This window comes from Erinaceus europaeus, chromosome 7 (assembly GCF_950295315.1).
Source record: "Erinaceus europaeus chromosome 7, mEriEur2.1, whole genome shotgun sequence".
In the NCBI taxonomy this organism is placed as follows: Eukaryota; Metazoa; Chordata; class Mammalia; order Eulipotyphla; family Erinaceidae; genus Erinaceus; species Erinaceus europaeus.
Window position 1 is genome coordinate 67,097,958 of NC_080168.1, and position 70,336 is coordinate 67,168,293.

Consider the following 70,336-nt stretch of genomic DNA (forward strand, 5'->3'; position numbering starts at 1 on the left):
ACATGAACACAGGTGAAAGTGTCACTTAGCTATGACAACCAAGTGGGCTCAAATGCATTTGCTGGATATAAACCCTGAGTCATTGAGGATGGGGGGGGGGTCTTCCTGTGGCCTGGACACACTCCCCCACCTCTCGGGGCGAGGTGACCTGGCATTGAACCCCCACTCTGCTTCTTTGGGTGAGTCCTCGTATTATATTTACCCAGCGGCATGTGCACTCACATTGTGACTGGCACATGAGAGAAAGTTGCAGAGAAGGGACTGACCTGGACAAGAAAATCCCAGACCTTCAAGGAGAAGGTCACTAAGAAGTGGTATGGTGAAGTGCGCCATGCTGCAGCCTTTGGCGCTGTCCCCACACACAAGATCAGCTCTCCTCCGCCCATCCGCCTGCCTGCCCACCTGCAGCCCCCTCTCTTCTGGGCTGCTTGCTGGTGAGTCAGTGCTTATGAAGAAGCAAAGACAAGAAGCCCCAGCCCGATGGAGCTTTACACTGAGCAGGGATGGCTGCTCTGTCCTGGGTTTCAGGATGAGCTCCCACGGAGGGCCATGAAAGTCGGGAAGGTCCCAGGCCTACACTGACTGGGCCAGCTGTGTGCTGGGGTGAAAGTATGCAGGGCCATAGCAAAATAAATAAATACAAAAAGAAAATCAAACAAAACCAACAAAAGGTCATAGAAATATTTTTTTAAAAAGCAAACAAAACCCACAGAAAGTATAGCAAGTCTGTGAAAGACGGGTTCAAGAAGCATCCCCCCCCAACACCAGCAGAGAGAGGGAGCAGTGAGTGGAGGGTGTGGGCTGAGGGGGGGCCACTGCCTGTCCCAGGTGCCCCAGGCCAGCCTCGCCTCAAAGTCTCATCCCCTGGCCCCTACCCACCAGGGAAGCCTACTGCCCTCCCTGTGGGTGCTGTGGACCATCTGAGAGGCTCCTTGGACCCTTAAACAGCTCATAGCGATGGGGGGCACACCTGCTCTGCCTTGAGAGACACCTGGGTTCCAACCTGCCGCTCCACAGCCTGGGAAGCCACCTGCCATGGGGACTCCTTCTGTCTCAGTCTTTAAGAAAAGTCAGCCTGTTGTAGTGAAGTCCTGCCAGTGAAGAATAGAGACAAGACAACCTTAACAACTCAACCTGCAGCCCCATTGGCCGCATCCTGGCAACACTCATGGGCTCTTCCTCCCACAGAGGTGAAGGGGAGATGTCCCTAGAGCTGAGCTGAAAGCCTCTCAGGTTGCCACAGCTCAGGAACACAGTGACAAGTGAACTATGACAGCACTATGTCCGCTGACACAGTGGCCGCGTTTCCCCAGCTGTTAACTTGTCAAGGGGACCGATCTCATCTCCCTATTGTTTTCCACAGGAAAGCAGAGAATTCCAAAAATGTCCTCATTCTCTCTAGTAATTCTATGCACACTGATGAGTTCTTTTAGTCTTGGTGGGTTAGTGGGGCCTCTTCAAACAGGCTTATTCTAGTCTGTTGGGCTGTCGGAAAATATATGACTTTTTTTTTTAATGTTGTTAGACACAAAAAGTGTGCCGTGACTTTCCTGACAGCCCAGTATTAAAGATGTTAGCTAGGGCTACCTGCTCTTACTGTGATGGTTGGAGCATCTCTTAAAAAAAAAAAAAAAGGATTGTGCAAGTGAAGGACCCTTGGCTCAACCCTGGTGGCCCTGACAGCTAGAGCTGAGTGCTGTTCTGGGAAGAAGGGAAGAAACAGAAAAATGGTCATGTGTGAGCCGTGTCCGCACCTGCAGTGATGCCACCCCTCTCAGGCGTGGCAGCAAGCAAAATGTCAGGGGTTTTGAGACGTCTATCTTTTAAGTGTCTAGAAATCAGTTGGGCTGGCTTCCTGATGTCCTGGTCACCGGCAGCTCTTCTCGTTCTGGGGAACACAGGGTCTACACAACAGCTTCAGATCACACGAGCACAGGCCCCAGGGGATTTGAGAAGCTCAGGGACACAGGCAAAACAAAAGGAATGGCCTCTGGTTCTAGTCACTAAGCAAGACTAGTGCTACACTGGAGATGAAGATGCTTAGAACTCAGGAGTCGGGCAGTAGCGCAGTGGGCTAAGCACAGGTGGCGCAAAGTGCAAGGACCAGTGTAAGGATCCCGGTTCAAGCCCCTGGCTCCCCATCTGCAGGGGAGTCATTTCGCAAGCAGTGAAGCAGGCCTGCAGGTGTCTTATCTTTCTCTCCCCCTCTCTGTCTTCCCCTCCTCTCTCCATTTCTCTCTGTCCTATCCAACAACGATAACAACAATAACTACAACAATAAAACAAAAAGGGAGGGGCCAGGTGGTGGCGCACCTGGCTGAGCGCACACGTTACCATGTGCAGAGACCTAGGTTCGAGCCGAGCCCCCGGTCCCCACCTGCAGGGGGAAAGGTTCACAAGTGGTGAAGCAGTACTGCAGGTGTCTCTCTGTCTCTCACCCTCTCTATCTCTCCTTTCTCAATTTCTGACTGTCTCTATTCAATAAATAAATAAAGATAATAAAAAAAAAGAAGTTGGATTCCCTTCTGGGGTTCAACTTAGTTAAAAAAAAAACAACAACAAGGGAAACAAAAGGAAATAAATAAATATTTTTTTAAAAAGATGCTTAGAACCCATACCAGTCCCAGGGCAACTGAAGACCCCCTCATGGATATGGCATGGCACAGCCCCGCCTCCTGGCTACCTCACGCCGCCCACCAGGGTGCAGTCCAGGTGACTCTTAAGACTGCACCCTGGCTCTGTGCTTAAGGGACAGGCTCAAGAGACAAAGCCTTGTGTTTGGCAGAGCCAAGCGTCAGGCAAGCCAAGAACTGACTGAGAGCGAGAGAGGACATTTTCCAATTCTGACCGTGACTGAACGCACAGGGTGCAGTGTGAGGCCAGCTGAAATCACCACTAAAGTCCCCAGAGAGCCAGCTGTGGACCGGGTGTTCACAAGATCAGCGCCAGCTGTGCTACTTTGTACAGCAGCAGCATGGATTATATTTAACTTCGCTAAGTGCGGACTCTGATAAAGCACTTCTCTGCTCAGGCAAAGACTGACGATTCACTAGAACACGTGCTAATTGCTGGGCACGGAACACACAAACTCTGAACTGCCTGATGTCAGGGCAATTAGTGTTCAAGTAAAAGAGTGTCAACATGTCTAAAACTAACAAGCAGACAAGACAGAGGAAAAGAGCATGTGCGCAAGACGGCTGTGGATCCCCAGGCTCCGCTCCGCGCAGGCAGATGGCACCTGCCTCCTGCCATGGCGGGTTGCCGGGTTTCAGCCCAGTACCAAGACACTGGAGGCATCAGGGCGTGGAGGGCTGCTTGGGGGATGGGCAGGATCCTTGACTGTCAAAGCTGGTGGCCCGGCCTGGGAGCTGCAAGAGAGGGTCACCAGGCATCTCTCAGTGTTGAGAATCACTACATGGGGAGCCCAGACCTCCCCTCCACCCCCATGCATCTGCACCCTCCACTGGCCAGACTGAGAGGAGAGAGTTGGCTCTGCCCTCGGCACACCTGCCCAGGTGCGGGCACCACCTCAGAGGCATGTACGGAGCCCCCAGAGCCCACCCCGTGAGCTCCCAGCACTGGCAGCTGCCCACAGCCCCCATGGTGGGCTGGTTTCTGGAAGCAGCAGTGGGCAGCAGGCAGGGGAGCGGCTACTCTATGCAGGGGGCTAGCAACCAGTGAGAGAAGGAGGCTCAGAGCGTGGCAGGACGGCCATGGGGGAAACAGAGTGCCCGTTCAGGGTCCCCAGACACTACAGGGGCCTTCTGAATAGGTCACTCACAGCAGGGGCTGGCAGGTGGCTCCCCCAGTGAGCCTGCACCCTGCCTGGTGAGAGGCCTTGGGTTCGAACTCCAGCAACATGGGAGAGCACCATGCACCACACCTAGGGATCCCTATGGATGGTAGGAAGAGCTGTGTGGGGTCTCTCCTCTCTCAACACCATGTATAGCATCCATGGCTGTGGGGTCTCTCTCTCTCTCTCTCTCTCTCTCTCTCTTTCTCTCTCTCTTGCCAGAGCACTGCTCAGCTCTGGCTTATGGTGGTGTGGAGGATTGAACCTGGGACTTTGGAACCTCAGGTCTGAGAGTCTCTTTGCATAACCATTATGCTATCTACCCCACTCTGGGTTCTGTCCTCTCACAGCACCTAGAGAGCCTCATGGATAGTGGAGCAAGGCTATAGTGTGTGTGTGTGTGGGGGGGGATTTCTCCTCTCAGCACCAAGGACAGCACCCAGGGAGCTCTATGGAGGATGGAGTAGGGCTGATGTCTCCTCCTACCTCCAAATAAAGAATGAAAAGTACAGGGGCCAGGCGTAGCACACCTATAGTGGGGAAGCTTCACAAGTGGTGAAGCAGGGTTTCAGGTATCTCTCTTTCTCCTTCTCTATCTCCCCTCCCCTCTCAATTTCTCTCTGTCCTTTCAAATAAATTAGAAAAGAAAAAAAAAATGACTGCCAGGAGAGGTGAATTCATAATGCAGGCACAAAGCCCCAGTGACAATGCTAGTGGCAATTTTAAAAAAAGAGAAGAAAAGGAAGGGGAAAGGAGGGAAGGGGAGGGGAGGGTAGCAGAGCACAGCCCTGAGAGGATGCCCCAGGTAGCAGCACTCCCCACATGCTGTGTGACCCCTGCCAGTGGCTCAGCTACAGTGGACAGGGACAAGTGAGTGGACTTGCAAAAGCCCCGGGCCCTGTCCCCTCCCCCCCAGCCCTCAGGGGTGCGGCCACCCCGCTCACCTCCTGCAGGGGATGCCAGTGTGTGATGGGCTTGCGGTGGTAGGCTAGCATCTCGTTCCAGTGGTCCCTCCCCAGGCCCTGCGCATCCAGCCCCGTCCTGCACACACCGATGACCTCGTTGTGGCCAACTCTGGGGGCAGGGACAGTGAGCACAGTCATATGGGCCACATGGAGAGGGGGCCACAGCGTGAGGAGCAGGGGAGCATCACCTCAACCAGGCGCATGCCCTGCTGGCTGCCCTCTCCTAGGGGCAGAGGCTGGTCAAGCCGCAGTAGCCACCTCCCCCACACCTGCCAGGTGCCCAGGTGCCCAGCCTCCACTTGGGCAACCGGCTCCGTGCACGGAAAACCAGAGACATTTACTCAACTGTGGGTTATGAACAATTTGCAAATGATGATGATAATGATGATGTGGGTAGCTGGGTTTGGTGTCATGCTTGTTTGCACAGGAAAACAGGAAAGTCTGTCCTCACTTTCTGACTCCCCCATAGTTATGGCCAGGCATTCCTGGTGTTGCTCAGAGGGCACGCAGTGGGGTGGGTACAGGTGAGGCGTCTCTGGTGTGAGCACAGGCCCAGGGCTGTGGGAGGGGGAGGGGAGTCACAACCCCCTGGTCCCCGCAGGTCTGGTGCCTGGCGCCGGAACTTCTGGGACGCTGGACCTGCTTTCAGCCAGCACAAGTGGAATATGAACGGGGACTGACAGAACGGCTATATGTCGGGAGAAGAGCGGGGAAGTGGCAGGGCCAGGAACGCAGGAGCCCCCAGGGTGTGGCTCTCCCTGTCTCACCCACACGCACCTGTCATAGTCCATAACGGCGATGGACAGGCTGACCTGGTCCACGTTCTCAGGGGGGATGTCGAAGATGATGGCCTCGTTGTACACAGGGTTGAGGGTGTTCCTCTTGGTCGTGGTCTTTCTCTTCTTCAGCCGCCGCCCCTCACACATCAGGGACACCTTGACATAGGGGTCTGGCAGTGTGTGTGTGTGGGGGGGGTTGGTCACAGTGGAGACCTGAGCATACCAAAGCCCAGGAGGCTCCCCAAGTAAGGAAACTGGGACCAGAGACCAGAAGCTCCCCTGGCCCAGAGGAGGTGGGCTGTGGGGATCATTGAACCAGGATACCTGCAGCAGCACTGGTGTGTGTCCAGGAAATGGGCTCACACCTCACTCAGCTGGACACCGAGTGGACACAGCAGCCAGGGGGCCTCACTTAGCTGGACACAGAGTGGACACAGCAGCCAAGTGGCTCACTTAGGTGGACACAGCATGGACACTTCAGCCTGTGGGCCTCACTCAGCTGGATACAGAGTGGACACAGCAGCCAGGTGGACCTATTCATCTTGGCACAGTAGCAGCGTGCACACTAGGGGGAAACCTGGAGCTCTCTCTCTAGCCACCACCACCTGCACCCCCACAACACTTGGCCCCCATCCCCCAATGCCCCTTGTCCCACATATCCCCTGCCCCAGCTCCCTATGCTTCCTTCCCTAGCACCAGGCCTTGTGGTCCATCACCACCCACCTGAGGCTCCTGTGACGTCCATGGCCTTGAGGTTCCTGCACTTGATGACGGTCAGTGTCATGCGTCCGGCTGTGGGCAGGTAGCAGAGGGAGAACATGATCTCCCCCAGGTCGATGCTCTCCTGTAAGGAAGGGTGCGTCTGTCAGCACCCCAAGCCAGGCAGGGCACACGGCTTCCACCTGGCACCCCACAAGCTCCCATGCAAGCTCCCAGATCACTGCCCTGTGCTGCTGTGACTGGCCTAGGCCCTTGCAGAGAGGGGGAGCACAGTACCTAGCCTGCCCAGCCACACCCTCCATGCTCCAGAGCAGCCTCCAAGTCAGGGCACCGAGGCTAGATGGGACCCACCCTCAGCTTTTGAAGCCAGCTGCTGCCCCTGTCCAGCCTCAGTGGGCTGTTGTGACTCAGAGAGCCTGGGTTCCCTGGCCCTCCCCGCACACCTGGAGCATGCTGCCCCCACCCCATCACAGGGCAGACCCCATCACAGCCTTATTTTTATTATCACCACTACTGCTACTTTTTTACCCAGAGCCCTGCTCAGCTCTGGCTAATGGTGGTGCTGGGGATTGAACCCAGGACTTAAGAACTTCAGGCAGGAGAGTCTTTTTTTTTTTTTTTTTTTGCTTTCCTTTATTGAGAAGATTAATGGTTTACAGCTGACAGTAAAGTACAGTAGTGGCACATATGTAACATTTCTCAGTTTTCTGCATAACACACTAACCCCCCCACCTAGGTCCTCCTCTGCCATAATGTTCCAGGACCTAAGCCTTCCCCCCAACCCTAGAGCCCTTTACTTTGGTGCAAGACATCAAACCCAGTCCAAGTTCTGCTTAGTGTTTCCCCTTCTGTTATTATTTATCAACTTCTGTCAATGAGTGTGATCATCCGATATTCACCCTTCTCTTTCTGGCTGATCTCACTTCACATGATACCTTCAAGCTCCATCCAAGATGAGCTGAAAACGGTGAAATCACCATTTTTAATAGCTGAGTAGTATTCCATTGTGTTATATACCACAACTTTCTCAGCCACTCATCTATTGTTGGGACACCTGGGTTGCTTCCAGGTTTTGGCTATTACAAATTATGCTACTATGATGAACACAGGTGTACACATAGCTTTTTGCATGGTCACTGGGATCTATCCCCAGGAGAGGAATTGCAGGGTCACAGGGCAGGTCCACTTCTAGCCTTCTGAGAGTTCTCCAGACTGCTCTCCACAGGAGTTTGGGCCCATTGACATTTCCACCAGCAGTGTAGGAGGGTTCCTTTGTCCCCACAACCTCTCCAGCATTTGTTGCTGCTACCTTTTCTGATGTGTGACATTCTCACCTGAGTGAAGTGGCATCTCATTGTTGTCTTTATTTGCATTTCTCTGTCCATCAATGACCTGGAGCATTTTTCATGTTTTTTAGCTTTTTGCATTTCTACTGTGGTGAATTTTCTGTTAATAACCTCTCCCCATTTTTGAATGAGGTCATTTGTTTTGTTGTTGTTGCTGAGTTGGGTGAGCTCTTTATATATTTTGGTTCTTAGACTCTTTTCTGATGTATGGCACAGAAAAGATCTTCTCCCCTTCTGTAAGTGGTCTCTTTGTTTGGATGGTGGTTTCTTTTGCTGTGAAGAAGCTTTTTAATTTGATATAGTCCCATTGGTTTAATTTTGTTTAGTCTTCCTTGCAATTGGATTTGCATCATTGAAGATACCTATAAAATTTAGATGGAAAAGAGTTCTGCTAATATTTTCCTTTAAGTATCTGATAGTTTCTGGTCTAACATCCAAGTCCTTGATCCACTTGGAATTTACTTTTGCGTTGAATGAAATATAGTGGTTCAGTTTCATTCTTCTGCATGTTTCAATCCAATTTTTTTCCCAACATCATTTGTTGAAGAGACTCCCCTTCCCCATTTAATAGTCTAGGCAACTTTGTCAAAGATGAGATGTCCATAGGTGTGGGGGCTTACTTCTGGGTTCTCAATTCTATTCCACTGGTCAGTGTATCTATTCATGTTCCAATACCAAGCAGTTTTGATTACAATGGCCCTATAATACAATTTGAGATCTGAGAGTGCGATGTCTCCAGTTCTGTTCATTCTTCTCAAGATAGTTTTGACAGTTATAGGTCTTTTCTGGTTCCAGATAAACATTTGTAACTTTTGCTCTATTCTACTAAAAAGTAGGGTGGTACCTTGATGGGGCTTACATTAAATTTGCATATGACCCTAAGTAGAGTATTCATTTTAATGATGTTAATTCTTTCAATTCATGAACATGGAATATCTTTCCACTTTTTCTGTGTCCTTTTTTCCCCTTGAATTGTGACTTAGAATTTTCATTATACAAGTCTTTCACTTCTTTTGTTAGTTTACTTCATAGATATTTGTTTTTGTTGCTATAGTAAAGGGGACTGATTTTTGGATTTCTTCTCCTTCTGACTTAGTGTTTGCATAGAGGAATGCCACTGACTTTTGTATGTTAATTTTTTAGCCTGACACCTTACTACATGCCTGATAATTTCCAGGAGCTTCCTTCTGGATTCTTTAGATTTTTCTATGTGTACTATAATATCATCATGCAGGAGAGTCTTTTGCAGAAATATTATTAATTGTTGTTCTTGTTATTATTATTTTACACAGAACCCTGTTGAGCTCTGGCTGATGGTGATGCTGGGGATAGAACCTGGGGCCTCAGACCCTTAGGCATGAAAGTCAATTGTAGAACAACTGTGCTGTCTCCTCAGCTCCATCTCACTCCAGCTTCAACCCATATTAGAGGCTGGGAGGTGGCTCAGCAGACAGAGCGCACACCTTCCTTTCTGTGTGACCACAGGCTGGGGGCAACCTGGAAGGTGGAACAGTGCTGTGAAGTCTCTTGCTTCTTCCCCCTCCACCCTGCCCCCTTCCTCTCTCTCTCTCTCTCTCTCTCTCACACACACACACACACACACACACACACACACACACATGAAATGGGCCATGGTAGGTGATATAATGTCACAGGCCGTGTGAGGCTATGGGTTCATTCCATTCCCCTGGTGTCTTACTAAAATGTAAATGAGGGCTGGGGCTTAGCTCAGCCCGTTGGAGCACAGGACTCGCACAACCAAGACCCCTTAGGCTGTATCTTACATTCCCTGTGCCACAGCTAAGCAGCGTCTGTCTCCCCCCACCTCTTCATAATAAGGAAACCTTAGAAAAAGCTTTAAGTGGAGCCAGGCAGTAGCACAGTGGGTTAAGCACACATAGTGTGAAGTGCAAGGACCCGTACAAAGATCCCGGTTTGAGCCCCCAGCTCCCCAACTGCAGGGCAGTCGCTTCACAAGCAGTGAAGGTGTCTGCAGGTGTCTGTCTTTCTCTCCCCCCTTTGTCTTCCCCTCCTCTCTCATTTTTCTCTGTCCTACCCAACAACAGCAGCAACAACAGTAACAATAACAATAATAGCAAAAAGAACGGAAAAAAGATGGCCTCCAGGCACAGTGGATTTTTAGTGAAGGCACCAAGCCCCATTGATAACCCTGGAGAGAAAAAAAAAAGCTTTAAAAGATAAAGTAATTGAGGGAGTCGGGCTGTAGCGCAGCGGGTTAAGCGCAGGTGGCGCAAAGCACAAGGACCGGCATAAGGATCCTGGTTCGAGCCCTGGCTCCCCACCTGCAGGGGAGTCACTTCACAGGCGGTGAAGCAGGTCTGCAGGTGTCTGTCTTTCTCTCCTCCTCTCTGTCTTCCCCTCCTCTCTCCATTTCTCTCTGTCCTATCCAACAACGATGACAACAACAATAATAATAACTACAACAATAAAACAACAAGGGCAACAAAAGGGAGTAAATAAAATAAAATTAAAAAAAAAAAAAAAGATAAAGTAATTGAAAAATGAAAGCCAAGCCAGGGCTGACAGCTATAGTGGCATAAAGTGGACCATCAGGGATGAGTCCTGCTGTCCTGCATGAGATTCTGCTTCCCCATCCTGCCGTGACACTCGGGACACTGTTCAGAGCAAGTGACAGCTGGCCCACCCTCTCCCCCTTGCAGGCGCCTGGACATCCAGAGGCGTGGGGTGGGGGGTGAGAAGGGAAGTGGGTAGAGATGAGCAGCAGGAGCCGGGCTCCATCACTGCTGCTCAGACCAGGAGCCGGGCAAGGGTTGGGAATGTGCCAGAGTCTGCAGAAGCCACTTCTGGAGACTCCTCAGATGGATGTGAGCACTTGCTAGCTCCTTCTTCCCAGGGTGGGTCTTACGCGGTACAGGGTGGTAGCCCAGGGTCTCTCTTAACGGCGAGTGTGGAGTGGAGCGGCCTCCTAGCAAGTGTCCTTTGTTAGGAGAGGAGAGAGGGAGAGAGACCGCAGCACCGAGCTACCATCCCTGGGGCTTTCTCGGTGCCATTCACGGTGAGCCCTGTGGTGGTGGGTGGGGCTTGAACCCATGTCCCCACATGGTGAAGTGTGTGCTTATGACCATCTGCACATGGGAGCACCGTGGGTGACACTGTGGCCGGAGTGGGGCTGTGAAGTGTTTCAACACACACAGGGAAGGAGAGAGTAAGAACTGCAGTGGGGACATGGGGGTCACGTAGCGGTGCACCAAGTTAAGCACACATAATGTGAAGTGCAAGGACCCATACCAGGATCCAGGTTCAAGCCCCCAGCTCCCCATCTGCAGGGGGAAAGCTTCACAAGCGGAGAAGCAGGTCTTATAGGTGTCTGGCTTTCTCTCTCCCTCTCTATTTCCCCTCCTCTTTCAATTTCTCTCTGTCCTATCCAATAAAATGGGGAAAAAAATGGCCGCCAGGAGAGGTGGATTCATACTGCCGGCACAGAGCCCAAGAGACAACCTGGAGGAAAAAGAAAAGAAAAGAAAAGAAAAGAAAAGAAAAGAAAAAGATATCTACTGTGTTGGGATCAGGAGATAGAATAGTGGTCAATGCTTGAAAATGTTGATTGTGGGTAAGAAGTGTTTTCTTGACTGGTTACTGTCTTACTCTACAGGCTGTGTGCAGCCTCAAGCCTGGTGCTTTTATTTATAAAAGCTTATGCTTTTATTCACTTGGTGCTGCTTTGGGAATCAAGGATTTGACATACATTGAGCACATTTAATGTAGTGAAAGACCTTTCTTTGAAGGTAAATAAAGACTTAATGCAACTACAGACTTTTGTCTAAAAATTATTAATGGGGGGGAGGTGCACCGGGTTAAGTGCACACAGTATAAACTGCAAAATTGGGTCCGAGTCCCCACTCCCCACCTGTATCAGAGACACTTCCCAATTAGTGAAGCAGGTCTACAGGTGTCTCTCTTTCCCCGTCCTCCTCCCCCACTCAGTTTCTCTCTGTCCTGTCCAATAATGGAGGATTCGTACTGCAAGCGCCAAGCCCCAGTGATAACCCTGGGGATAAAAGAAGAAAAAGAAAAAGAAAAAGAAAAAGAAGGAAGGAAGGAAGGAAGGAAGGAAGGGGAAAAATAGTCAGGACCAGGGGCAGGTGGTGCACCCAGGTTCAGCACCAGACCCCACCTACAAGGGGGAAGCTTCATGAGCAGTGAGGCAGGGCTGCTGGTGTCTCTGTCTCTCTCCCTCTCTATATCCTCTATCCCTCCCAATTTCTGTCCTGTCAAAATAAAATATATTTTTATATATTTATTTATTTTACCTTTTGTTGCCCTTGTTTTATTGTAATAGTTATTATTGTTGTTGTTGATGATGATGTTGTCATTGTTGGATAGGACAGACAGAAATGCAGAGAGGAGAGGAAGACAGAGGGGGAGAGAAAGACACCTGCAGACCTGCTTCACCGCCTATGAAGTGACTCCCCTGCAGGTGGGGAGCTGGGGGGCTTGAACTAGGATCCTTATGCTGGTCCTTGTGTTTTGAATAAAATATAATTTAAAATAAGTAAAACTTAAAATAATTGAGAGTATGCTTATTTAAAAAAAAAAAAAAAAGAAGGCAAGACCATGACCACAAAGTCTGTGGCTTCTGTTTCCGCCTGACAGGACTAGGTTGTGAATTCAAGACCGTCAGCTCATGGCCCACTTGGGTCTCCGTGAGGCCTGGGTGTGTTCTGTGCGCTTGTTTGCAGGGTGGTGGGGTCACCCAGCGTGTTCTCAGTCCTGTCACAAGTTCCAGAAATAGCCCTGGAGACAAAAAAAAATAGACTCTCAAGCATGAGGTCCTGAGCTTGATCCCCAGTATCGCATGTGCCAGAGTGAGACTCTGGTTTGGGGGCCAGGTGGTGGTACACCTGGTGGAGTGCACATTACAGTGTGCAAGGACACTGGTTCAAGAACCCAGTCCCTATCTGCAGGGGAGAAACTTTCTGAGTGGTGAAGCAGGGCTACAGGTCAGTCTTTCCCCCATCCCCATTTGTCTCCTTCTCTATCTCCTCCTCCTCTCAATTTCTTTCTGTCCCAAGCCAGTAAATAAATAAAATATAATAAAGAGCATGCACTATGACAAGCAGCATTGAAGAAATCCAGTGTGAAAACCAGGAATCAGCAAGCATTCTGCACTGCACACACTGGCATCATGCCTATTCCTCAGAAGCCCCCAGGGGGTTGTGTTAGACCCAGACAAGCACTCTTCCAGACAGCAGTAAGGAATGTCCTCCATTTGAATGGAGGAAGAGAGTCTTCTTCAATGGTCAAGGTCAGTGCTTGCCATGAGGAGGTAGGCTAGACATCCCACGTGGGAAAGACTGACCCTGCCAAGTGAAGTCAGTGGCCTTGCCCTCACACTCGCTGGCTTAGCCAACTCTCAGAGCACCTGCTTACCTGTGTGCTGGGCTCAGTCGCTGGGCCCCGCACCCCACGGGGTCAGACGCAGCAACTATGCGTGGACGGACAAGCGGAGGCCCTGCTTACCGTGGTGGCACAGTGGATGTCCTTCCAGACTGTGGCTTCACGGGAGAGGTCAGAGACCTCGAACAGGTTGTCGAGGATGACCTCTCCAATCATGTCATGCCGGGAGAACCGGTCAAAGTCATAGATGCTGAAGTGCAGCTTGCGGCTGCTGAGCTGGCCGTAGGCCACAGGGAAGTGAAAGGTCTCCTGGAACTGCGGGTTGAACGTCTTGCGGTGCACACGCGTCTGGAACTTTTTCTTCCTGTCGGGCAGCAGGTACAGCTTCACGTAAGGGTCAGACGTGCCCGTGAAGTCCTTGGCTGGCAGGTCCACGGCCTGGATCATCCTCACCACCAGCAGCTCCCGCTCGTAGTCATACCGCAGTGTGAAGTTAAGCTTCCCGCATGTCTGCACGTCCTCTGGCCGGCTGCCCTGTGAGTCCACCGACTTCTGCTTGTAGAGCTCAGGCTTGATCCGGCCGATACTGGTGCTGGTCTCCCCATGCTGCGGGGTGGGCTCCACGCCCCCTCCCAGGTCCACACTGCACACCTGCATCTGCCGTGGCAGGTGCCTCCGGAAAGAGTTGTGGCTGCACACACAGGAGGGGCTGTCAGGACGGCTCTGCTGTGAGACAGACACATAGACAGACAGACACACACACACACACACACACACACAAGGGAGGCGGTCAGGATAGCTCTGCTGTGAGACAGACAGACACACACAAGGGAAGTGGTCAGGACAACTCTGGTGTGAGACAGACAGACACACATAAACACACAAGGGGAGGTGGTCAGGATGGCTCTGCTGTGACACACACACACACAGACACACACACACACACCCTACTTAGCCCCGTAGAGACAGTAGTCAGCCATAGTGGACGGATCATGGGACTCCAAGACTGAGGTCCCTAGTTGCATTCCTGATGTCACACGTGTCAGAGTGATGCTATGACATTCTCCCTCCCTCTATGCCTTATAAATAAATACGTATTTTTGTACTTAGTGCCTTGTGCACTTAACCAGGTGCGCCACTGCCTGGCTCCCATAAATACATATTTTTTAAAAAATGCAGTAGTCAAAGGAAAAGATTTCCCCCCCCAAATCATAGAAATACCTGAAACATGCATTTTTCTGAACTTCCAGACTAGTGTGCTCTTAACCATAGGCCATTGTTAAAATCACTCTGAAACATGATTATCAGCAGAGTCAGATATCTGAAGAAGTGGCTGATGTCGGGGACTGTCTAGAGGGGATGTGAGTGTCACGTGTCAGGGACGAGGGTGTGAAAATGAAATGTTCATTTTCAGTCCATACATCCTTTTCCCCTGCCCGCACAACCCCACTCCTTTGGGCGAACTCTGCTCCCATTGTGATGAAGGACGAGAGCGCTGCTCCACAGCCTGCAAGGCATCCCCTTGCAGGGTGCTCCCATGCAGTTGCTGGTGCCCAGACCCCCTGGAGGACAGAGTGCACACTTACCCGGGATGGAGGCCCTGGCCATGCACATGGCATCTTTTACATAGGTTGATGGCCACAGGGCTGAAGGCTTAGTCTTGAGGTTTATAGTGGCAGTGGTCCAAACGATTGAACATTACTTCTCTCACCAGAGGTGGGGGGGTGGGGGGTGGGGGGTGGGGAGCTTCCAAAGCTCTACAGATTCTAGATTTTGGAGCCAACAGAATAGCAGTTACGAAGGCAGGACCAGAAAAAAGCTCCCCTGGGTGGTACAAGGCTCTGTGTGTGACCCAGGTACAAGCCCAGCCCCCACCCCACTGGTGGAAGCTTCATGCAGTGCTGTACTCTCTGTCTTTCTGCCTCTCTACTTTAGTCTTGCTACCAAAGAGAGAGAGGGAGAAATAAGAGCAATGTCCAGCAGCCACCGTTAGTCTCCATGGAGCCAGCATCCCAGGACACACATGCACCAGTCTGCCCTGGAGGGTGATGGGCTGGACCCTCTCCTGCCCTGCCAGCTATCCCTGCAGGGGCCCTGGCTTCCATCCAGGCTGCCGTACCCCCCCACCCCCATCCCCCCTCTTCTTGGCCTAGGTCATCTCCTGGTTGCGCTCCCCTGCTGCAACCAAGCCCCTCAGCCTCCCACCTCCCTCTCCTGGTTGGGCGGGGATCTGATGGCTGACAGCTCCACCCCAAGACAGGCAAGAAGCATAGACCAGTTCTCTCCTCCCTGGGCCCTGGGCATCCTATCCAAGCCAGCAGTAGCCCCCAGTGCTGGCAAGGTCTGCCACCCCCCCCTGCCAGGCTTGGGCACCCAGTGGGTGTGGGTCCCATCACATTGCCTCTAGCAGGAGGACCTGACTTACTTTTTTCTATTTATTTTTTATTGGGAGAATTAATGGTTTACATTAAATACAGTTGTTGATACATGGGAAACTATTCTCAGTTTTCTGCAAAACACCCCCCCCCACCAGGTCACCCCACCAAGTCTTTCATTTTGATGCAGTACAGCAATTCCAGTCCAAGTTCTGCTTTGTGTTTCCCCTTCTATTCTTATTTATCAACTTCAGTGAGTGGGATAATCTCATCTTCATCCTTCTCTTTCTGGCTGATCTCACTTCACATGATTCCTTCAAGCTCCATCCAAGATGAGCTGAAAACGGTGAAATCACCATTTTTAATAGCTGAGTAGTATTCCATTGTGTTATATACCACAACTTTCCCAGCCACTCATCTATTGTTGGACACGTGGGTTGCTTCCAGGTTTTGGCTATTACAACTTGTGCTCCTATGAACATAGGTGTACACAGATCTTTTTGGATGGGTGTGTTGGGTTCCTCAGGACCTATCCCCAGGAAAGGAATTTCAGGATCACAGGGTAGATCCACTTCTAGCCTTCTGAGAGTTCTCCAGACTGCTCTCCACAGGGGCTGGGCCCACTGACATTCCCACCAGCAATGTAGGAGGGTCCTTGGTCCCCACAACCTCTCCAGCATTTGTTACTGCTACCTTTTCTGATGTGTGACATTCTCATGGGGGTGAAGTGGTTACTCATTGTTGTCTTTATTTGCATTTCTCTGACAATCAATGACCTGGAGCATTTTTTCATGTTTATTGGCCTTTTGGATCTCTTCTGTGCTGAATATTCTTTCCATATCCTCTCCCCACTTTTGGGTGGGGTCATTTGTTTTCTTGTTGCTGAGCTGGGTGAGCTCTTTATCTATTTTGGTTCTTAGCCTCTTGTCTGATGTATGGCATGTAAAGATCTTCTCCCATTTTGTGAGGAGTCTCTCTACTTGAATGGTGGTTTCTTTTGCTGTACTAAAGCGTTTCAGTTTGATGTAGGACTGGACCATCTAAATCCTGCTGGTAATCAGAGGCCGTCCAATCTCACAGCAAAGTGTTGCCGGGGCACTGAGCCCAATGCTGGATTCTCAGTTGCTGCACTGCCGGATCAGGTGGCGGTGGGGGGTTGGGAGAAAGCGCACTGGCAGCTCATGGGTCTTGCAGGAGAGAGCTCCCAGGCTCCTCCAGGCACCCCCCACAGCTGAGCAGTGCAACAGAGCAGAGAAACAGGGAGAGAAAAGATCAGAGAGGGTGGGGTTTGAGGGTGCTAAGCTGATGGGGGGGACACAGACACCCACAGGCTGCAGCCTGGGGTGAGAGGGCCAGCAGGCAGGGAGGAAGCAGAACAGACACAAAGCTTAGCTGGGGGGGGGGGGGCTGGGTGGTGGTGCCCCTGATTGAGCACACGTTATAGTGCACAAGGACCAGGCTTCAAGCCCCTGGTCCCCACCTGTAGGGGGAAAGCTTCCCAAGAGGTGAAGCAGGTCTACAGGTGTCTGTCTCTCTCATTCTCTATATCTCCCTTCCCTCTCAATTTCTCTCTGTCTTTATCCAATAAATAAAGATAAAAATAAATAAATAAATAAATAAATAAATAAATAAATAAATAAATAAAGCTTAGCTGGGAGTATACCCCCAGGCTGGTCCAGGCTGAGCTCCTCACCCGCATGCTGGAAGCCCCCTGACCCCCACCACCACCCGGCCCTGGCCCAGCATCCCCTCTGAGCCCCTGAAGGCAGACCTGCAGCTTCAAAGCCCCTGGAAGGACCCCTGGCTCTGGCTCTAGGAGAGAGGCCCCCACCCTAATTACAGTGTCAACACTGTGGGTTCCAAGTCCCGCCCAGCTCCTCTACCAGAGGAGCTCTAATTACCCCCATGCTAACCCATCGCCATGACAACAGCTTCCTCTCCTGCTGGTCTCCTCTCTTATGGAGGACAGTGACAAGTGACTCCTCATGTCACAGGGCTGCCAACAGCCCCAGAAGCAGGGTGGGCCTCTTCTGATGAGGGAAAAGAGCCCCTTGGGTCTGGCATTGCCACCAATGGGGTGGAGGTGAAGGCAGGCACCCCACCCGTCACCAGGGACGCTGCTCTCAAAGCCAGTGGCGAGAGGCTGGACCCTGGGACCAGCTGCCCCTGCTTGGCCAGGAACAGGGGAAACTAAACTCTGGGTCCTCAGGAGAACCCAGACCCAGCCTCTAGCCTGCTGGCTTCCTGTCACTAGGAGTTGGGGTCTGCTGGCCACACACCTGGTGGCAACCAGTTCTGAGCAGCCTGTGTCCCTTTTGGGGTGGCCAGTGCACCAGCACCCTGTGCTCTGTGAGTGGGCATGATGCCAACAGCCCTGTAGTGTCTGTGCCTGTGCTCAGTCTCCCCTGGCCCCCACTGCACTAGAGGAAGCTGCTGTGCTTCTCTTGCCCATCTGTCTGTCTGTCTATAAAAAGTGCAGGTGGAAGCCTCCCACTGGCCTATCCACGAGTGCAGGGCATGGCTGCCTTGTCCCTACAGTGGACCCTTCCTGCTCTCCCTTCAAACCAGGAGGCCTCATCAGTAAGATGGACTGGCACAGGAACCAGGCGGTGGTGCAATGGGTTGAGTACACACATCACCATACACAAGGGTCTGGGTTCAAGCCTCCAGTCCCCACCCGCAGGAGGGAAACTTCTGAGTGGTGTAGCAGGACTGTAGGTGTGTGTGTGTGTGTGTGTGTGTGTGTGTGTGTGTGTGTGTGTGTGTGTGTGCGCGCCTTTTTTTTTTCTCTCTCTCCTCTCAATTTCTCTCTGGCCTATCAAATAAAACAGGAAAAGAATAGGGACCAGGTGATGGTATACCTGGTTAAGCTCACACATCACAGTTTGCAAGAACCTGGGTTCAAGCTCCTGCTCTCCACCTGCAGGGGGGAAGCTTCATGAATGATGAAGCAGGGCTGCAGGTATCTGTCTCTCTGTCTCTCTCCCTCTCCGTCTCACCCTCCCTCTCAATTTCTCTGTCTCTGTCCAGTAAATTAAAAAACAAGCAAATGGATGAAAAAAGAGAAAGAAAGCATAGCTCTTGTGTCTGATGTCCCCGCCTTGTCCCCTGTCACAGCCTGTCTGCTGCAGGCTGGGGTGGGTGCCCAGCGGGCAGGCTCTAACTGCAGGCCTTGGGGTGCACCCTGGTGAGCTCCATGGGGAGCCCCAATGAGGGGCCAGTCCATCCTAACTGTTTAAATCGGCATGGTGCCTCTCTCCCACCATGCAGGCCAGCCTGGCCCAGCCGCCTCTACTCTCTGCTCTGTTGTGTCTGCAGGACGTCTGACACCAGTGCATCCTGTCATGTGTTGAGCCGTCTGGTTCCTGCCGTAAGAGTGCAGGTAGGGGTTTTGACAGTTTTGTTCCTAGACGTCTATCAGATGTCTAGGCAAGTGCCTGGCACAGAGTAAATGTCTGATAGACACTGTTGAATAAACTCCCTTACTCTGTACAGTGCAGCCATGAGCAATTGGACAAGCTGTCCGCCCGCAGCAGCAAAAGCTCTTGGAAGGAAGGAAGGAAGGAAGGAAGGAAGGAAGGAAGGAAGGAAGGAAGGAAGGAAGGAACCAACCATCCCTGGAGCACCTCCCTCATGGCCAAAGCTCCATGGAGTCACTGGACTGAGCTCAGCGGCTCGAGGGCAGCCTCTGTCTCCAGAGTCTCTGATGGAAGGAAAGTCTGCTTTCCTTGAAGTCTTTCCCTGCCTGTCTGCCTTGGGGCCTGCCACAGCTGGGATGGCAGTGGTTTTGCAGGTAGCTGAGATCAGCCCGTGTGTGAACTCTCCAGGATGAAGAGAAGCTGATTCTTGACACTTTCTGACCTACGAGTCAGGCCAACCACATGCAGGAAAGGCACCAGCACAGAAGGGAACTTGACCACGGCAAAGCCTTTGGAGGCCTGCCAGGTACACAAAGAAGCCCAGATGTACATCTCTGGAGTTCCTGGAGTCTGGGGAGGGCCCCTGCTCTGTAATGAACTCCCCATCCTCACCAACCCATGCCCTTCAGGGTCTTCCCCACACCCCTCCACGGTCTTTCTCTGTTGCACACCTACCCCAGTCCCTTCTGTGGTGACTGTCTCCTTTGGCCTAGGCTCCCACTCCCTCCAGCCTCTGCAGAAGCACACTGTCTCCCTCTCTCCTTTCCTCCTTCCCTCTTTCTCATGTGTACGCTCTTGCTCTCTTTAAATTTGGATAGAGACAGGAATTGAGAGGGAAGGGGGGATAAAGACAGAGACACACTTGCAGCCCTGCTTCACCACTCATGAAGCTTCCCCCCTGCAGGTGGGGGAGTGACAGCTTGAACCGGGTCCTTATGCATGATAACCTATGTGCTCAGCCAGCACCACCACCAGGCCCCAGGGGCATTTTCTCTGGGCTCTACACCCCACATCATGCCTGAGGCTCTGAGGTTGCAGGTTCAATCCCCAGCACCACCGTCAGCCAGAGCAGAGCAGGGCTCTGGTTAAAAAAAAAAATGAAGAAAGAAAAAAGGAGGAAAGAAAAGGAATGAAGAAAGAAGAACAAAAAAGAGAAGGGAAGGGAAGTGAGGATCAGGAAATGTAGCTTTGATTAGCAGCCCTTGCACCTGCAGAAAGCCAGGCAAGTGCAAAGATGGGCTGTGCAGGGCCGGCTGAGGTACCTGCCTCCCGCTGTGTGAGCTGACAGAAGGCAGCCTAGCAGCTTCCTAGGCCAGAAGTTCCAGTCCAGCAGGAGGCTGTCAGGAAGGTGGGCTTCAGAGTGTGTTTGTGTGGTGCGCAGGCCAGGGTATGTGCCAGGGGAGATGGTGCAGCATGGGGCCAGTTTTGCTGGCCTGCCCTCCTCCTGGGTGCCCAGGGATGAACTCTCCAGAGGTGATTCCCAGCAGGGTGAAACAGCTGACATAGATGGGGCCTGAGAGCTGGGGTTAGGGGAATCAGGTCTTCTGCAAGGAGCTTGTCCCAGGACCAAACAGGAAATGGAGCCCAGCCCAGTCCCAGATCTCTGAGCAGAAGAGAGGGGCTCAGCCGCCTCCAGACTCCTGGCCCTCCATTGGTTTCACATAGGCATCTCAGCTTTCCCGCTGCAAACACCATCCTCTGCTGGCCACGGCCCGGCCCCCTGAGAGTCCCTGACCACTACCACCCCCCCACCAGCCTTACCCAGAGCCCCCGTGAGGGCAGGGGCCTTGGCCACCTGAAGCACCAGCTCTTCTGCGTAGAGCAAGCAGAGGGGCCACACACACCGTGCTGGGCCCTGCAGCCCACCCTCCCATACACATGCTTGCCAGGCTGCCACCCAGGCCAGCGACCTCAGCCACTGCAGGTGTTGAGCTGTGGAGAGTCAGGCCCCTGGCCCAAGAGCTGGGTCACACACCCAGGACCTGCAGGGGCCAATCAAGCTTGACCCCCCACAGCCCTGGCTTGCACACTTATTTGCCTGCCGGCTGTAGCCTCTGCCCTGCCGGGAAGCCTCAGTGGGGACCAGCCCAGGCTGCCTGCAGCTTTATGACCCCCCGCACACCCCTGTCCTCCTTGAACCCTGCCCCCCCCAGATGTCCTGAGCAGCTGGCAGAGATCCCCCTGGCTGCTGAGCCCGGCCTCCTCCCTGCCTTGCTCTCCTGATCCTCTCTGTCTCCTGCCATGGGGCCAATGGCTCTCTGTTTGTCTTTGGTGTCTGTGGCTGGTATTCACGGTGCCTACCGCCCAGGCCTTTGCCCCTGGATACAGGCACACACCACAGCTGCACCAGGTGCCAGAGCTAAGACCCTGCCAGGCAGGTGAGCTGTCCTGTTTGTGCCCCTGCTCTCTACTCACTGGACCTCATCACACTCCTGCATTTCCTCACCACCTCATCTCTCTCTTCCTGCCACAGCTTTGCTCTGAGGAACTGTGTGTGTGAACTCTCAAGCACAGAGACACACAGACACAGGCATGGGCACGCAGATACGTCCAGACACAAAAATAGATACACAGACATGCACACATACAGACAGAGACACAGGTACTCAGACATACAGACACAGGCACACACACAGACACAGTTACGTCCAAATACAAACAGACATGCCCACATACAGACAGACACAGATACACAGACACAGACATGGACATACAGATACACAAACACACAGAGACAGACACAAAGACAGACACACAGACATGCCCACATACAGACAGACACACAGACATGTCCAAATAGAGACACACAGATATATGACCACAGACAGACACACAGATACAGGCACACAAGACACACAGACACACCCACATACAGACAGACATACAGTTCACATACAGACAGACACACAGACAAGCCAGCAACATGTCCGCACGCAGCAGGCACACACACGCACGGCAGCACTCTTACCGCGAGGAGGCAGTAGGCTCAGTGGTCTGCCTCTGCACACGGGCATGGCGGGCCAGGTGCTCACGGAGGGCCGTCTGCACCGCGGCCGGGATGTCAGGCGACGTGTGGCTGATCTTGATGGCAGGCTCGGGGGCCTTGGGCCGCTCGGGCTCCCTCGCTGCCTCCTTCTCCTCAGCCTCAGGCCCCTCGGGGGGACTGCAGCCAGGCGGGGGCGCACCGCCATCACCGGGGGCTAACGGCTTGCTCCTCCAGCAGGGCCGGCACAGCTTCCAGAGAACGAACAGTGACACAGCCAGCAGCGCCAGGCCACAGAAGCTGACCACCACTGCCAGCAGGCTGACCGACACGTCTGCAAGGATGGCAGGGAGACAGCACTCGGGATGGGACTCGGGACTTGGGACACAGGACACAGGACACAAGGGAGACCAGCCGCCAGCCAGCAGGCCCCCACTCCCAGGACACAGGACATTCTTCTAGGAGCACCTGCCTGCAGGTTTCCAGGGAGAGGCTCCTGATACCCCACCCCGGGAGAGAGGCCCCAACCACCCAGGGGATAGATGACAGGGGTGTCACCTGCAAGAGGCCACCTGGAGGCCTGGAGGCCTGGAGGCTGAGGCCGGGGCAGCCACCATAGCAGCAAGCGGCAAAACAGAGGCATCCTCCCCTCCCACCCCTTCCCTGGGCAGGTGGGGCAGATAGAGGGATGCCGAGCTCTGCGGGCAAAGAGCACAACCACCCAAACAGAGCAGCCTGCTCTCCTGCCACCACTCTGACCCCACGTCTCCCTGTTACTTGAGTCTGGGTGGCGGCGCCAGGGAAGTGTCCTAGCTGTGCCTCAGGCCGGAACTTCAGCATCTGAACAGAGGCCCTGAAAAACGGGTGCCCAGGATGTCTGCCCTGCCTGCCTCCCAGATGGCCTGGCACCTGCCAAGGGCTCCAGTGGGTGGCCTCAGCAGGCGTCTTTCAGCAGGGAGGCGCTCTGCTGCTCTGCAGTAGGTTCTGTGAGCTTTGTATTACTTCATCCTGTCCGCAGTCTCTGTGGGCAGTGACTGAGGTTCTGAGAACCCGAGAGCGTATACATTTGTGTAGACAGTGGATATTAGGGGAGGCAGGTGGTAGCCCACCTGACTAAGCACACTTAGTACTAAGTGCAAGAACCTGCACAAGGATCCAGGTTTGAGCCCCGGCTCCCCAATTGCGGGGGGGGGGGCTTCACAAGTGATGAAGCAGGTCTGCGGCTGTCTCTCTCCCTCTCTATCTCCCCTTCCTCTCTCAAGTTCTCTCTGTCCTATCCAGTAAAAATAATAAAATGTCCATCAGTAGCAGTGGTTTCATAGTGCAGGCACCAAACCCCAGCAATAACCCTGGAGGCAAAAAAAAAAAAAGACAGAATATATACTTTCTAGAACATACCTATATCATAGGAGTGAGACCCGCACCAGGAAACGGGTACATTGACCATGTGTGCAAGGAACCCTGGACCACTAGCTAAGTCTCCTCAAACAAGAGGGAGAGGTAGCTGTAGAGTGGACAGAGGGAGGGTTGCAGATACATAACAGAAGGGGAAGCTCCACTTCCCACAGCACTTGGTAGGGGAGGAGCGAACTGCACCCAGCAGAGACCCGCATGCCCAGGTCAGCACTGACATCTCAGGAAGCTGATCGGTAAGCCGGCTTCCCTCCCTCCCCTTCCCTCTCAGAGCCAGCGCAAGCTTGTGGGTGCCCAAACTGTGGGTCCAGATCCCATGGGGAGCCAAGCTCAAGCTCTGGGGAGGGGACTTGCTAATGCTTGCTTTGAATTAACACCTCTGAGGGCAGGGGTAGATAGTAGAGAGACTCTCCTGCCTGATACTGCAGAGTCCCAGGTTCAATCCCCAGCACCACCATCAGCCAGAGCTGAGCAGGGTTCGGGGGAAAAAAAAAACTTAACGCTGCTGTCCTCACACTCATAGGCCACCAGAGGTAAAGCCGCCACAGCTGTCCTGGGAGACTGACTCTGCAAGCTGTCCCAGAGAGGAGAGTACTCTGGCTTCCCCGGGACGTGAAGCTGTGCCCCAGAGCCGGGGAGACAAGTGAGCCACTTCTCAGGCCGGGTGTGCCTGAGCCGTCTTGTTCTCTTGGCATCATCAGGAAAAACACACAGATTGGTCTCACAAGAGCCCCACCCTGTCTGGAAATAAAAATAAAAAACCAACCTATTATGTTATGTCTATTTTTTTAATGCTACTGGCAGTTGCAGTTAAAAGTGTTGAAGAAAACAAAAGCAGGTATTTGACAGGAAGGTCTAGATGATGCTGGTTTTTTTTTGTCTGTTTTGTTTTTTTTAATTGTTTCTTATGATTGTAATTCAGCCTCTGGGATCCTGTGAGCTTGGACTCAGTGCAAAGACAGAAAGAAGTAGCATCGGGGAGCTGGGTGATGGCACAGTTGGTTGAGCGCACATATTACAGTGTGCAAGGACCCAGGTTCAAACCCCCAGTCGCCCCCTGCAGGGGAAAACTTCTCAAGTGATGAAGCAGGGCTGCAGGTGTCTCTCTGTCTTTCTCCCTCCCTGTCTCCTCCTCCCGTCTTGATTTCTGGCTATCTCTCTTCAGTAAATAAGTAAAGATTTTTCAGCTACTAGGTTCAAGATGCCATCAGGATGCCGGCCAGGCTTCCCTGGACTGAAGACCCCACCAATGCATCCTGGGGCTCCGCTTCCCCAGAGACTCACCCTACTAGGGAAAGAGAGAGGCAGACTGGGAGTATGGACCAACCAGTCAACGCCCATGTTCAGCAGGGAAGCAATTACAGAAGCCAGACCTTCCACCTTCTGCAACCCACAAGGACCCTGGGTCCATGCTCCCAGAGGGATAGAGAATGGGAAAGCTATTGGGGAGGGGATGGGATATGGCAGGAATTGTGTAGAGTTGTACCCCCCCCATCCTATGATTTTGTTAATGTCTCCTTAAATAAATTTAAAAAAAAAATAAGTAAAGATTTAAAAAAGCAGAAAGCAAAATGAACTTAAAAAAAGAGAAATAAATTAAAGAGAGAAGTAGTGTTAGCAGCAGGCTCAACTGAGGGCTGTAGTGGTTAGACTTGCAGTCAGAGGCCCCCTTGCTGGGCGGGTCCCACACCTAAAGCCAGGCTGGGGAGAAGCATCTGAAGGGAGAGGTGAGAAGTCAGGGTTCATGCCCATGAGAAGTGGTGGGAACAAGAGCTGCAGGTCCAGAGCTGACAGGCTGATGGGTGGAGGGTGCAGAGCCTGTGGAGGCTGGAGCACTGACTCAGGGAGGACAGAGGTGGGTCCCTTCTGCCCCTCAGTCTGCAGGCCCCATCTTGGGTTCTGCTGAGCCCACTCCAGAGAGCGGGAAGCGCTTCCATCAGGAATCTGAACAGGACAGGAACTCTGCATGCTCACTGCTGAGGGAGCCAGGCTTACAGGGAGAAGACCAAGGACTGAGAGGGCACAGGGCCTGCCCTGAACACTGGCAGATGGAGGGAGGGAAGGAGGGAGGGAGGGAGGGAGGGAGGGAGGGAGGGAGGGAGGGAGAGATACCAAAAGCCAGGCCACGTTTTCATAGGGGTTTAGAGAAGGGAGGCAGGTGGTGGCACACCTGTTGAGCGCACATGTCACCATGCACAAGGACCCGGGTATAAGCCTCCAGTCCCCACCTGCAGGAGGAAAGCTTCATGCAGGAGAGAAGCTTCACGGGCAGTAAAGCAGGGATGTAGGTGTCTCTCTCTCTCTTTCTCTATCTATCTCCCCCTCCCTTCTCAGTTTCTCTCCATCCTATGAAATGAAGAGGAAAAACAACAGGAAAAAATGGCCACCAGGAGTGATGGATTTTATGTGCTAGCACCAAGCCCCAGAGATAATCCTGGCAGGAAAAAGAAGTTTGGAGAATAATATATTATTTTTTAGAAGACTTTTCACCTCAGTGTCTGTTGCTGGGGCATGATTCCATCACTCCCAAGAGTCTCACTTCTGCTTCTCTTTAGATAAGAGACTGAGAGACAGGAAGGGCAAGACAGACATGCAGACACCCAACACTGCTCCAGGCTCATGAAGCCTCCCTCAGACATGTGCTCCCTCCCACACAGTGGCCCAAGGGCTGAACCCAGTCCCAGTGGATGATGTGAGAGCTATGCCCAGCCCCATTTTTTTAAAAGATTCATTTGCTTATTTTGTAGAATGCAGAGAGGATGCCTCACGAGAAGAAGAGAGAGAAGCCAGCACCTCACTCTAGCACCTGCAAGTCCTGCACTCTGCCAGCTCAGCTGTTTCCCTGGGCAGAAGAGAAGAGACCAACCCCTCCCCACCACCACCACCCCCGCGCGCAAAGGGTTGACAATTATCTGTTAGTTCTAGTGAGGTGTTTGTTTGTTTTTGTTTCCAGGGTTATTGCTGGGGCAGATCTCAGTGCCGAATCCATGGCTCCTGGTGGCCATTTTCTTTTTTTCTTCTGTTTTATTCTTACTTGCCAAAACAGAGAGAAATTGAGAGGGGAGGGGAAGATAGAAAGGGAGAGAGAATGATAAATGCCTGCAGACCTGCTTCACCGCTCCTGAAGCATCCTTCCTGCAGGTGGGGAGCCAGGGCTCGAACCCGGTCTTTGAGCATGGTGATCTGTGCGCGCTTAACTGGGTGAGGACTTTAAAGTGAATTCAGAGGAGAAGCTGTGCTCCAGGTGAACGGCATTGGGGTGAGGACAGGAGTTCTGAGAGCAGCTCAGTCCTCTCTGGGAAGGAGAAAGCACAACATGCAGTAGGTGGAGGAGTTTTCCTGAGATGTGGGGAGCTTCCATGTGTTCTGGGGCTCCCGGGAACACAGGGGACCAGGCAGGGCTGGGCAGGGTGAGGGCAGCCACTCCTTCCTGTGTGCAGCCAGGTGGTCAGGGAGCTGACAGGAAGGAGTGTCGTTCTGTGGGTGTCGTGTCCACTTGGAAGCAGCCCATGCAGCCAGCTGCCAGTTACGGGGGGGGGATTATGTTCTGGAGCAGCTCCAGTACTTAGCCCCAACTCGGAGTTGTTTCAAAGCTGGAGACAGAGAGAAGGCAACTCATCTGCTTGGTTTAAAATTCCTGTCCATCTGATGGGAAAAAAAAAACAAAACTCCCAAATACTGTGGGGGGGGGGGCAGAGCAGCAGAGGAGTTTCTCAGTCTGTGTGTGAGAGTCCCTCAGGAGAAGCTGCCATGGGTGGATGCACCCTGGGTGCTAGTCTCACCCCATCAGGAGTCTAGGCCAGCTGACGGGCTGGGCATTCCCAGCGAGGAGATGGGAACACAGGAACTTTGGGCTGATGACTGGGATGTCTAGATGCCTAACACTAATGCACCACACAGCTCACCGTCACATGACTGTGTGTGGGCCTGGCTCCTGCAGGAAAGGAAGTGGTAAGGGGGTCTGTGGAGACAGGGGTGAGGGCCGTGCCATCCTGCAAAGGCCAGAGTCATAACCGCCCTGCGCAGTCCTTGGTGTCTCAGCTTTCTTAAAGAGAACGCCCTGGGGGCACCGTGCTGCTGCTTCCTGGGAAGGCAGGGGCGGGTACCAAGGCAGGCCTGCTGGTGTATCCACACGCCAGGTTTCAGACTCGGTTCCGGAAGCTCATATTCTCTTTTCGGGATTTAATAGCTCAGAATAAAGGGAGAACGGAGACAAGACCACTCACAGGAAGAAGAGTCAGAGCAATGGGCCACCTCTGGCACCCCGGGTGAGGCTTGCAGAGCAGGGTAGGGTTCTCCAGGCCCTCTCACTCACCCTGCAGCATCCAGGCACTGTGAGCCTCTGCCCAGCCACCCTAGGCCCCGCAGGAAAGCTCTCCTCACAGCCCCCAGGCCCGCAGCCAGCCTCTTCACTGGGTCTTTCTGTGCCTCTCCAAACAACGACTGTACTTCCACGAGTGTGTGGAGCATGGCCTCCCAAGCCGCCGTGGAAACTGGGGCCAGAGAGAGCTTGGTTGTGGAGCCGGGGCTCACTGCCTGAGGGCCCAGGTCTGACCCCCAGCACTGCCTGTGACAAGCTGAGCACTTAGAACTTAGTTCACAGGGGCCCCAAGCCTCCTGCCCCTCATTGCCAGAGCACAAACAGAGGGCTGGGCTTTTTGTAGAGGAAGGGAGGGGGACCCCAGTCCTCAGGAGAGCTACCCCTCTGGTAAGCTGGATCACTTGGTGTTGCTGTTGCCACTGGGCCTGGTTCTGATCTGGGTGGTGATCCATGGCGACTTAGACAGGTAGCTTGGCTCTGTTTTCCTCCCTGAGCGGCCCCAGTATCAGCTAGCTAGAGCAGAGAGTAGGTCGACCTTTGCTGCTCTCACCTCCCCACTCAAGGTCTCCACCTTCTAAGGTGGCAGGCCCTTGGAAGGGGTGACATGGGGAGGAGGGCAGGGGCATGACCTCTGGCTCAAGAGCCACAACACTGCAGGCCACCTGCCCGCTGTTCCCCCCTCAGGCAGCTAGAGGTGCCCGTCCCAAGCTCCTCTCTGTGAAGCCACAGTGCTGCCGCCCACTTGGGCAGAAGCAGGATTCTATTCCTGTGGAGAGGGAATGGGGATGGGTGACAGCTCACACCCCCACCAGCGTCCCCGAGTCCAGCTCGTGATGGGGACACTTACCCAGCAGGGGTGTTGCTGCAGCTTCCAGCCACCGGAGTGGCTCTTCCTTTTCGGCCTCAGTGAGGATGACCTTTATTTCTGGGGACCGTGTGGTGGTACACCCAGTTAAGCACACTTGGTACTAAGTGCAAGGACCCACACAAGGATCTGGGTTCCAGCCCCTGCTCCCCTTCTGCAAGGGGGACACTTCACAAGTGGTGAAGCAGGGCTGCAGATGTCTGTCTCCCCTTTTCTCTCTGTCTGATCCAATACAGTAGAAAATGGCACCGAGCCCCAGCAACAACCCTGAAGGCAATTTAAAGAGAGAGAGAGAGAGAGAGAGAGTTCCATGAATAATAAGGCTTCAAAAGCGGCCCCTCTGTAAGCAGAGATCCCTGTGGTGAGAAGACTTCGAGTCAGAGTCCACCCCGCACACTGCGTGCACCTTCCTTCCCCTGCCCATCCTGGCATCTTAGATCCCATGGGTATGCGTGAACTTGAGGCCCCGGGACTGTGGGTTGGCCACAGAGTGTCCCCGCAGACCCAGTGCACAGCTGCTTGGTGAAGCAGCACCCCTGGGGTCAGGGCTTCTGCTGTAGCTGCATGGACACAGCGGGCAGGAGGTGCTAGCTGGCTCCTCAGCCCAAAGGTGCCCTGTGTCCTGCTGGCTTATGGCTGCTGACAGCCCCAGATGAGGTAGTTCCAGGTCACTCTGCAGCCCTGGCAGGTGGGCGCCGGTCCTAACAGGGTGATGCCCTCCCAAGGTAAGGGCTGAGAACTAGTCTCTGAACCCAGGGATCCACCTGAGGAGAGAAGCAGATGTGTCAGCCATCCTTCCCTTCCTGCCTACCCCCCACACTCCTTTCCACCCGCCTTGAAGTCCTGGTGGCAGATTCCAAGGTGGTGGAGGGGTCCCTGGGACACATGCCCACAGGACCCTTTGCTTCCTGTGGCTACGGCTGGACACGAGAAGCCTGTGCTCTGTGGCCACCACTGGCCTCTGGTGGAAGGTGGGAGTTGGGACATGCTAGGAGGAACAGGGTTGCAGAGTCCACTCTCTGACTGGCCCTCTACTAGCACCAGAGAAGCCAGCACAGTCATTCTTTCTTGTTTTTTTCTTTCTTTTTTTTTGCTTCCAGGGTTATCGCTGGGGCTCAATGCTAGCACCACAAATCCACTGATCCTGGCAGCCATTTTTTCCTTTTATTTTTTAAATTTTATTTATGTACTTTTTTATTGGACAGGACAGAGAGAAACTGAGAGAGAAGGAGAGAGAGAGAGAGAGAGGGAGGGAGGAAGAGAGAAAGACAGACACCTGAAGACCTGCTTCACTGCCTGTGAAGTATTCTTGCTGCAGGTGAGGGTCGGGGGCTCAAACCCGGCTCCTCGCACAGGTCCTTGTGCTTAGGACTATGTGCACTGAACTGGGTGCCTGGCCCCGCAACAGCCTTTCTCCAGGAGGCTGACTCCTTAGGCCTCTCTGCCTGCCTCCTGGAGCTCTGCATGGTAGGACTTTGTCCTCTGCACCTCACAGCACTGGACTTGATAAGAGCAGAGGCTGCGAGTCCCCTGAGGTGGGCGAGACTGGGAGGGAAGTGAGACACCCGAAGCCGTGGGGTGGCACTCTTCTGTCTTGCATCCAGGGGTATCACTGGGGCTCAGTGCCTGCACTACGAATCCACTGTTCCTGGAGGCCATTTTTCCCATTTTGTTGCCCTTGTTGTTGTTTTTGTTGCCATTGCTGTTGTTGGATAGGACAAAAGAAATGGAGAGAGGAGGGCAAGACAGAGAGGGGGAGAGAAAGACAGACACCTGCTTCACCACCTGTGAGGTAACCCCCCTGGAGGTGATCCCACCGCCAGTCAGCTACTGCACATGGCCCGGTGGGATGGGTAGAAGGCAGGCGGCACCCTGGGCGACAGGCCAGCTCACGCTCAGGTGGGAGGAAGGCGTGTCTCACATGCAGAGGATGATGCCAAACCTCCGGAAAGAGAGCCTGAGCTCCAGCAGTGTGGGGCTGTGACGGCATGGGACACGGGTCCTGGCCCCTCCCAGCCTGCCTGTCTTTGAAGCTTCTGCTCCCCTGTCTGTGGCACCACACAGTGGGCCTCCTCTCACACCTGCTCCCTGCAGAGCCTGGGGTACAGTTGAGGCCCAGGCCCTTCCAGCCCCAAGTCCACCTGCTGACTCCCTGGCTTTGGTTTCCTAAGCCACACAGTGAGGTCTGCTTCCAGATGGAAGGGATAACAGCAAGTCACATACGAATGGCAGTCTTCTCAGCCTTTGCTTTTCCTATTGTAAATGGACTTATTAAATATCTACCCCCTTCTAGAGTTTCAGTAGATTCAGTGCCCTTATTATTATATGATACAGATGGAGCCCTTGAACCCCGGCTGGGGCTGAAGACACTGAGGACAGCCTGTGGATGCCAGGGCCCATCCAGGTGCCTCTGCAAGTATGTCACCCTCACCACAGCATTCCTGGCTTGCAGTGCCCCCCCCCACCCCACCTGCTGTTATTACTGGGGACTGTGCTTGTCTTCAGGGAAACTGTGTCACACAGCAGAGACATGATGGGAAAGACACATGGTTGGCTTTCAGAAGGACTGTGATGATCAGGAATGTAATTAAATTGTTAATTCTTTCAGCCATTGGGCACTGTCCATGGATATTAGAGAGGGGAGGGTGGAAGGAGATAGCATAATGGTTCTACAAAGAGCTTTGTCATGGCTGAGGCCCCAAAGTCACAGGCTCAATCCCCCATACCACCATCAGCCACAGATGATCAGTGCTCTGATAAAAATAAGTAAATAGGGGGCCAGGCAGTGACACACCTGGCTAAGCACACACTTTACAGTGTGCAACGGTTCAAGTCCCTAGGTCCCACCTGCAGGGGGAAAGCTTCATGAACGGTGAAGCAGGGCTGCAGGTGTCTCTGTCTCTCCCTATCTCTTCTCCCCATCTCATTTCTCCCTGTATCTATCCAATAATAAATAAACAAACAGGGGGCCACTTGGTGTCATACCTAGTTAAGCACACACATTACAGTGTGCAAGGACCCAGGTTCAAGACCCTATTCCCCACCAGCAGGGGGAAACTTCACAAGTGGTGAAGCAGGATTGCAGGTGTTTCTCTGTCTCTTACCCTCTCTATCTCCCCCTCCCTTCTCAATTTCTCTGTCCAATAATAAATAAATAAATGTTTTTTAAAAAAGAGATTGGAGAGGGGACTGCAGCTTCTTCTGGGCCCTGGAGCAGACAGTGGACAGACCAGTGCCTTCGAGAGCTTATTGTCCACTGAGTTGGGTGGATATCACTACTGGGACAGAATGTACATCTGTCAGAACAAAATAATGTTTCAAGGTACAGGTCATTTTAATTAGCATTGGAAATTGATTAAAACAGGAAAATATTGGTTTTTATGCCAGAACTGTGTGCCAAACAACAACAACAAAAATGCTTGTAAAGCAACGCAGATGCATTCCAAATAATCACTTTCTCCCATCAATCAAAATGACAAGGATGACTAGTTCTCAAGAAAACGGGATTTGTGTGAAATGGACAGCTAGGAACTATATAAATCAAATATGTGTTAGAATCAGCTTTCTGAAATCCAGTTGATAAACACAAATCTTTCTTCTCTCCTTCCTCCTCCTGATCCTCCTCCTCCCCTTCCTTCTCTCCCTCCCCCCCCCCACCTCTCTCTCTCTCACACACACATACATACACACACAGACAAAAGCAATCCTGTCACAAAACTGATGTCTCAGAGCTACGGAAGAGAGATGTTTGCTGAGCCCACCCTGGCCTTTGAAAACAGGGGTCTTTCCAAGTGAGAGCACACCCATACCTTATAGACTGACAGGGGGATGGCCCCCTCAAACAAGACTAAAAGTAGTGGATCCCCTGGCCAAGGGGACGCTTCACCCACCCCACCCCTAGCCTCATGGGAAAACATTCTGATTTTCTTTATACCATCACTGGAATAGGTGAAACAAAGGGTGAGGGGTGCAGACAGTATCCCCAAGCCAGTGACACAATCCTTGCTTTGTGTCTCTAGAGAAATCCCTGCTGATCTGTCCCGGTCCCTTCGACAGCCAGGACACCTGTCCCTCAGAAGAGAGCCAGGCCAGAACAGTGGCCATGCCAGTTGTCTTTCTCAGTCACCTCAAGGACGTTCTCCTCATCCCCACCATGTCCACACTAAGAATGAGGCAAGTCTGACTTATAGGAACTTTGCGCTTTTATTTTAGAAGTTTCGACTCGATAGGAAGTGAGGCCCGTGGTGAGCTGACTATCTGAGAGATGCACATGGAAGCCAGGGCAAGCCCGTGGGTTGTAGCAGTGTGGCCCTGGGGGGGGGGGGGGGAACTAAGCCCTGTTATGCACATGAATGTGGTGCAGTGTGGAAGGCTGACCAAGGTCAGCTGCACAGCTTGCTGGGGCCATGTGCTGCTTTGCAGGGCATGTGGAAGATCACTGTGTGATTTCTAGCCCTGCCTTTCAGTCTCCTGGGAAAAAGAGACCTAAACCAGACCAGACGGAATTCATAGCTATGAGGAATATCCCGTCACAGTCACAGTGTATCTGAGAGAGAACTTCAGAGGCTGAGACGTGGTTCCCTGTCATCCTCAAGTATTCACAACTGGGATAATTCTGGCATTAAGCTCAAGCAAGGAGGTGGACTTGGTGGCTAGGCAGGCAGTGAGGTGTTCGAGGGAAGGGACACAGCCAGTGGTGAAGCCCAGCAAGCCTGGCAAGCCCAGCACGGCCCCATGCCATGAGTCAGAGGGTCCAGTGGGCTCAACTGAGTGGGACTGGCAGCAGCAGGCCTGGCCCCACAGCCTGTCCTGTCAGTAACCCCCAGCTGCTGTGCTGGGGAGGAAAGTGCCCCCCAGGCAGGCCAGTGTCTTCTGAACCCCCCACCCTTCCCTTTCAGTAGCACAGCTTCAAGCCACTAAGATCCCTCTCCCCACCCTACCCCCCAGGGGGGATGTAACGCTCAGCTCTGCCACCCCCAGGCCTGGAAGGCCAGCCTGAACAGGCCTGTCCACTCAGAGCCTGGGCCCTCCAGTACCCAGCTCCTCCTGAGACTGTGAATGGGAGGGTCCCTGCTCAGGCACAGCTGGGGACCTGCAGCAAGTGCACCCCTCAGGACATCTGGCCTAACCACACTGTCAGGAGACATGGGTGTATATGTGGAGATGGGTGAGGGAGACAGAGACAGGGAGACGGGAGACTAGGAGACACAGGAAGAGAGACAGGAGACTGGGAGAGAGAGGGAGACTGGGAGAAAGAGGGAGACTGAAGACTGGGAGAGAGACAGGGAGAGAGAGGGAGACTGGGAGAGAGACAGGGAGAGAGAGGGAGACTGGAGACTGGGAAAGAGACAGGGAGAGAGAGAGACTGGGAGAGAGACAGGGAGACTAGAGACTGGGAGAGAGACAGGGAGAGAGAGGGAGACTGGGAGAGAGATGGGGAGAGAGACTAGAGACAGGAAGAGAGATGGAGAGAGAGAGGGAGACTAGAGACTGGGAGAGGGACAGAGAGAGAGGAAGACTGGAGACTGGAAAAGAGATAAGAAGAGAGAGACTAGAGACTAGGAGAGAGACAGGGAGAATGAGAGAGGGAGACTGGAGACTGGGGGAGGGAGGGAGACAAGACTGGGGGATGACAGGGAGAGAGAGAGAGGGAGACTGGATATTGGAAGAGGACAAGGAGAGAGAGAGGAAGACTGGAGACAGGGAGAGAAAGAGGGAGACTAGAGACTGGGAGAGAGACAGGGAAGAGAGAGAGGGAGACTGGAGACTGGGAGAGGGGCAGGGAGAGAAAAGGGGAGACTGGAGACTGGGAGAGAGACAGAGAGAGAGGGAGAGTGGAGATTGGGAGAGGGTCAGTCAGGGGGAGAGAGAGACTGGAGACAGAGAGGGACAGGGAGAGAGAGGGAGACTGGAGAATTGGAGAGAGACAGGGAGAGAAAGAGAGGAAGAGTGGAGACTGGGAAAGAGATGGAGAGATAGAGGGAGACTAGAGACTTGGAGAGGGACAGGGAGAGAGAGAGAGAGAGGGGGGGGAGAGAGAGAACACTAGGAGACAGAGAGAGAGGAAGCTGAGAGGCAGGGAGAGATGGGGAGACAGGGAGAGATAGAGACGGGAGACAGAGGAGAGACCACAGCATTGCTCAGCTCCGGCACATGTCGCATAAGGGAATGAGCCATAAACCTCTGGTGCTCAGGCATGCAAGTCCTGTGCTTTCATACTGCGCTATCTTCCTGGCCCTAAGAACATCTGTTTTAAATAACAGGAACTCAGGCCTGGGCAGCGGCTCACCTGGTAGAATCCCATATCACAGTATGCAAGCACCCGGGTTCAAGCCCTCGGTCCCCATCTGCAGGGGGAAAGCTTCACTAACTGAGAAGCTGGGCTACAGGTGTCTCTCTCTACCTCTTCACTCTTGGTCTCTTAAAAATAATTGGCTTCTGAGAAGAAGCTCCATGGCTCAGGCCCCAAGCTGCAGTGACAGGCCTGGCAGCAGGAGGCAGGCGGGCTGGCTACATGAATCCCTGTCACAGAAGCCTGCTGCTCCTGACTCCCATGCTGCCCAGGTCTGCTGGCTTCCCCTTAGTGGCTGCAGTGCTTCAGATGGGAAGTGTGAGCCTGCCAGGGTGAAGGGCCAGCTCAGGTGGCAGCTGCTCTGCCACACCTGGATGGTGGTAGTCTCCTGGGGAAAGGCACCAGCATGCACCAGCTTCCCCTCTGATGCCCCGGGGGCTGCCACCCACCTCACACACACCCCCTCCCTGTGATGCTGGGAGCCCCCAGGGTGTGGGGTGCATCCTGGGCCTCCATCACTCCACTCTCTCTAGCAGGGGCTGGTGGACATTTTGGAGGACCCAGGTCACAATAATCTGAGTGTCCCGCAGCTCCCCAGGCCAGGAAGTGCTGTGGCCACCTTGGGGTGCAGTTTTCACCCCCTCATCCCCCAGCAGAGTGCCACCGCCCCCACCTGCCCGGTCCCTGTTCTCCAGGCGGCTACAGCTGCTACGCTGGATGCAACTGACCCGCACACCACTCTCAGCAGCCTGGATCACTGTGCCCTCGCCTGTCACCTTGGGGACCCTGAATGCCAAGGGGCCAGCTGAAAGGACCCCGACAGTGACGGGAATGGGGTACCCAGCCCCCATCTGCCCAGGCTCCAAGGTAGAGCTCTGCGGACCACGTGGCTCAGCTGGGGCTGGGGGGCTCAACGCCCCACCCCCCATCCCCGTTGAGCGGAGAGAAAATTCTGCACCCACTCTAGTCACCCCGCTCCAGGCAGAAGGGAACACCCCCACACACACACACACATACACACACACCCTGTGAATCCCAGGGTCCCTCCCCTCGGCCCCCACAAAGCAGCCGGGGCACGCGGCTCTGGGATGCTGGCCCGGGCCGGGCCTGGGCTCTAGGGCAGGGGGAGCGGGAGCCCCTCCGGGCCTGGAGCCAGAACAGCTGCGCAGGGGCTGTCAAGGGCTCCACAGGTTGCAGCTGCGCTGAGAGCCTCGGACCATGCTAGCGACTCCACTTAAACTCCGCTCCCCCTCCCCACGCAGAGCCCGTGAGCCCTGTGCTCGGAGCCAGGAGTCGTGGAGCAGAGACGCGCAGCCGAGGAGCCACGCCGGAGTCAAGTTAGGACCCGAGAGCCTGAGCAGGGGAGTCGGGAGCAGAAACGGGGAGCCGGAGTTGGGCCCCAGAGGCAGGAGCCGCGCGTGGGAAGTCCAGCAGCCCGGACCCAGAATCTGGGAGCAGCACCAGGGAGCCCGAGCCGGAGAGCCAGACCCAGAACCCAGAAGCCGGGCCCGGGCGCCTACGCTGGGAACCAGAGCCCGGAGCCGCGCGGGGAGCGGGGAGCCTGAATAGAGCGGAGCCCGCGAGCAGCAGAGGTAGGTGGGGCTCACCGGAGCCGGTGCCGCCCTGGGCGCCGCGGTCGGGCGGGAAGATGCCGGAACACTGGTCCCACTCCACCTGGCCCGCGAAGCACAGCTCCGACACGATGCGCAGTGCTTTCTGGCACAGCCCGCTCACCCCGTCCTCCCGCCGCGCGCCCATGGCCGGCCGCGCCTCAGCTTAAGCCATCCCGCCGCCAGAGCCACCAGCGGAGCCGGGGAGCGGGAAGCCTGCGCCAGTCACTGCCCGCCCACGCCAGCGGGAAGCCCCTCCCCTGCACCTCCTCCTTGTCCCCTCCCCTCCCCTCCCCTCCCTCCCTGTGCTTCCCCTCCTCCTGTCCCCTCCTAGTCCCCTCCCCTCCCCGCACCTTCCCGGAGGGGCGCTGCCCAGGCCACACGTGTGAAGAGGTCAGCCGGGAACCCCGTGTTCACACACAGTGCCATGCACACGACTGTGGCGGGTTTGCAGGCAGCGTTCACCCAGGGGTGCCTCATGCTTCACTGTGTTCCTGCTGGCGCTTTCCCCTGGCCCGGGTTACAGGTGCTTGGCCACCTGGTGCTGGCCAGAGGATCACGGGGTACAGGGCTGCTCTCCTGCTAGGTGGGGGGGACCCCGCTTCCAGGGCCCTCTGACCCGGCCTCTGGGTGAGGGGCACAGGGGTAGAAGGCAAGTCCTGTAAGCAGGCAGACCCTCTATCACTGGTTCTCCCATCAGGACCTGGAGCTTTCTATAAATAGGAGGCGCAGGGGGGAGGGAGGGGGTTAAGCCTTCATTAGTTGAATCATTTTGGCCTGATTCACGGGACAGTTGGCAGAACCAGGACTATTTCTGTTGTGGGTGAAAGACAGAAGGGACTGCAGGCTCCCTCCAGGCTGTGTTTTGTGCTCACTGCTGGGGTTGGGGACAGGTCAGATGGACATCTCACCTTCCAGAACGAATGGTGTTGGGAGTGACATGCTGAGCCATCCGCCCCCCCCCCACACAGACATGCAGGAGGGCCTAGTAAGCACCCCAGGCATCCTGGCACTGCCCACCAAGATCTGTCTCCACCCCACCTATGGACGCAGAGGCCTGTTGCCCCCCCCCCCCCCCCGCGCGCCCCCAGTTGCTGTCAACTGTGACTGAGGAAACTTCTGGTAGCTGCCAAGGTGGTGGCTGAGCCCTTCCCTCCCACCATGCCCCCGCCCCCAGCCACTGTCCTTTCTGTAGGCACCTGTCTGGCCTCTGTGTGCTCTCCCTGTAAAGCGCCATGAGGTTTGGATGTTTGGCTTTGTTTTGTGGACGTCTCCCGGCTCATTAGCAGCCAGATCAAGCCAGTCTTTCTCCGTGGCTTTGCACTGCTCAGGCAGGAGTTTGGGGGGAAACCAGTGGAAATGGCACCCAAGGGTGTTGTTATGCTTCTAAATTCTGCTTCTAAGACCCCTTCTGTTGCATTACTTACGATGTGGTCTATTTACATAATCACTGTTTTACCTGGGTCCTGCCCTGCCTGCAGGATATTGGTTTAATCCCCACTGGTTAGATGGAAGCTTTCTGTATTCTGTTAGCGCTCTTTTTTGCTCCACCCCCTCTCCTAGTCATTTCCTTTCCCTTGTCACTTCCGGTGAAGAGATGCATAAAAGGCAATGTATCTGATTAATAAACAAGATACTGCTTCCCAGCTCAGCCGTGAGTCCTTGGCCGTCTCTCTACTGCCGGTGAAGCTAGCCCAGCCCGGCACAAGGGCATTCATTCAGAGCTGAAGGGTAAGACGGGAGAGTTTCCGAAATTCACACAACATAGCATTGTTTTGCCAACTGTTTCCAGTAACACAAGCCTGGCAGTAAATGTAGACACTGAGTGACAGCGGGAAGACAAAGACAACACTGCCCACTTTGCAGGAAGGTGCAACTGGCACCCAGTGAAAACCCTGTCTGTCCTAAATCCTCTTGCAGTAGCGCAGGGCACCGCCTTCTAAAACACAGGGTGCATGTGGGCAGCTCGAGACGCTGACTCCATCCCCAGGCACTTGCCTCTGTGTCTTCAGGAAGGGAATTCCTGTCCCATGGACTTCCTGAGAGAGGAATATTCTCTTCTTGGTAGCCTTGTTCACAAAAGATGTCAACACCTTAAAAGACATGCCTTGCTTTTTGTTTATTCACTTATTTTAATTTTTGTTAGTGGTTTGATAATGATTAACAAGATTGTAAGATAGCAGGGGTACAATTCCATATAGTTCCTACCACCAGAGTTCCATGTCCCATCCCCTCCATTGGAGGTTTCCCTATTCTCTATCCCTCTGGGAGCATGGACCAAAATTCTTTATGGGGCTTCTGTAATTGCTTCTCTGTTGGACATGGGCACTGGCAGGTGGGTCTACACCTCTAGCCTGTTTCTGTCTTTCCCTAGTGAGGCAGGGCTCTGGGGAGGTGGGGTTCCAGGACACCCTGCCTTTCACCCGGTGCCGGCTTATCACTGTGAGCTTCTTCTTCTAGCGTTTGCCCTTCTTTGGTAGCCAGTCAACAGCATCAGGTTGAGCCTGATGTAAAGTTTCGAGACCTCCTTTGAATCTGGAGAGGTGGCAGTCGTTGACTATGTGGGTCATAGTCTGTCTGTAGCCGCAGGGGCAGTTCGAGTTGTCTCTGGCTCCCCAGCGATGGAACATAGTGGCGCACCAGCCATGGCCTGTTCGAAAGCGATTGAGGAGGGCCCAATCATAATGTGCTAGGTCAAAGCCGGGTTGACGCTTGCAGGGGTCTGTGATGAGGTGTTTGTTCTTTACCTCAGCTGACTGCCAGCTCTGTTTCCAAGAGTCTGGAACAGAGAAGTTCAGTGTAGGCGTAGGAGACCAGATTGGGTGACGAGACGTCAAGCGTTGGACAGGGTGGGCGAAGATATCCGCGTATATTGGCAGGTCCGGTCGAGCGTAGACGTGGGAAATGAACTTAGATGATGCCGCATCCCGACGAATATCTGGCGGGGCGATGTTGCTAAGAACTGGCAGCCATGGAACCGGGGTGGAACGGATGGTTCCAGAAATTATCCTCATGGAGGAATATAATTTGGAATCGACCAAGTGGACATGGGGGCTACGGAACCATACTGGGGCACAGTATTCTGCAGTGGAATAGCATAATGCCAGAGAGGATGATCGTAGTGTGGAAGCGCTCGCGCCCCATGAGGAGCTGGCCAGTCTTGCAATGATGTTATTCCTCGCGCCCACCTTTGCTGCAGTTTTTATGAGATGTTCGTGAAATGACAGAGTGCGATCGAGAGTAACACCAAGATAGACTGGCTGGGCTTCATGCTGGATTCTCGTATCGTCAAGCTGCACATTAAGCTCACGCGAGGCTGAGGCATGGAGTAGATGGAAAACGGATGATACCGTTTTTGCAGTGCTAGGGATTAGTCGCCATTTTTTACAGTAATCAGATATCAGAGACATGTCTTTTGTGAGTGTTTCCTCGAGGATGTCGAACTTGGATGCCTGAGTTGCACAGCAGATGTCATCAGCTGTGAGCTGAAAGGCTGCCTCACACTTCTGCACTGAAGCAACTCTCTTCAGTTGTCAAGTGGCCCTGCCTTCTACCGTGGGCGATGTCACTTGTGTGTCTGATGGCATCTGACCCTCTCATCCCCTCCTGCCATCATTCGTGGTGACCACTGACTCATCTTCTAGTCCAAAATCTCACTGTCTTATGGTCCACCCACTGGGATTGTTGGATATATGCACGTGTGGGTGAAGCCAGAGGGTGTGCTCTCTCTCCCTCTTCTAGACCCACCTACATCTCTGAATGGCAGGGGCTGGTCTCTGTTCACAGCTGACATGCATTCCACTCACATCTCTGCGGGTGGGCTCCCAGGTGCATCCCAGCATTCGGTCATTGGGAATAGCGTTGCCATCGGCACCAGGCTGTGGATGATATCTGTCTGTATCTGTCTTGGGATTCCATAAGGTAATGGAGCCATATGCAGTTGTGTTCTCAGAGTCCCTGTCCTTTTGTCCCCACCTATGCACTGGTCACTCCCCCACCAGCACACAGGAGGGCTCCCAGCCCCCAGTGCCTGCCGACTCTGCTGTTGGGGAGCGGCCCTTCTCACAGGTGCAGGCCAGGTGAGAGCTGGCCCCTTGTCCCCGGCCCAGGCTGGGCCACCAGCTTGTCTTCTCTGGAGATGTCTGTTCACGTCCTGTGCCCATTTTCATTCTGAATGTTTTGCTCTTGGCTTCTGAGTCTTCTGTGTATGTTAAGTCAGAACCTGTTGGCATATGGTTTACAGATATTTTTTTCCCACGATGTGGGATGCCTTTTTAAAATTATTGTTTCTATTTCTTTTGAAGAATATTTTATTTATTTTATTTGAGGGGGGATACAGAGAGAGATACCAGAGCCCTGCTGAGTTCTGGCTGGTGATGGGGCTGGGGATTAAACCTGGGACCTCAGAGCTTCAGGCAGGAGAGTCTTTTGCAGAACCATTATGCTATTTCCCTGGCCGCCTCATTATTATTATTATTATTATTATTATTATTATTATTATTATTATTATTTCCCAAGAACCCTGCTCAGCTCTGGCTGATGATAGTGCAGGGGACTGAACCTGGGGGCTTGGAGCCTAAGGCAGGAGAGTCTGCTGCTGTCTCCCCACCCTCACAGGTGTTTGACTTTTTTTTAATTTAATAATGATTGACAAGACCATAGGATAAGAAGGGTACAATTCCACACAGTTTCCACCACCAGAGTTCTGCATTCCATCCCCTCCATTGGAAGCTTCCCTATTATTTATCCCTCTGGGAGTATGGACCCAGGATCATTATGGAGTGCAGAAGGTGGAAGGGCTGGCTTCTGTAATTGCTTCTCCACTGGACATAGACATTGACAGGTGGATCTATACTTCCAACCTGTTTCTGTCTTTCCCTAGTGGGGCAGGCCTCTGGAGAGGTGGGGTTCCAGGATACATTGGTGGGGTCATCTGCCCAGGGAAATAAGGTTGGCATCATGCAACTTGGTGGCTGAAAAAGTTAAGATATAAAAAATAACAAATTATTGACTAATCAGAAAGAATATAGAAGATGAGATTTGGGATCTCCATTTTGGAAAAGGCTCGTAGGTCTATGTTAGATATATTCCTAGGGGGCCCATGACTTTACTAATTTTTGCCTAAGCCCGACAGCTAATATGCAGGTGGGCTAAAGGTATTGTCTGGTGAGATGGTGTCACAGAATTGGGAATAAGACTAGAAAGCTGGATCTGGTTTGACTGATTTTTATTTTCAGTTGGATATAATCCAGTTTATTTTATTGACTTTCTTTTTTTCCTTGTCATTGGAACTGAGACCTCAAAACATGGGAAAGGCCCATTTTAGGGAGGACATCACTCCAGCTTTCCTCTGTATATTTTGTGGCTTCAGCTCTTATACCAGTCTTCAATCCTTTTCAAACAAATTTTGTGCGAAGTGTAAGACAGTGACTCCATTTCCGCTCCAGTGCGTATGCCTGTAAGTCTCCCCACCACCATGTCATGAAGACCCCCTATGCATTGCACAATCCTGGCTCCTTGTCCAGAGATGTGCAGGCTTACTCTCGGGCTGTCAGTTCTGTCCCACTTACCTGCGGACCTATGTGTATTCTAGTACTATGTTGTTTTTGATCACTAGCACATGATGTAGTCTGAAGTTGGTGAGCACGGTATCTCCACATTTCTCCTTTTATCTCATGATAGTTTGTGCCATTAGAACTCTTTTGTAACTCCAAATAGAACTCTGATTTTTTTTTTGTTCTGTTTCTGTGCATATCACCATGTTCTTTACAGATTAGGATAGTTTTCTGTTTTTTCACTGGATAGAGACAGAAATTGAGAGGGGTGAGGAGATGGAGAGGGAGAGAGAGAGAGACACCTGTAGCCCTGCTTCACCGCTTATGAAGATTTTCCCCTGCAGGTGGGGACCAGGGACTTGAACCCAGGTCCTTGGGCACTGTAATGTGAGCACTTAACCAGGTGCACCGCCACCTGGCCCCAGATTGCGATAGTTTTACTTTCTTCCCGATGGATTTCTTGAATGTCTCTAAATTTAGAGTTCAGTGGTTCTGGCCAGGATGATAGCACTGAGGCTCGATGTTCTTGCCAGCTTCTTGGATTTTGAGAACAGGCTTCCAGCCTGCTGTCCCCCTCCCCCCCGCCCTGAGCGAGATCATGATGGGTTTCCTGCGTGTTGAAGTGCCCCCTCTGACCCCAGGACGTAGTAGCCTCTTATCTGAAGGAGACTTGAGTCACACCGGTGCTTTCTCTGCATTGACAGAGGTGATTTCACACTGCGCTTGGCTGGTGTCTTGAGCTAGAGGCACTGAACTACTTTGGTATTCCTGGAATAAGCCCCCCCCCCCCCCCCCCCCCGTCTGGGATGTGATGTTGAATGTGTGGATTTGGTTTTGCCAGCATTTGGCAGAGGGTGTCTGCATCTCTGCTCACCAGCAGGTCTGTAGTTGTCTCTTCTTGGCCTCCAAGGTCATCCCTGGGCTCAGTGGCTCCTGGCAGCCATTTGTCCCCCCTCCATTGTATTTGGTAGGACAGAGAGAAATTGACAGGGGAGAGAGAGAGAGACAGAGGCACCCACAGACCTGCTTCTCCGCTAGATCAAGTGTCTTCCCTGTAGGTGGCAAGCAGGGGCTTGAATCCAGATCCTTGTGTGTGTCCTTGAACTTAGTACTAGCTGCTCTTAACTGGGTGCACCACCACTCAGCCCCTATTGTCTTTTCTTTCTTTTTCAGTTTCGTGGTCTGGTCTGGGCATCAGGGTAGTACTGATTTCATTTAATGTATTTGGAAACTTTGCTTCCTTTTTAATTTTTTTTTGAAAGAAGTTGAAAAGGATGATGGATAGTTATTCGCTGATGGTATGGTAGAGTTTGCTAGTGAAGGTATCTGGTCCCAGACCTTTGGCTTATTAGAATATTTTGGTTATTGTTTTTTTTTTAATTTTTTTATCTAGATAGCCAGAAATTGAGAGAGGAGGGGGAGATAGGGAGAGAGACAGAGAGACAGAGAGACACCTGCAGCCCTCTTTCATTACTCGTGAAGCTTTCCCCCATAGATGGGAGCTGGGGCCTTGAACCTGGGTACTTGTGCACTGAGCATGTGCACTCAACCAGGTGCACCACTGCCCAGCTCCTTGTCTTACTTTCTTCTTCTTGCCTGTTTTGTTTAGGTTTTCTGTTTCTTCTTGATCCAGCCTGTGTATTTCTAAGAATGTATTCAGCTTGGTCGCATTCTATGTTGGTTGTAATTTTCTATAACGCTCACCTGTGACACATCCTAAGCACAGTCTGCTCCTGGGAATGCCCAGTGTCCTCTTTCCTGAGTGTGTGTCCTGTTGTTTGGGGTGCTGTGCTCTGACCAGCTTGTTAATCCATCTCAGTTGTGGCCCTAGTCCTCTGCTTCTGGCTGGGTGACTGTCCCCTGTGTTGAGGCAGATCATAATGGCTGTGCTCCCCACGGCGACTCCCCTTAGGGCTGGCTGTTAATGGTCTGATGAATCAACTCTGGGTGCTTCTGAGCTGAGATTGTCAGTAAGCACCTCATGGTCTGGGTTCTTTGTGTAGCTTGAAAGCTCTGGTCTCTGTCCCTGGTTCCTGGCCCTCTCCCCCTTGCCTGTAGCTTAGAGCACCTCTGTACTTCCTAGAGTCCCTCATTCTGGCCTCCTGCACTCCTCCCAGACAGCCTGAAGGCAGGGCTTTGCAGGGCACTGGTGAGGTCAGGACCCTGGGTCTAGGGCCAATTGCTGACGCGGTCTTACCTCTGCTACGTGGCCTTTGGGCTTCTGGTTCTAGTGATCACCGTCTTCGTACCTCATGGAATTTTTTTTTTCTGCTTTCAATATATATGTACTGAGGCCTGGATTCCTGCAGCTTTGGTTTTGTACGGCAAGGTCTTTATTTCCCCCTCATCTCTGAGATTTTTCTGACTGGCAGTTACTTTTAAAGATTCATTTGTTTACTCATCATAGAGAGAGAACATCACCCTGACACGTGGGGTCCTGGGCTTTAAACTTGAGACCTCACCCATCAAGATGGGCAGCTCCACTGTCCCCCAGCTTGCTCACCAGAATTATTGTTGTTATTTTCATCTTTGAGTGTTGAATATGTCACCATCCTCTCTCCTGTCTTGTGGGGCTCCTGCTGAGGGTACGTCGGTGAGCTTTTTTCACTTAGCCAGTTCTCTCCCACTTTCTCCTGCCTTGTAGTCTTGACATTGCCATGGCTGCTGTGTCTTGGTGTGGGGCTCTTACCTAGATCATGAGGGGCTCTGCTTCACCATGGACTCCTGTGCTGGCTCTGTCTGTGGGCTTGGCATGTTTTCAGCGACTGCTCCTTTGCGTAAACCCTCTGTTCCCTTCTCTCTCCACCCTCTGGGGTCCTTCAGTTGCCTTTTCTTGTGGCCTCAGTTGTTAACAGCATTTGTTCATCTTGTAAATATCTTCTCCTTCTCTTCTCTCACCTAAGTCATTTTCAGAGTTTCCTCCTTGGTCAGATGAGATCAGGCGTGTCCAGGGTAGTCTGGCCACAGACTAGAGTTTCCTCTTAGAGCTCACTGACTTTCTTCCTCCACTGGGTCTGCTCTGTCTCCATAGCTTTCTATAGCACTCTTGGCCCTTTTAAGGTTTACTCATTATCAGGACTGGGTGGCGGTGCTGAGAGTACACATCACCATGTACAAGGACCTGCACAGGGACACTTCATGAGTGGTGAAGCAGGGCTGCAGGTGTCTATCTCCCCTCCCCTTTCAATTTCACTCTGTCCTACCAAATGAAATAGAAAAAGAGAGAGAGAGAGAGAGAGAGAGAGGGAAAATGGCCACTGGGAGCGATGTATTTGTAGTGCAGGCACGGAGCCCCAGTGGTAACCCTGGTGGCCATTTAAAAAAATTTTTTTTATATTTATTTATTTTCCCTTTTGTTACCCTTGTTGTTTTTCATTGGTATTGTAGTTATTGTTGTTATTGATATCATAATTGTTAGATAGGACAGTGAGAAATGGACAGAGGAGGGGAAGACAGAGAGGGGCAGAGAAAGACAGATACCTGCAGACCTGCTTCACCACCTGTGAAGCGACTCCCCTGCAGGTGGGGAGCTAGGGGCTTGAACCGGAATCCTTATGCCAGTTCTTCTGCTTTGCGCCACATGTGCTTAACCCGTTGCACTACCACCTGACTCTCCCTGTTGGCCATTTTAAAGAAAATAATTATTCATGATTTTTTGCACCAAAGCGATGAACTCTGAGGAGGCGGGAGATAGGGAAGGGGCTCTCGGGTGGAGGGGGACCTGGGCTGGGGGGAGAGTGTTTTGCAGACAGACACCTGTCACAGTGAGGTGAGAGATCGCACCATGTGTCTACAACTGTATTAACTACAGGCCGTGAAACCCCAATAAAAAGAAATTAAAGTCTTCTTCCTTTTGAGAGAGGGGCGTGGGGCCTCAGGTGCGGAGCTGGTGCTCAGCTGCCCCCCCCACCCCGGACCCCAGGCCCTGCACTGTGCATCACTTCTGAGTCTCCAGCACTCGTGTTGGAAGCTGCTGTTTCTGCCTTTCAGTTTTCATTTATTTCCGAGCTCATTTGGTTTTGCTTTCTGAGGTCTCTCATGGCTTTGAACTGACCATTAGGCTTCCTTGTAGGCCTCTGAGTATCTCTGTGGTGGCTTCACTAATTCAGGACCCATCTTCCTCGGGTGATAGGCAGAGTATGCTATCCAAGCTCCCTTCGGAGAATGGAACATTCCCTACCATTGTTTATCCACATTGAGGGCCAGATCCTATAGGGGACCACAGTGGGGTCCATTATGTAGTTCCTGATGGAGATGACCAGTGACAATGGTGAGAGGGATTTGTTAGAGGTCTAGGCCCGCCATGTCTGTGTGGGAACCCCAGGGCTCCCTTCTAATCAGGAACTTAGAGCTGAGCTGCTGCTCTAAAGTGCCCCAGCAGATGGCGACATGTCCTTTTCATGGTCTCATCCAGAGCTTGGGCACCTCCTCCACAGCTGTCCAGCTGTGCTCTGCTCCTGCCTGTTAGCAGGTGGGGGCGGGGTGGCTGGAGCAATCACTGCACAGAACACAGCTGCTCAGGTCAACGGCCACCCTGTCAGAGTCCAGGGCACTTACACACAGGGTCTGTGGAAGCCACGTCTGCGGAGATGATTCTGACGTGGTGCCCAGACCCCGTGTCCAGTGTCTTCACGCTCCCTTGAGAGAGCTGGAGACCCACGCAGCTCCACTTTGTGCTGTCGAGGCTCAAACCCAGGGCCCTGCAGTCAGCTCTGTTGGGTGAGCCTTCTCATGGCCCCAGGCATCCAGGAGGCTGCTCCCCAGCACTGGAATCTGTACAGCCATGACTCTAAGTGTGTGTGTGCTAGGACCTGCTGGCTGCTGTGGTGTAGACTGGAGTGGGCAGTCCTGATGTCCAGTCCCTGTGGACTCGCAGGGACCAGCGCCCATGGAGACAGTGTGGAGCTCACCCAGAAGGCCTGGCCCAAGCACATTACCTGCACACCCACCACATCTGTCCTCTGGCTGAGCCTAACCCAGGCTAGAAGAGTTGAGGGCATTGCTTGGGGTGCTCTCAGACGTATACAGGGCCGTCTTTTGGGTGTATAGTGTGGGAGGCATCTGTCGCAACTCGAGGTGAGGACGAGTGCTAAGGCTGCAGGGCCCCGGCATGGTTGCCTTCTGCTCCTTCTGGACCCTCAGCATGACCTTCATGGCAGACAGGAGAGCCGAGTTGGGATGGATTCGGGTGCTGCCAGCCTGGCTCTCTTCCCCTCTACCACCCCTTTCCTTCTCAATTTCTGACTCTCTGTATCCAATATGTAAATAAAGATAATAAGATCTTTTTTAAAAAAGACATGACAGGGAGTCAGGCAATAGCACAGCAGGCTAAGCGCAGGTGGCACAAAGTGCAAAGGCCTGTGTAAGGATCCTCATTCGAGCCCCCGGCTCCCCACCTGCAGGGGAGTCACTTCACAAGTGGTGAAGCAGGTCTGCAGGTGTCTATCTTTCTCTTCCCCTCTCTGTCTTCCCCTCTTCTCTCAATTTCTCTCTGTCCTATCCATCATCAACAACAGCAATAACAATAACAATAATAACATCAACAAGGGCAGCAAGAGAAACAAAATGGGAAAAAATGGCCTCCAGGAGCAGTGGATTCATAGTGCAGGCACTGAACCCCAGTGATAACTCTGGAGGCAAAAGAGAGAGAGAGATAAAAAGTAAAGTAGGGGGAGTCAGGCAGTAGTGCAGTAGGTTAAGTGCACGTGACGTAAAGTACAAGGACTGGCCTAAAGATCTCTGTTTGAGCCCCCAGCTCCCCACCTGCAGGGGAGTCGCTTCACAAGCAGTGAAGCAGGTCTGCAGGTGTCTGTCTTTCTTTCCCCTCTCTGTCTTCCCCTCCTCTCTCCATTTCTCTCTGTCCTAACAATGATGTCATCAATAACAACAACAACTACAACAATAATAAAGAGACAACAAGGGCAACAAAAGGGAAAATATTTTTTTAAATTTTTTAAAAAGTAAAGTAGGTCTGCAGGTGTCTATCTTTCTCTCCCCATCTCTCTCCCCTCCTCTCTTGATTTCTCTCTGTCCTATCCAACAACAGCAACAACAATAATAATGACAACAAGCAACAAGGGCAAGAAAATGGGGGAAATGGCCTCCAGGAGCAATGGATTCATAGTGCACGCACTGAGCCCCAGCAAAAACCCTAGAGGCAAAAAAAAAAGTTATTAGTGATTCCATAGTAGTTTATAGACTCCCAAGGAATAGTTTCCCATTCCTCCTGATGTTTGGTGAGCTCCTGTGTTTCAGTTCTCTGTGGCTCATGTGTCAGTGAGGTCTCTTGCCACCTTTTTTCCATCACCAACACAGTCGCCTCCAGTCCCTTCCATTTTGTCCCAAAGGACATGATATCATCTTTTCTGATTGCAGAGTAGTATTCTATAGTATTCTATGGAGCATATATCCCTTAACAACAACTACTACTATTACTCTTTTTTTTTTTTTGCCTCCAGTATTTACCTCTGGGCTCAGTGCTAGCTCTATGAATCCACTTCTCCTTGTGGCCATTTTTCCTTTTTTTTTTTTTTTACAAGACCCAGAGATATCAAGAGAGGAGGGGGAGATAGAGAGGGAAAGACAGAGAGACACCTGCAGCACTGCTTCACTGCTCTAAAGAGACCCCCCTGTGTTGGTATGCTTCTAATTCTGCTTTTAAAAACCCCTTCTGTTTCATTTGTTTTAATCCCCCCTGCATTCTATTTACATAACACTGTATTCTGTTTACATAACCTCTGTTAACAAGCACCACCCTCCCTCCAGGGCATTGGTGGTTCAGTGGTAGAATTCTCGCCTGCTCCGCCCCCTCCTTGTCATACCCTGATTTTCACCAGTCACTTTTCTCTCCACCCTCTCTGCGTTGCATCCTGTTCCCACCCTACTGGGCTAGTATATTTATAAGGACAAGATTGTTGGTAGTGTTTAGTTTAGTCTAGCTTGGTATAGATTGCGCTGCGTCCTACATGAATAAAGAGATACTGCGTACAGCTCAACCATGAGTCCCTGGTCGTCTGTTACCCGCCCGTGAAGCCAGCCGGTCGAAAACAACACCCCTGCAGGGGGCTTGAACAGGGATCCTTGCGTGGGTCCTTGCACTTGGTACTATGTGCACTTACCCTGATGAGCCACCACCACCTAGTAACTCCGTAACTTCTTGATCCAGCCATCTGTTGTGGATGGGCATCTAGGCTGCTTCTACTCTTTAGCTTTTGTGAACAATACAGTTGTGAATGTGTGCATGTGTCCCTGTGAGTTAGTGTTTGAGTGTCATCAGGAGGTGCGCCTAGGAGTGGGCTTGCTGGGTCATGGGGCATCTCTGCTTGTGTTTGTCTGGGCCTCCCCATCCTGCATTCCCCAGCAGCTGCACCAGTCTGTATTCCTGCCTCCAGTCTGATTGGTGTGGGTCATTCTCAGAGGTGTGAGGTGGACTGAGTGCGGCTTGATGCACGTTCAGAGTCAGCTTCTATTCTATTCTACTGAGTGCGGCTTGATGCACGTTCAGAGTCAGCGCTATTTAAGCTGAGTTGCGTCATTTCACAGCAGGCTGCTGTAAATTAGAATGATTCTAATTATGATCTCTGGGGAAGTCACTAAGAAAATTACTGAAAACACATACAAAAGAAAACGGGAAGAAATGAAAAGTCACAGTAGGGGACTGAGCAGCACGAGAGTTTGAAGGACCCCAAGCATGACGCACAGGGAAGACAAAAGGCGGAGAGAGGTAGCCCTCATCACTGACCGTGATCTGCAGGGCCAAGTCCCACCGAGTCCAGTGCAGATTTTGGGGGGAGGGGCTAAGATCCACCCCCAGGTGCCACCCACAAGAAGCTCACTTTGGTTGCAGAGGCACAAACAGGCTGAGGGTGAAGTGATGGGAAGGGGTGCAGAGATCTCCCATAAAATAAAGCTTCAGTCAAAGCCAGTAAAAGGTGGAGGCAGGGAGGGGGGGACTGCACCCTGCCTACCAGGGTCTGATCATTCACAGCAGCCAGTCAAGTTGAGGGTGGGCCTGAGAGGGATCGGTGCCCGCACAGCACAGCACAGCTCAGCACACTGGCTTTAGCTGAGTGAGGGCAGAGGGCAGCAGGAGGCCTGAGGCTGTTGCATGTGTCTCCCAAGCAGCCCTTACAGGTTCAGGGTGTCTGGGCTGGGGTGTCATCTCCCATCATCTCAGAACTAGAAAGACTGGGCCTGGATGGTGGCACACCTGGTTCAGCACATAGATTACAGTGCGCAAGGACCCGGGGTTTGAGCCTCTGGTTCCCACCTGCAGGAGGAAATCTTCACAAATAGTGAATCAGGTCTGCAGGTATCTCTGTCTCCATGCCTCTCTATCTCCTCCTTCCCTCTCAATTTTTGGCTGTCTCTATCCTATAAATAAAGACTGTGTGTGTGTGTGTGTGTGTGTGTGTGTGTGTGTGTGTGTGTGTGTGTGTGTACGTATACATGTATATATATGAAGAAAAGATTATTTATTGGAGGGTGACATGTTTTTATTCCCTTTTGTTGCCCTTGTTGTTTTATTGTTGTAGTTATTATTGTTGTTGTTGGATAGGACAGAGAGAAATCGAGAGAGGAAGGGAACACAGAGGGAAAGAGAAAGATAGACACCTGCAGACCTGCTTCACCGCTTGCAAAGCGACTCCCCTGCAGGTGGGGAGCTGGGGACTTGAACCGGGATCCTTATGCCTGTCCTTGCACTGTGCACCACGTGCGCTTAACCCGCTGTGCTACCATCCAACTCCCAACATTTTTTTAAAGTAGTGTTAAGTACTGATAAGTTCAGCTGAAGGTGTTAGATCCAGACAGGCTGACCCCTTACACAGGGCACCCACAGAGAAGGGAAAGTGGCAACCAGCACCCATATTGGAAAGCAGGCCAGAACCCACATTTCTGGGTCATGAGAGCCACCAGGTGGAAGGGCCACAGCACTGACTGATAGCAGAGTGGCTGGGAGGCCTCAGGGCCCCTGTCCGGAAGACAGGGCTGTCGGCCATAGTCTCCAGAGCCAGCCAAGATGCCGCCCGCGTTGACATTTGTTTTGATGAATGGGCTTCCGGCGTCCTTTGCCAAGCTGAGGGGCCATTACCCAGTGGCAGCCCTGCTGACATTATCTGCTAATTATCGCTGCCAGGGCTGATCCCCGGCTGGGCTGTGACTGCTGTTCTGCCAGCCCCTGGGGCTGGAAATGCAGCCGCTGACATTAAAAGTGAAAGCCTGGGGGTTGGACTATATGTAGTACAGTGGATTAAGTGCACATGGCACAAAGTGCAAGGACTGGCACAGGGACTGGTGTAAGGATCCTGGTTCGAGCCTACAGCTCCCCACCTGCAGGGGGGTCGCTTCACAGGTAGTGAAGCAGGTCTGCAGGTGTTTATCTTTCTCTCCCCCTCTCTGTCTTCCCCTCCTCTCTCCACTTCTCTGTCCTATTTAACAAGGATGGCATCAGTAACAACAATAATAACCACAACAACCATAAAAAAAAAACAACAAGGGCAACACAAGGGAAAAAATAGCCTCCAGTAGCAGTGGATTTGTAGTGCAGGCACTGAGCCCCCAGCTGTTGGCAAAAAAAAAAAAAAAAAAAAAAAGAAAGAAAGAAAGAAAAGAAAACTGGTGGCAAAAAAAAAAGTGAGGGCCTACAAGTACCTGTGGGGTGGTCTGCACCTGTTATCCAGGAAGGAGGCCAGGGCCTGTCCATCCCCATGAGCTCTGAGCCGACCTCCTATGCTCTCTTCTCAGGTAGCTGCTTCTGTGAGACCCTTTGGGGCCTGGGTTCAAACCCTGATTCTGTCTCTCCCTTGCTGTCTGTGTGCAGTACAAGGAAGCAGAGACCATCTGCCCTTGGGGTGGTGCAGTGCACATACACAAGCCTCCAATGCTCTAAAAATCATTGTTGTGTGTGTAGTCTAACCAGAGGGCCTGGTGCCAGGGGATCTGGTGCTAGGTGCCTGGTGGGTTTGCCTGGTGTTGGGGAGACCTGGTTATGAGGGGTCTGGTAGGCTGATGAAAGTCACACTTTGCCCCATTTCTGGTGCCCTAAGCCCCTTCTCTCTAACTTGCTAACAGTCTCTGTATCTTCACCCATAAAAGACCATGGGATAGATAACCATTCTCTGTAAACATTACTGCACTTTATTTGAATGCATCTCACCATTCTGTGTTAGAGAAATAATAACTGCACCTTAGTTTTCAGCAGAGGACAGTGGGATAACATCATCCTTAAAATGTCTTGCATAATGGAATTAAAAAAAAAGTCAATTACAGATAGACAGGTGATAAAGTCAAACACATTTTAGAGCATGGTTTTGTACTCAGGGGTCTGTGGAGACTTCTGCTTCTACTCTGCCCCTCAGAATGCCTGCTGTATTGTCTCAGCCTAGCACAAGCATCTGGCATGTTTTGGTGACAGAGTGGACTGATCTTTCACAAGATATGGGTGCAGAGGGGGCTGGAGAGCCCAGCAGCTCTCTCAGCACACCACACCACACCACACCACACCACACCACACCACACCACACCACACCACACAGGCTTTGTCTCAGTGTGGCATGTAATGAAGCTGGCACTCCTTTTTTGTTCTCTGTAGGTTCATTAGAATATGTATGATGTGGAAGCATGCTAGCTTTGTTTCTACACAAGCAGATGATAAAAGACAAAGCTCCTTTATGTCTTTACACTTACTAGAGATAGCAAGGCTGCTGAGGGCTTTAATAACAAGCTTGATGAGCCCTCAGTGAAAGAGCTAACCTTTCTCTCTAGCACTGCAGGGCTAAGAGTTTCCTAGTGTTGTAGCACTGAGATTAAAGTTCCTTTGCTGACTCTGGCTCCGCAGCTCCATGTGCAAGCAGAATGCATGATCCTAGCAAGAAACCACAGAACCAATACTGAGCAATGGTTGTGAATGAATTGTAAATGAAAGAGAAGTGCAGGCCTGACTGGTGGTGGCACACCTGGTTACACACACATGTTACCAAGCACAGGAACCCAGGTTCAGTCCCCCACTCCACTCCCCACCTTAAGGGGCACACTTCCCAAGCGGTGAAGCAGGTTTGCAGGTCTCTGTCCCTACCTATCTACCTACCTATCTGCCTGTCTATCTATCTTCCCATCCTCTCTCAATGTCTCTTCCTGTCCAATAAAATGGGAAAAAAATGGCCTCCAGGAGCAATGGATTCACAGTGCTGGCCCCAAGCCCCAGTGCTGACTGTCAGCACTCTAAAGGCAACAGCAAGCAGGCAAGCCAAGCGCAAGAGCATTTTGTTTCCGTCTTGTACTAGTTTTCCCTGCATGTGAGCATCCATGACCTTGTGAAATGATGATTCACAGCAGACTTTTCAGCATAGCTGCTTCTTCAGCACCAGGATTCTGCTGTGAGGAGATAATACGGATTCTTGTGTGTGGTGGGAGCAGGGGGGAGGGGAGTTTGCACGGGCTCAACCCCAGTCTCACTGATCCAGGCTTCTTTCCCCTTTCACACACACCCTGAGAGACACAGAGAAACCACAGCCCCAGAGCTCCCTTCAGTGCCACAGTCCTTCCTGTGTGCTGCCGGGGTTTGAAGCTGGGCCTCAGACCTGAGGCATGCCAGGTGTCCTCGTAGCGCTCTCTCTGGCCCCCAAGAGCTAGCTGTATTGCTGCTGTGGCATCCCCAAACATTTCATGACACATTGTCCTGCACTAGCAGGAGAACATGTCTGATACCCTGAGTGTTCAGTAAAGTGGTTCTTGAGCCACATGGGTGATTCCATTGGAGACTTTTTGCGCAGTTAAAAGTCAAGCAGGTAAGTCTCCCTGTTAAGAAATGGTCCCAGCTAAGAAGGCGCAGCAGGAGAGAACAAGCCTGAGTGTTGTTTCTCTTCAAATAATGGACCAACTGCGGTCACTGCAGCAAGACAGTGTCCAGATTCTCCTATTCGTTTCACTTTACCCACAGGAGCAAATTGCTCCCGAGAGCAAACAGGAGAGCCCGAGCCAGAGCAGGAAGACTGTCAAAGATGTGTTTATTTGTCATGAGATGGAGAGAGGAGGGGGGAGTGCTGTGAGCAGGGCCCAGCTCAGCCCTGGCTGAAGCTGGTGCCAGGGGTTTAACCTGTAGCCTGTGTAGCCTCAGGCCTTGAGCTGTTGCTCTGATGGCTGCGCTGTCTCCCCAGCCCAGAAACAGTGAAGATGTGAACACTGCTATCACTGGCCCCAAAGAAACCAAAATTACAGACTAGAAGTAAAGCATCATCAGAATCCAGGACAATGGGAGATGCTTTCTGCCATTTGATGCCATAAGTCCAAGATGCTGCTTATTCAAGACTCTGCTTTTGGAGAAGAGAAGAATCTTAGGTTTGCAGGAGAGTGGAGGGGAAGGTACGGACATTTCCCACATGCCCTGGCCCTCCCTGGCACAGGCTCCACCACTCCCAGCCCCACAGGAATCTCACCTCCTAAAAGCCTTATTCCTGTCCCCAGTCCCCCACACCCCATCTCTTTGCTGCCTTCCCTCAGACTGGCATCTCTCACTGACACCATTTACCCTTCTGCCTTCATGTGGCTTGCTTCCTTGTTTCTTTCTGGTGCTGGAGAGGATCCAGACCTGGACCACAGGGCCTCCCTGTAACCTCCAGTGGTCTCTTGACTGCTGCTGTCCGAGCCTGCATGTAGGTCTAGGCAGGAACACCCGGCCTCAGCTCCTCAGGGTGAAGGCTGGGGGGAGTGGTTCTGTGCAGAGTGTGGGGCTGCTGAGGTGGCTGCAGGCTGCCCTGCAGAGTGGCCACCCCCACACACACCAGCAGTGCCCACAGCTCCCTCCCCCCAGCATCTGTGTGGCCTGGACTCTGGGCGCTGGCCCTCTGCCGGGCCTGAGGTGACATTTCGCTGCCTCACCGTCCCCCCTCCCCCCAGGGGCGAGTGGTTCCTGCCTCTTCCCAGCACTGTGTGCCTTCTGCCTGTCTGCTCAGGTGAAGTGCCTGCTGAGGTCTTTGGCCTGCTTCTCATTTGTGGAGTTTCTTTTCTTGTTGCTGAGGTTTAAGACCTCTTTGTGTGTTTGGATAGCCATTAGCCATACATGTCTTCTGCAAACACTTCCTCCTGGTTTAGGGCTTGTTTTCTGTGGGTGTTTAGATGCATTTTTTTTTTTTAAATCCCACATAGATGCCCATTGTTTGGACACTGTCCCAGATGCTTTGTCCCCTGCACAGCTTTTGCTCCTCTAAGACTGGGGACTGAGGATTCACTGTAAGGCACTGCTGTGAAAATCTTGCTTCCTGGAAGCCGTGGCTTCAGATGACATTAGGCCAGTTGTTAGTGGTCTACTTAGACATCTTCTGTTTGTCTTACATATGATAGCACAGAAATTGAAAGGGACAAAGGGAGACAGAGAACAACAGAAAAAGAGGAGAGACACCTGCAACCCTGTTTCACCTGCAGGTGGGGAGAGGGAGCTTAAGCCTGGGTCCTTGTGATGGTGACACGTGCCTTTAACCAGGAGTATCACCGCCTGGCCCCAGCAGTCCTATTTGTGCTTCTTTCCTAACTGTTCAGTATTTTTGGTACAGTATAGATGTTTTTACAAGATTCCCATGTGATAAGCTGCCATACATTTTTCCCAGTTTGAGTGATGGTGTACCAATGCATTTCAAACTGCAGCTAAGCTCAGCAGTACATCTGTAGCAGAGCTAGTCAGCTCCTGTGCTTCCGAAAGCTGACACTATATTCAGTGCGGTGATGCCAGGCAATGCTGCTATTGCTTTGGCACTTCAGTCTGGGACAGACAAGAGAGGTTACCTGGGAGGAGGCCTGCTTTGTCATGCATGTGACACAAGTTCGAGCCCAGCCCCTGTAGCACTGAGGGAAGCTTTGGAGCTGTGGTATCTGTCTCGGTCTATGTGAAAGACAGGAAAGAAAAAAAAAAGCCTGGCTCAGAAGATTGAAGCCCTGGTGTTGACAGACAGACAAAAACTTTCAATCTGGCCTATGAACAGTTACCTCAGAAATAAGCCAAGGGAGCCAGGTCTTGGCACAAGGACCTGGCTTCAAGTTCCTGCTCCCCACCTGCAGGGGGAAAGCTTCACAAGCAGTGAGCAGGTATCTCTGCCTCAACCTCCACCTTCGGTCTCAATTTCTCTGTGTCATATCAAATAATAAAAATGAATTAAAAAGGAACAAAGAAATAAGCCAAGGTTATGGCTTGTATCCTGGGCTCACCTCAGTACACCTGAGTGCCCTGCCCTGCCCTGCCCTGCCCTGCCCTGCCCTGCCCTGCCCTGCCGAGGAACCAGGTAAGCTTCTGGGAATGGATGGGCAGAAACCTGGGATCTCAGTACTTCTTCCCAGCTCCTTCTTCTCCTCCAGTGTGACATCCAGAAAGCTAAAAATCTACCTAAAGTGTTCAAAACATGGATCCTCACAAAAATACATATTTGCGCACACAATATATATATGCATACATATTCATGCACATATACATACATATGTAAATATATATGCACATATATAGACAGATACATACATACATATCCTGAACAAGATGGAAAAGGGAGCAAGAAGCATTTAGAAATGTCTTTTTTGGTCGGCTGACTCATTCTCACAAAGACTGTCTTCTGGTTCTCGCCAAGACCACTGTAATTTTCATTGACGCTCTGCTCAAGTGGCCCCAGGCTTATTTTTATAACTTAACATTCAGCGCTCCTCTAATAGAACCATCAAACCAGGTCTTAAGTGCATGCTAAGTTATCAACCTTCAGGTATGGAGGAGAGTGGGAGGAGGCCAGAGATATCTGGCTTTGTCTGGGGGGGGGATTCTTTCTTAAAAAAATTTTTTTTACTAGTGATTTAATAATGATTAACAAGATTATAAGATCACAGGGGTACAGTTCCATACAGTTCTCACCACCAGAGTTCCTGTCCCATCCCCTCCATTGATATTCTTTATCCCTCTGGGAGTATGGACTGAAATTCTTCATGGGGAGCAAAAGGTGGGAATTCTGGCTTCTGTAATTTCTTCTCCACTAAACATGGGCATTGGCAGCTAGATCCACACCCCCAGCCTGTTTCTATCTTTCCCTAGTGGGGCAGGGCTCTGGGGAGGGGAGATTCCAGGACACATTGGTGAGGTCGTCTGCCCAGGGAAGTCAGGATGGAATCATAGTAGCATCTGCAATTTGGTAGCTGAAAGGCGGTAAGATATAAAGCAGGACAAAATGTTTAATGAATAGGAACCCAAAGTTAGGACTAGAGCAGATGAAACCAGGGGTATTCATGTGGGAAGAAGGAGGGAGTCTACTTTAGGTATGTTCCAAAGGGCCCATGGCTTTAGTAGTTTTTATTTCATCTGTCCCTGTGTCAGGACATGATCTCAGCAGAGCCCAGGTAGGGCATATTGAAGGGTTGCTTCTGCAGTTCCTGGCCTGACCTGCTTCATCCCAGGGAAAACTCACCTGTCCTGACAGCCAGGTGTGAACCCCAGCCCTGGTGTCTGCCCTCTGAGCCAGCTTCCTTACACTCCTGGCACCTGGGTCCTGAGTGCCAGCCCTCCCACTACCCTCACACACTGTGGAGGGGTCTGGGTGGCCCTTTTCATCCCAGCCAGACCTGAGTCCTCACATACTTGAAGAATCTAATGCCTGCCTGCAGGGGGGCAAGTCCAGATACTCCTGTCCTCTTCTGGCCCGTCCTCTTCTGACCGGCCACCCAAGAGTCCCCTGGCCCAGGCCTCTAGCCCTACCCTCAGGCCCCACTTCTCCTGTGGCCACAGGTAGCAGACTGGTGGCTCCTGAGGGCGGGGTGCTGGGCCCCTGGCAAACCCCCAGCAAAACTGTGGGCCCTTCTTGCCTGGGTGCTAAGTTACTTCAGGTCATTCTTGTAGCAGGCACCATTCAGCTGAGTGGGGCCCGAGGAACCTGGGAGCTCTGGCAGGCAGGTCTGTGTCTCCAGTCACAGCCCCGCCCATCTCGACCTCCAGGCTTTAGATCACGTGGTGGTAACAATAGCTGCTATTCATCCTGTATGAAGGTCATATACACTAGTATGCAGATTTGGTGCAAAAACCTAAACTTTTCCCAATATTTACTTAATTACTGGATAGACAGAGAAATCAAGAAGGAGGTAGGAAAAAGAGACTGCCTACGCCCTGCTTCCTGACTTGCAAATCTTTCCCCCTGCAGGTGGGGAGCAGGGGCTCAAACCCAGGTCCTTGTGCACTGTAACGTGTATGTTCAGCCAGGTGCACCACCACCCAGCCCCTAACCTACATTTTAACAGGAACTCTTGAGGGCAGAGACACACTGTGCTTTTCTGTGCTTACAGTGCCCGTGCCATGCCCTAGATGCCCTGCATCCAGCGTGAAAGGCAGAGCCCAGTGCACAGGTACCTCCCGCTTTCCTGTCCACCGAGCGCTGGTCAGACCCACACCCCCTGCCCATCTCCAAGGCAGCGAGAGTGGCTGTTGTGGGCGCGCTGCCTGAGGAAGCTATCTGTCCTGTGGAGGTCAGGTGCAGGCCACACTCTCCACCTCCCGCACAGGTGAGCAAGTGAGCAAGCCGGGAGGTGGGGTGGTGGTGAGCTATGCTCAGGGTGACCGGCAGCCCCCAGGGAGGAGCTGCCCTGGGCTGACTTCCTGCAGCTCCTCCTCCTCCTCCTACAAGGCTTCTCATCCTGCCGTGAGCAAGACACCAATTAAACTTAGGCAGCTTTTAATTAAGGAGGAGGCACACGGAGCTCTGTAGACCTGAGCTGGGGTGGGCACTTCTGAGGACCGGCACTCACTCCCCGCAGACCCCACCATGAGTTTCGGAGGAGGTGCTGTTGGGGGTGGGCAGCAGTGGCAGACGTGACAGCTCCAAGTGCATCCTGAGGCCTCTGGGGGCCACCAGTTAGAGGCCAGGCAGGCATAAGTCTGCAGCTGAGGCCCTGACATGCCCTTAGCCCTCGCCAGGCTAGATCTAACTCTCTCTGTCCCCTGACCAGTGACTCTCACTGACTGCCAGGTGGGGCACATGCAGCTTCTACCTACCATCTCTGGGGCCTGGGGTGGGGGTGTGGGGGCCAGCTGCTGCCTAAGAGGCTATGTGTCCTGATCACTTGGGGGGCCAGGACCCCACATGGAAGGGGAGAGGAGCTGTCAGCCCCCAGGCCCAACCAGGGTGTTGTAGAAGCTCTGTAGACAGACCACTGAGAGCTGCAGAGTGATGGGCTGGCCTGGGGAGGGCATGGCTGTGCCCAGGTGGTGAGAGGGTCCTGCTGGACTAAGGCCTGGCTGCAGAAGTTTCCAGAGGGCAGGCAGAAGCACCACTTCTGGGTTCTTGTTGGCAGTCAGGGCAGCAGTGCAGAGGAAGCTGCCTCCCCCATCCATGTGACCTGGGAGCTCAAAACCCCTGCAGGAAAGGCTCTGCATGACCCACAGACCCAGCCAGAGAGCAGGGAGCTGCTGTGAACCCCTGAGCAGAGAGGCAGGACTGGGAGCCACTGCTCAGGGCCACAGAGGAAGCAACACCTGCCACATTGGTCTGGGCTGGAGCTGGCTGCTGGGATCAAGCCCCTTCTCCTGCAAGTGGCAGCCTTGCACTGGGTGAGGGGGGCCTGGGCTGAGCCCCAGCCCGGAGGCTTCAGGGCCCGCTCTGCTCCTTGGGCACCACCCTCTTGGCCATAGACAGTCAGTCTGTCCCTGCAGAGGAGTCTGACCATCCAAGCAGTTCCCTGCAGCCTCTTTTCTCCTGCTTCTGTGTGTGGGGCAATGAGGAGGAGCCCAGCACCTACACTTGCCACTACTTCTGAGTATTCTTCCTCGTTTCCTCTCCTCTCTGGTCCTGACAGAATTAGGGTTCAGAGCCCTCTGGTTGTCTTCCCCCCTCTGGGAGTTATTAGCCAGGTTTATAAATGAGTCCAGCATTTGCCTGCCCCCTGCCCTTCCAGAACCCAAGGCTTTGTTGGTTTATTTTATTTTCCTGTGTTTCTCCATGCCCTCTCTGCATGAGGTTCTCTGGGCTTGTCCCTCTCTCTTTATTTTGCCTTCAGGGTTCGTTGGAGCTTGGTCTGGCACTACAAATCCATGACTCCTGGTGGACTTTTATTCCCCCATTTTATTGGATAAGACAGAAATTGAGGGTGGAGGGAGAAAGACAGAGACACCTACAGCCCTGCTTCACCACTTGTGAAGCTTTTCCCCTGCAGGTGTGGAGCGGGGGACTTGAACCTAAGTCCTTGCACTTCACACTATGTACACTTAACTGGGTGCACCACTGCCCGGGCCTCTGGACTCATCCTCCTCCTGACATACTTTGCGCCCCATCCAGTTTACTCTGTGTAGTAAAGGGTAGAGCTCAGCCTCCTCACAGCTGAGCTGCACTTAACCCCTCTGTGGAAAACAATTGTTAGTAATTAAATACTGATTTATAAAATTACATGTCAATAGGGGTATAAATCCACTTCATTCCCACCACCAGGGTTCTGAATCTTCAGTCTCCCCACTGCAAGCCACCGCAGTTCCCCTAAAGCTATCCAGGAGTGGCAGGGCAGGATAACTCCAGCCTCCCATCAGATACTGGGGCTGTCCCTACTGTTGTGCTTTATGGTGAGGGCAAGGTCCTGGGAGGGGGCCTGTAAGAGGGCTTATGATGACGTTCCTGATGTAAGTGTCCGGTGGTGGTGGAGAGGGATCCATTAGAGGTCTAGGCCCATCCTATTTGAAGGCTACATCTTTTTTTATTGAATAGAGGTAGAGATTGTAATATGTGTACTCAATCAGGTGCACCACCACCTGGCCCCACCATTTTTTTTTCTATTTTATTTGATAGGCTAGAAAGAAATTGAGAGAGGAGGGAGAGATAGAGAGAGAGAGAGACAATTGCAGACCTGCTTCACCCCTTGTGAAGCTTTCCTCCTGTAGGTGGGGAGCAGAGACTTGAGCCTGGGTCTTTGTGCACTGTAATGTGCACCACCACCTATCCTGAGGCCACATTGTCTTAGCCTAGGAGGCTGTCAGTGGGCACGTGGGCTGAGCCTGAATCTTGGCTGTTGTGAATGACACTCTCATGAACACAGGTGTGTGTGTGTGTGTGTGTGTGTGTGTGTGTGTGTGTGTGTGTGGTGTCCCTGGCCCGTGGCGTCTCTCAGGCTGTGCCATGCAATGCCCTTCACCAGCTTCTCTAGTCTCATGCCTTCTGCATATTTTTAATGGATTCTGCCAAGATCATAGTCTGGTTCCATTCTCTTGCGTGGGACTATCCAATATTCCCAATAGTACTTGAAGGGACTTTCTCTACTGTATGTGTTTGACTCCTTTGTCTGATTGAAGTATCTGAATCAGTATTGTGCACTATTTCTGAAGTGGGAGGTGAAGTTATTTCTTTCCTTCATCCTGATAAGGGCGTTTAGTGTAACACAGTTTACTCTATCTCCAGCTGGCCTTAGTAACAGAAGTTTGCCGTGCTGTTTCTATCTCAGCCCATTGCCAGTGTGCTCTAATTTCCCTTTTGATTTCTTGTTTGCCCCTGGGCCATCTAGAAGTATATTGTTTTGTCTCCAGTAGCTGGTGATTTGCCAGATACCGTTGTTATAATTGATTTATATCTTAATTTTGTTCTGTTCAATGACTTGAAACCTTACTGTTAATGTTCATTTATTTTCTGGCCTGGAGTATGTTTGTCAAATGTCAGTTTATCAGCCGCTCCATACACACATAGATTTAAGGTTGGATTACTGTTTTATGTCATTCTTGTGCTTTTCTCTGTAGACAGTATATGAAGTTCAATGAGACGGAGGCTTTCTTGTTCATGGCTGGTATTGTATCAGCATTGTCAGTTCAGACTTAGATTCTCCGTTTTGACTGTTCCTTTATGTGTGTGGTGCTTGTTAATATTAGCTGTGTACAACTTTCCCCAGCAGATGCTGGCTGGCATTTATGTCTTCTCAGTCCCTGGCTGTTGGTTGGATGCACTGTTAGTTGACTATGGAGATCTGCTCCAGTCTTGTCTTGCTCAGCCGAGTTATGATGGAACCTGGGCTGCACCCAGAGGACACACATCCCAGGAGGCTCAGTGCTGGAGTGGGTGGAGCCATTTCTGGAGAATCAGAGAGCCCCAGCTGAGGGAGATGTTCAGTCATAGGCATCCAGGAAGCCAACAGTTTTACTGATCTTTCCTCCCCCCCATATTTCTTTCCACCCATCCATCTATCCATCCCATCCATGTATTCGTTGCAGTCCCCATCCATCTCCACACCCATGCACTCATCCATCTCCCTATCCATCCACCCATCTATTCACTCATTCACATATCCACCCATCCACCCATTCATCCATCCATACACCCATCCATCCCCCACCCATCCATCCATATATAAACACACCCATCCATCCATCCACACACCCATCCAAGTATCCGTCCACCCCCCAATCCATATACCCACCCACCCATTCCCCACCCCCATACATACACACACCCATCCGTGTATCCATCCATCCCCCCACCCATACACACATACATACCCCCTACCCATGTGCCCATCCACCACCTATGAATCTACCTGTGTATACCTACAGCCATCCGTTTACCCACCCACCCACCCATCTACTCACCCACCCATGCACCTACCCATCCACCTGTCTACCATCCCATTCACCTATGTATGCAGTACTGGGAAGGAACCAATGTGCACAGCGCCACTGAGTGTCTACTCCCTGCCCAGCTTTTTAATTCTTTATAATCAGGTAGAGAGACAGACAATAGAGAGGCAGATGACGAAAGAGAGACTGCAACCCTGCACCACCCACGGAGTTTGCCTCATGCTGCTCTGGGCTCCCAGGTCCTTGCACACCATAACAGGTGTTCCCCAGCAGGTGTGCCACCATCCAGCCCCTCTCTGTAGCATTTTAGGTTGGAGCACCCACACAGAGGAAGGTCAAGTTCCTACTCCCTTAGAAGGTTGAAGCTGAACTAAGCCAACTCCCTGAGAAGCCCTGCCAGCCCCTCAGCCAGGAGGCTCTGCTCTGCCTGGGCTCTGGCTGGGTCATGGATAGTGGAGCCAGGCTTGGTTGAGCCACCTGCAGCACAGTGTCCTGTCACCAAGGTCCTGCTGAGGGTAGCAGCCCTGAGCAAGAAGCTAGGGTTAAGGCAGGGGTGGACCAGGCTTCCCACCGAGCCCCACCTGTCTTTACCTGCCAACTGTCTGTCTCCTGTCCCAGGTTCCATGAAGGAGGTGCCTGCCAGAGCCAGGGGACCAGAGGTGCTGTTCAGTCTGGCTCAGAGGCTCAGCTGTCTGCAGGGTGGCTGTGCAGAGGGGCCCAGTGCACTTTGGGGGTAGGGGGGAACAGGGTTGTGCTCAGGGCCCTCACACTGGGTGCAGTCCAGCCAGTGCTCCAGGCTGGGAAGGAAGGAGACAGGAGAATGCTTGGGGAGGGCAGGGCAGGGCAGGGGGCTGTATATGAAAGGAATCTAGAGAAAGCTCAGCAGGGAGAGATGGGGGAGGCTGAGCCCCCCCCCCACACACACACACACACGTTGACTCAATCTTTGAGCAGGAGGGGAGTCCTTTGAATAGGCAGTTGGTGAAGAAAAGTCCTGGAGGAGAGATGGGAGCAGTGAGGGCTGCTAGACTGTAGAGGAGGTTGTGGCCTGCTGGGAGGTGGTGGTGGGGGGTGCATCCTGGGACCCCCTGCAGGGAGACCAAGGGAAGCAGAGCTGAGGACAGCAGCAAGGCCCAGGCAGTCTCCTCTTTGGATCCTTTTTATCTGTTTGTGAGTCAACACTTGCCTTAATTTTTCTTTTTTATTACAGAAAATGAAAACATAACTTTTGAAGATTTAATCAGATTGATTTTCCTACTAGACATAACTGCTCCCCCCCAGCTTAATTATATCAGAGGAAAGTAATATTCCAAGGATGATAAATCTCAGTTAGCTGCCTCCAGATCTTTTATTTCAGGCAGTTTAAATGAAAGTATGTAAATAGAGCAGCACCAAGTTTGGGAGAAGGCAGGTTCTGGCCTAGCCCTGGCCACTTGGTCATTCACCTTGTTCTAACCGAAAATGTTGGGGTGGGGACTCTGACCCCAGCCCAGATTGTGTCCCACTGAAGTCTTGGCTAGGGGAAGATGGATGGATAGGACAGGTAGAGCCAGCCCACCCCCCCAGTGTGGACTCAGGATGGAGGGGAGAGAGGGGCAGGTGTCCCAGGCAGATAGGAAGAGGGCTGAAAGTCGGGTGGTAGCTCAGCGGGTTAAGCACATGTGGCACAAAGCACAAGGACCAGCATAAAGATCCTGGTTCAAGCTCCCGGCACCTCACCTGCAGGGGAGTAGCTTTACAGGCAGTGAGGCAGGTCTGCAGGTATCTGTCTTTCTTTCCCCTTCTCTGTCTTCCCCTCCTTTCTCCGTTTCTCTCTGTCCTATCCAACAATGATGGCATCAATAACAACAGTCATAACTACAACAATAATGAAAAAACAAGGGCAACAAAAGAGAAAATTAAATATATATATATGAGGAGGGCTGGGGATCTCCCTCAAGTGCAGCTCTGTCAGGGGTCTGAGGGACCCTGGGGCTAAGGAGCAAGTTTGGGCAGAGGCCCCATGGCCCTGGCTCTGTGGTTCCCACCCTCCTAGCACCTGGGCCTCAGAGGCCATCCCTGGTGGCACAGACTGTGGGCACTGATGCCCAGAGGTGGCTGGGTGCCTGGGGTACCAGTTCTCAGTTGTACTTTGCAGATGGTTATTTCCAGTGTCCAGCCCATCTGCACTGCCCACAGCAGGACAGGTGCAGCCCTGAGTAGCTCCAGGAGATGTAGCATCCCCCAGGCAGTCGTCCCCTCCCTCCAGTGCAGTATCCTCTCTCTGTGGCTCCTCCCAGCTCCCCAACCTCTAACCCCAGGAGCATCTGTGTGTCCTGCTGGCTGTATGTCTGTGTTCACAGCCAGCACTTCATTTTTTATTTTTCAAACATTTTTTAAGATTTATTTTCTAGTATTTATTTATTATTCCCTTTTGTTGCCCTTGTTGTTTTTTATTGTTGCAGTTATTATTGATGCTGTTGTTGTTGGATAGGACAGAGAGAAATGGAGAGAGGAAGTGAAGACAGAGAAGGGAGAAAGAGACAGACACCTGCAGACCTGCTTCACCACTTGTGAAGCAACTTCCCTGCAGGTGGGGAGCTGGGGGCTCGAACTGGGATCCTTATGCTGGTCCTTGGACTTTGTGCCACCTGCGCTTAACCCGCTGCACTATGCCTGACTGTCACATTTTTTATTTTTATTTAAATTTATTTATTGGGGGATTAATGTTTTACAGTCAACAGTAAATATAATAGTTTGTCCATGCATAACATTTCTCAGTCTCCCACATAACAATTCAACCTCCACTGGGTCCCCTGCCATCATGTTCCAGGACCTGAACCCTCCCCCATGCCCACCCCACAGTCTTTTACTTTGGTGCAACACTCTAACTCTAGTCCAAATTCTGCTGTGTGTTTTCCTTCTAGTCTTGTTTTTCAACTTATGCCTGTGAGTGGGATCATCCCATATTCATCCTTCTCTTCTTGCTGATCTCACATAATATGTTTCCTTCAAGTTCCATCCAAAATGTAAAGAAGGTGAATTCACCATTTTTAATAGCTGAGTAGTATTCCATTGATTTCTGCATTTCTTCTTCTTCTAACTCAGTGTTTGCATAGAGGAATGCCACTGACTTTTGTATGTTAAGTTTGTAGCCTGACACCTTACTGTATTGCCTGATAATTTCCAAAAGCTTCCTGCTGGGTTCTTTAGGTTTTTCTGTGTACAGTCATATCATCTGTAAATAGGGAGAGTTTGGGTTCTTCTCTTCCAGTCTGTATCCCTTTAATTCCTTGCTCCTGCCACAGCCGGCACTTGAATTGGGCTGTTGGCTCTCTGGTTCTCGCAGGAGACAGGCTCCTCATCAGTATCACTTGCAATCAAGCCTCCGAGACTCTGGCTTTGCTCTCTGTGTTCCCTTTAAAGGGGAGAGTGCTGGGTGTTGACTAAGCACAGTTAATTCTCATTTAGCTTCCTTGTCAAATCCTCCTCCCAACCCAAGGTCATGCCGGCTGCTGGCTTGTTTTTCTTTCCTTCCCAGTGTTCTGTTGCTTTCAACTCTGTACTTGGGCCTGTGATGTATGTGGTTCACAGACACACACCCATCCGCAGCCCTGCCTGTGTCAGTTGCTGGCACGACTGTCCCTGCAGGTGGACCGACCGTCTCCATGCTTGCTCACGACCAGTGAGTGGCGGCACAAGTGGCCCTTGAAGGGCCTGTTCTCTGCTTCTACTCAGGGCCACACTCTTGGCATTACAGGATCTCCATGACATGTTCTGAAAGTTGGTAGTATAAGTGCTTCCGAGATTTTCCCTCAGGTGTTCTGTTTGTCTCTTGCTGCTCTGGGCACTTGCTATCGGCATTTGCCTTGAATCCAGCCAGACGACTGCTGCACTGTCCGCAGTGCTCTGGGCCTGTCAGATCTCAGGGGGATTGTTAAAAGACGTTGTTGATATGTAAAAGTCTCAAATTCCTTCTCTATTAAAAACGTTGGATCCTGCAGTAGATATGCTAATAACAAGTTTTGTTTCATAGTAAGTAAGTTGCAGCCAGCTGCCTGTGGGACTCTAGGCCGTTCCCTGCCCCCATGCAATTGCCCTTGAGACAAGTAGCCCCCCAGAGGCAAGAAATGTTTTTTTTTTCAGATATGGCCCCCTCAGGCCTTCCCTTGGCAACATGCTGGTTTTTGTTATATATGTTTCTGTTCACCCCACACCCTTGATACTATAGTCATTTAGTTAAAAAGAAAAGGGGGAATTGTCGTATGCTTTACATTGGTTTGTTCTAGCCCTCCCCCGCCAAGAGAATTGGATGAGTCCTGTTAATTTCGCGGGCCTGCTTGGCCCCGCCCCAAGGAACCCCGGGAGAGGGTTCCTGAGTTCGAGAGTGCCAGAGTTCCTGAGTTCCTGAGTTCGAGAGTTTCAGGGTTACAGAGTAAGAGAGAGTTCCAGTGTGCCAGAGTTTCAGAGGGCTTTCAAGTACGAGAGTTCCAGAGTGCCAGAGTTGGAGAGTGGCAGAGTTACAGAGTAAGAGAGAGTTCCAGAGTTCCTGAGTTCGAGAGTTTCAGGGTTACAGAGTAAGAGAGAGTGCCAGAGTTCGAGAGTGACAGAGTTCCTGAGTTCCTGAGTTCTAGAGTTCCCGAGTTAAAGAAAAGGAAAGAGTGCTTGCGCCGCCGCAAAGAGACAGCAGAGTTCTGTTTGGTGATTAGTTTGTCTTAGTTTATGAATCGTTGTTCCTGAATAAAGAAATACAGCTTCCCTGCCCAGCTGTTGTCTCCACGTCTCTGTTACCCGCCGTGAAGCCAGCCCGGCCAGCTGGAGCCATCCGGGAATTTTAACAACAAATGGCGCCCACGTGGACCTGACCTGCGCATCTCTCAGATAAGTAAAGACAATTTGGCTACCTATGCACTATGGCCTTCTCTTCTGCTTGTGAAGAGATCTCCAAAGGCCTCTGCTCTTTCTTCACGAGACTGTTTTGCTGTTTCTGGAACATTTATCTCTGGACCACTCTGTGGTTTCCACTCGCTCGGGCGAACTCAGAACAGCCAGCGGGAAGAGCCAGCGGGCGGGAGGCGAGGTGCGGAGCTGCTGTTTCCACCTGGTTAAACAGCCAGCCAGCCGGCTGCGCCCAGACAACCCCGCGCACCGCGCCCGCAGCCCCGCAGCCCGCAGGAGGCCTACGCCAGCACACAAAAGCCCCAAGAGCCCAATGCCAACATGCTGGAGCCCTATGCCAACACACAAGAGCCCGAGGCCAACACATAAGAGCCCGAGGCCAGCCCACAAGAGCCAGCTCTCCACCGCGTGGCACAAGACACTGGACGTGTGATCCCTCCACACTGCTCGGCCACTGCGAGCAGGGCAGCAGACATGGCAGGGCCATGGGGCAGGGCCGCGGCGGCCTATCATGGCCGCCACCCCTGGGCACCTAGGCTCACGCCTTCTGCAAAGATGGCCTGCCTGCCCTCTTTCTATGAATTCTGGAACCATCCCGGGCCTCCCGGACCCCCGGGCTCCCTGCCGAAACTGGGCACACGAGATCTCCAGCCGCCGGTCCGGTCTGAAGGCAGACAAGCTGGAGTACGCAGAGATTTGTGCAGAGATCGCAACCTGCAATTCCTAAAAGTGAAGCTGCGCGGGAAGCCACCTCCGGATGGTGAAACCCCCCCCCCCCAACAACTAAGACAGTACAGATTTAAATTCGTGTTTAAAATGACATGTCTTCGTAACAAAGGTTTCTCTCCTTGTGTATTAATGACCATGTTTATGTGTGTGTTTAAAGTTTAGTAAACAGTAGCTTTAAGGCTAAATTCTTACTAGTCAAAGTTAAATGAAAAAGGTTTTCAACGTAATTCTCATAAAGATAAAATTAACTTACATTTAAAGTCTGAGGTAAAAATTCGTTAACAATCAATATATTTTAACTAAGTTAGGCTAAACAAAAGGTTAAATAGACTTGTTGATATGTAAATCTCTCCACTACCTTCTCTATTAGAAATGGTAGATCGCACAATGGCTATGCTAATTATTCTCATGCCTGAGGTTTCCTCTCCGGCCCACACCTAGGGTGTGTCTCCATCTTGAATGGGTGTAACAAAAGGTTAAAAGATGTTGTTGATATGTAAAAGTCTCAAATTCCTTCTCTATTAAAAATGTTGGATCCTGCAGTAGATATGCTAATAACAAGTTTTGTTTCATAGTAAGTAAGTTGCAGCCAGCTGCCTGTGGGACTCTAGGCCGTTCCCTGCCCCCATGCAATTGCCCTTGAGACAAGTAGCCCCCCAGAGGCAAGAAATGTTTTTTTTTTTTCAGATATGGCCCCCTCAGGCCTTCCCTTGGCAACATGCTGGTTTTTGTTATATATGTTTCTGTTCACCCCACACCCTTGATACTATAGTCATTTAGTTAAAAAGAAAAGGGGGAATTGTCGTATGCTTTACATTGGTTTGTTCTAGCCCTCCCCCTGCCAAGAGAATTGGATCAGTCCAATTAATTTCGCGGGCCCGCTTGGCCCCGCCCCAAGGAACCCCGGGAGAGGGTTCCTGAGTTCGAGGGTGACAGAGTAAGAGAGTTCCAGAGTTTCAGAGTACGAGAGTTCGAGAGTTCCTGAGTTCGAGAGTTTCAGGGTTCCAGAGTAAGAGAGAGTTCCACAGTGGAAGAGTTTCAGAGGGTTCCCCAGTACGAGAGTTCAAGAGTTCCAGAGTTGGAGAGTTCCCGAGTTACAGAAAAAGAAAGAGTGCTTGTGCCGCCGCAAAGAGACTGCAGAGTTCTGTTTGGTGATTAGTTTGTCTTAGTTTATGAATCGTTGTTCCTGAATAAAGAAATACAGCTTCCCTGCCCAGCCGTTGTCTCCATGTCTCTGTTACCCGCCCGTGAAGCAAGCCAGCCCAGCAAGAGCCTCCGAAAATATTAACAACAATTTCTGTGTGTCAGTGTCCTTCATCTTGGAACAGTGGTGAAGAGCCTCTGGCTACAGACAGTCTGGAACATGCTCTGTGTCTGCCGGGCCGACACACCTGCCAGGGACCCGCCATTGTGGAGAAGCGTCTTCCTCAGAGTCCACTCCAGACAGCGAGTGCCCTGTCAGGCATGAATCTGTAGTGAGTGGTGATGTACTCTGAGTCATAAAGTCATAGGGAGGTGGCCCTGTGGGCCAGTGAGGTGCATAGTTGCTATCTGCTGCCAGACTTGCAGACCAGACCCCAGAGTCCTGGGTCCAGCACAGCACCCCACAGGTAAGAGCTGAGCTGATCAGGGCTCTTGGCTGGCTCTCTCTCTCTCTTTCTCTCTCTCTCTCCCTCTTTTCTTTTCTTTTTTTTTTTGCCTCCAGGGTCATTGCTGGGGCTTGGTGCTGGCACTATGAATCCACTGCTCCTGGAGGCCATTTTTTCCATCTTATTGGACAGGACAGAGAGAAATTGAGAGAGGAGGAGGAGAGAGACAGAGAGACACCTGCAGACCTTTTTCACGACTCAAGAAGCTTTCTCCCTGCAGGTGGAGAGCCAGGGGCTAGAACCAGGATCCTCATTTAGTACTATGTGCACTTAACTGGGTGTGCCACCGCCCAGGCCTCTCATGCAAACAAACGAGTCTCTGTGAAAGTGTGACCTCATTCTAGAAGGATATCCCCAAACACCCCACAGGGACACTGCCAAAGGGGCAGGGCAGGGCAGTGACACTGTGCATCTTGGGCATGACAGTCTGTGCTGTGTGAAGCCCCTGTGAGCTTCCAGGGAACAGAGAGCACAGAAGGCAGCCTCGGTTGCATAATATGCAAATCTCCTATCTGCTGGCTGTCTAGGTTGCTGAGAATAATGCTGATGTCTCCCTGGGAGACCATTTCCCCAGAAAGGTGAGCATTTTTACGACTTTGTTTGGTACATTTGGGCATTTCAGATGCTGAGGACAGATGGAATTAAAGCAGAGCCTGGCGTAATGAATCCATTAGTTCCCCTCAAAGAGCCTCTTGTTAGTCTCTCCCCGTGCTG

At 52.1% G+C, this 70,336-nt stretch overlaps 1 protein-coding gene across 2 annotated transcripts; it reads right to left on the minus strand.

The window, feature by feature from the left end:
* Nucleotides 1–1,491: 1,491 nt before the first annotated feature.
* On the minus strand, nt 1,492–36,524 carry SYT10 (synaptotagmin 10). 2 transcript variants are annotated; one of them, XM_060194627.1, is made up of 8 exons: nt 36,258–36,524; nt 21,745–22,093; nt 13,464–13,673; nt 13,106–13,346; nt 6,261–6,381; nt 5,536–5,707; nt 4,738–4,867; nt 1,492–3,368 (listed from the first exon to the last, which is right to left on the minus strand). In XM_060194627.1, the coding sequence occupies exons 1-8, from the start codon at nt 36,406–36,408 to the stop codon at nt 3,297–3,299; spliced, it is 1,446 nt and encodes a 481-aa protein (XP_060050610.1). In that variant the 5' UTR covers nt 36,409–36,524; the 3' UTR covers nt 1,492–3,296. The 2 variants fall into 2 exon arrangements, with proteins under 2 accessions (XP_060050610.1, XP_007531816.1); XM_007531754.3 differs by having other exon boundaries at nt 13,106–13,673.
* Nucleotides 36,525–70,336: the final 33,812 nt, after the last annotated feature.

What these genes read in the sequence shown, in the direction of transcription:
- SYT10 (XM_007531754.3), bottom strand. Translation starts at nt 36,408, where the DNA reads ATGGGCGCGCGGCGGGAGGACGGGGTGAGCGGGCTGTGCCAGAAAGCA. An exon ending in ACATCCACTGTGCCACCACG is followed by an intron (nt 6,382 to 13,105) that starts GTAAGCAGGGCC and finishes CCTTCCTTACAG; the next exon opens with GAGAGCATCGACCTGGGGGA. An exon ending in GGACGTCACAGGAGCCTCAG is followed by an intron (nt 5,708 to 6,260) that starts GTGGGTGGTGAT and finishes ACACACTGCCAG; the next exon opens with ACCCCTATGTCAAGGTGTCC.